At 39.3% G+C, this 72,089-nt stretch overlaps 1 protein-coding gene across 1 annotated transcript; it reads left to right on the forward strand.

Annotated features, from left to right (window-relative positions):
* Positions 1 to 4,088: 4,088 nt before the first annotated feature.
* On the forward strand, positions 4,089 to 41,429 carry ADAM7 (ADAM metallopeptidase domain 7). Its single transcript, XM_053578634.1, has 23 exons — positions 4,089 to 4,183; positions 5,779 to 5,882; positions 10,648 to 10,724; positions 13,232 to 13,310; positions 14,595 to 14,671; positions 16,046 to 16,235; positions 18,387 to 18,440; positions 20,987 to 21,058; positions 22,414 to 22,583; positions 23,552 to 23,636; positions 25,530 to 25,660; positions 27,585 to 27,759; positions 29,066 to 29,155; positions 30,530 to 30,725; positions 31,127 to 31,229; positions 32,217 to 32,412; positions 34,203 to 34,283; positions 35,463 to 35,535; positions 36,292 to 36,397; positions 36,964 to 37,063; positions 38,781 to 38,846; positions 40,073 to 40,129; positions 41,362 to 41,429. The coding sequence occupies exons 1-23, from the start codon at positions 4,132 to 4,134 to the stop codon at positions 41,404 to 41,406; spliced, it is 2,379 nt and encodes a 792-aa protein (XP_053434609.1). The 5' UTR covers positions 4,089 to 4,131; the 3' UTR covers positions 41,407 to 41,429.
* Positions 41,430 to 72,089: the final 30,660 nt, after the last annotated feature.

The raw sequence follows: 72,089 nt of genomic DNA on the forward strand, positions 1-72,089 counted from the left end.
GTTTCCTCTCTCCCACCTCTAAAAAGGGGCTCTGGTATATAACAGAAAGAACACAGAGCTAGGCAGAAAGTTTCTTTTAATCTCTGATTTCTACTTATTATGTGATGTGAATAAGTTACAACATAATTCTGTGAATTTCTTTGAAGTTCTTGGCTGTTTCACCTGGGTTAGCCATGGTTAGTTAATGCCATATCTCTAATATCTCAGATAGACTGGAAATTATCTTAACCATAACTTGATCAAAGACATCACACAAATATCTTAAAGCCATATCACTTAACATGACACTATAAATAATTTAGGTTTCAAGTTTGGTAAAAAAAAAATTGGTTTATTCTATTTTCTATAATTTTGATAGTAACAAAGGAAAGCTCAACTTATTTCCCGTCATCCAACTTAAAATATTCTTTTCAACTGTCATGGAGCATTAAGCTGATGACTTCCATTCGATGAGTGATCAAATGTCTGTTTAATGAAGGTCACATACACAGCATAGACCCATTGGCCTTCAACTATCTCTTCTATCGGCCTGAAAGAGAGCTGGGAATTCTACTTGCAGAATGATAGTTTGTGTTAAAGCTGTTTCAATAACATATTCAGAATTTTTGGAAAGAAAAGTGGAAGGGTATCATCAGATGATGATCATGTTGCATAGTAGTTGAACTTTGTTGAAAGTAGTTCACTCAACAAATTTACACAGACTACAGTGTCTATATGTATGACCCTGGTAAGTTTGAGATACACGGGTGAACAAAAGCAAGTATACTCTTTGCTTTCTGGAGCTTATGGATATCTGGAGGAGACAGATACTCAGATATTTCAGCTAATAAGGGAATAATACACCAACGTAAGTTTTCAGATGAAAAAGAATCACATTTTATGAAGAAAAGCGGCCTCGACTTGGGGTTTAAGGAAGGTTTTCTTGAGACAGATACCTTTAAACTGTGAACTAAAAAGGCTGAGTGTCAAAGGATGTGCCCGCCAGTTGCAGGGGGGGTTGGAAGACGGTAAGAAGATGGTTGTGTCAGGGAGCTAAATAGAATATTTCAAGGGGCAGGATGTAGTCAATGGTGCCAGATGTTAAGAGGACAAGTAAGATGAGCCACGGAAACGTCCCTTGGTTATAGAAATGGAGAAAGTGTTGGGGATATTACTCGGGTATTTCAAGGCAGTTGCTAGAACTGGCATGCATGCCGTACGTTGGAGGTAAGAAAATGGCCACACGAAGTTCAGACAAACCTTGAAACGCAACTGAAAAGGGAATGGAAAGGAAGTGAGAATAGGAGCATATGGGATATAGAATGGACAGTAGGAGGGATAAAAGGATAAAAAGTCATTGGGGAAAATGGGGAAAGAGGAACAGGAGACAAATGGTAGACTCCAGGGGGCAGGGCGCCGGCCCCATATGCCGGAGGTGGCAGGTTCAATCCCAGCCCCGGCCAAAAACCGCAATAAATAAATAAATAAATATCCAAAAAATGAACAACAGCTGGACAGAGGTGTAAAAGAAGAAATATTTTTTTAAAGGGTAGAAGAAATGATCACCTATTTGTGTATATCTTAATTGAGATGATTCCGTAGAGGTAGGGAACCATTCCTGGCGTGATGACATTGAGGGAACGTGGAGGAGCAGCAGCCGACGTGTGGTGGTGATAAGGTGGGTGTGCTATTAGGAGAAAGTGAGGGTCTTCCTGGTGCTTTTTTTTTTCTCTGTGAACTAGAAGCAGGTGATCAGATGAGCGTCGAGAAGAAGAGATGTACAGACGTGAGGAGAGAAGAACTAGTAGAGATACTCAAGAGAGTTGCTGAGTAAACGAAATGGGGGATAGCTGAGCTTGCTGTCAGCACAGATTCATTTAGTACACCATCCCTAGGCTATAGATAACAGTATACCCATTTTATAGATGAGAAAACAGACACATAACAGTGTTTCATCGCTAACTCAAACCACAGGGTTAGTAAGTGGCAAGGAAATTACCTTTGGGAGCTTTACGGCCAAGTGAGTCTTTACTCTAACACCAAAGAAAAACTACTGAAGCATTTTTAACAGGCACATGACATAATCAGGTTCGCATGTTGAAAAGATCACACTTTTTTGAGTGTAGCCAGAGAGAGCCTGTGGTCAGGTACAATAGGATGGAGGCTGAAAGCTGGTGAGAAGTGGACAGGATACTTCTTGGACCTAAAATAAAAAATATTTAGTGATGGATTGTTTCTGAACGATGCCAGTGATGACACTGACTTTCATATTTGCAATGCTGAATGGATGCTGGCTTCATCATCTAAGACAGAGAACAGGTTGTAGGGGGGAACACCTTACATCTTGTATGTATTGATTTTACTGGGGCGTTGAGCTCTTCCAATGAAGACATTGAGTGGAAAGTTGGCTGTAAAGGTATGTTGTAAAGACGGCTGGAAATATAAAATGCAAGGCCTAGGATAGTGATAATTAAACCCTAGCTGAGGATGAGATGGGTCTGGAATAAGGATAGTTAAAGGAAATGAGGGTATAGGATAAATAACTTGACTCCAACCAAAATTTAAAGGCTGAGTGTCAAAGGATGTGCCCACCAGTTGCCAGGGAGCCAGGAAGACGGTAAGAAGATGGTTGTGTCAGGGAGCTAAATAGAATATTTCAAGGGGCAGGATGTAGTCAACGGTGCCAGATGTTAAGAGGACAAGTAAGATGAGCCACGGAAACGTCCCTTGGTTATAGACATGGAGACAGTGTTGGGGATATTACTCGGGTATTTCAAGGCAGTTGCTAGAACTGGCATGCATTAGATAAGTTGGAGGTAAGAAAATTGCCACGTGAAGTTCAGACAAACCTTGAAATGTAACTGAAAAGGGAATGGAAAGGAGGTGAGAATAGGAGCATATGGGATATACAATGGACAGTAGGATTTTTCAAAAGGGGGGATATTTGAGATTGTTAATAAGAAGCTTCCAGTTGACAGAGATTAGTTCATTTTATGTGGATAGTAGAGCAATACTGTGAGACAGGAGAGGGGATAGATCCCCAAATGCAGATAAAGGGATTCTATCAGCAGTGGGATATGTCTTCAAACATAAGGGGCCAGAGACACACAGAAGGTCTGTCCAAGTCTTTTGCACCTCGTCCGTTAGAATTTTCTCTTTAGAATAGACGTGAAAGAGTATCACGTTATGAGGATACTTACTCTCACCTTTTATTATATATGTTGCATGTATTTCTGGAGTTTAGGTTTAATCTTTTAATTTTTTTTTTTTTTTTTGAGACAGAGTCTCACTATGTGGCCCTCTCTAGAGTGCTGTAGAGTCACAGCTCACAGCAACCTCGAACTCTCGGGCTCAAGAGATTCTTTTGCCTCAGCCTCCCAAGTAGCTGGGACTACAGGCACTGGCCACAACGCCAGGCTAGTTTTTGGTTGCAGTTGTCATTGTTGTTTAGCAGGCCCAGGCCGGGCTCCAACCCGCCAGCCTCGGTGTATGTGGCCGGTGCCTCCTCACTGAGCTACAGGCTATGAGCCTTATCTTTTCATTTTAACTAATATGTGATTTATGACATGTGTCCATTTTCAATATTTCTATTTTGTTTATGTTCTTGAACGTGCCTTCACAGTTTTTACGTGGGATATTATTCTTCCTGGCAAGAATTTCATTCTCTTCGACACAAATGTATATAAACATCTTTTGATAAGTTTTTCTAAGACGGGTGGTGCCTGTGGCTCAAAGGAGTAAGGCGCTGGCCCCATATGCCAGAGGTGGCGGGTTCAAACCCAGCCCTGCCCAAAAACTGCAAAAAAAAAAAAAAAAGTTTTTCTAAGACATCCCCGACAGTTTTCGCTTTTGAAGTTTGAATACATCTGGGATCACATTCATAGTCGACTTGAAATGGAATTCTGTGCTCAGCCCACCTCGGCCACCACCACCTTAGTGATTGTCTTTAATTAGTACACGCAGTCCTTTCTCCAGATTGTAGCCTCAAGCGCCTAACAAGTTGTATAACTTTGTCAGAGAACATTTCCTTGTGCTGAGTGAAAACTGCCTGTCCATCTGTTGGATGCCTCATCCTTGCAGTGGAGGCCAGGAGAAAGAAGGGAGAACATCTTTTCTCAAACGCTGTCTCCTCTGTTACCAGAATCATTCAGCATGCTTTCCGGATGGATAATTTCAATGATTTTACTCATTTCTCAGATTAAAGGTATGTCTTGCTCTTGTTATTAGGATTCTGCTATGGGGTCATGTCTCTTAAGTCACAAACTTTAAGTTCTAAGTGACAAAAACAAGAACATCCCTATTAAAGTGACGGGGCATGAACAGGAGTTATTGGTGATTTTTCTCCAAACATAGCCAAACGCTTCGACGAGGTGACGGCTAACCGTGGCCTTCTATGAGTCTAGGTAATGCCACATCACCCTTAAACACTTTGGTCCACAGCAAGGAGGAAGAAGCTGGGGACACATGTCTGAATGCTTACAACATAGCAAGCCTGTGCTGGTCCTTAGCCACGTTGCATGTTAGAATGCTTAAAATTGAATACTGATATCTTCACTTTGTGCGTAAGGAAAATGAGACTACTATTTATAGATCAGAGAGATTAGATACGCTACTCATGGTCACACAGCAAATAAACTGGGAAAACCTTGATTCAAATCAGAGCATATTCCAAAAAGCTCTTGCCCTCTTCATGAAGCCCACACCCTGATTAAGCAAGGTGCCTCCCAGCGTCATAGGACGTGATCGATTATGTTGAGCACTGATTCCAGGCTGCCTGAAACTCTCTGACAAGTAAAAGCTTTTTACTTAATTGTGGGAGGTGAAACTGCACATGGAAATGTCCCTGGAAGACCCAATCAGTAATTTACATTGAAACAGGCCGTTTCAGTGCAGGCTTTGACAGGAGGCAGATCCAGAGACAGTCATGAGAATGAGAAGAGAAATCTGATGGCTGCAGAACGAGGTGAAGATGTGGGTGCTGCTGAGGAATGCTAATCTCTTTGTCTCCTTTCCATTTTTGCTTGTATTTTCCTAATTTTTTTAAATTTATTTATTTTTTTATTTTCCAATATACATGGGTGTTCATTAGGCTTCCACTTTTTGCCTTCACAAAATTAAAAAGGCTTAAAATTTAACAACAATAACCATGTTTAAGATAGGGACCAGAAACAAAGACCTCGCAAAGAATGAACGAAGACAAATACATTCAGAAAAGAAATCAGATGATTGCTGCAACAAAGCTTTAAGCAATAATAATAAGAGTAATGCAAAGAAAGTAACATTCACCTTGTCAAATAAGAGTATGTCTATTATAGAATGCTTCAACTCTGAGGTTCAGTATGGAGTCATCAATTAACTACTACTTCTTATTTTTTCCCCAAAGTATCAAAGCATGGACAACTATTCTTCATAAATAAAGATAAAAGATAATTTCGAAAAATAGATCATGCCAAATCTTATAGACAACAGAAAAAGAAGAAATACTTCAAAATCATTCTACTTAATCTGGATACACCTGATATTAAAATTAGAAAAAATGTTTTATCATAAAGGGGAAATTAACAAACATAATTCACTTATAAATAAGGATTTAGTATCCTGTATCCTTCCTAAATTATTTTCCTAATTTTCAAACGTCAGTCTCAGTTTCTTTGTCTATAGAGTGGGAATATCTCATGGGGTTGCTGTACATGATTGCTAACGGGGGACCAGTGAACCCTATGAGAGCAATTCTGTTCTTCAGTCTCAGTGGATGAGTATTAATGTCAGATGCATTTTTCTCCTTGTGTCTCCATGTAGAAAAGGTAGTCCCTGGAATACAGGGTCAAGAAGTGGTTCATCCTAAAAGGCTTCCTCGGCTACAGAAGCGAGATGTCGGACACAGCCATGAGGGTGGCATACCGGTACAGGTTTTGATTTAGTAAATAAGATTAATTGATTGCTTCAGAGGCCCCTAGAGAGCAGCCTCTGGCCCCAGCCAGAGCTCCTGTCTGCCTCTTGAAGAGAGGAGTCCCACTTTCTCTGAGGACTCCCACCCAGGGGCTTGGAAGTAAGACACCGCTCTATGAGTTAGAAAGCAAAAAGGAATAAAGTCCAGATTTGGGGGATACCATTTACAATTTTCCAGTTTACAAAGGAGTTCCACTGATAGCTTTTCAGGCAGAATTTAAAACAGTCTCATTGGCTTGACAGATTCTCAGGCAAGATTGGACAACTTTCCCAGGAACAAAAAAGCCCACTTGAGTTGTTGCTTAAAAGGGTGTTTATTCAGGTGTTAAAACTAAAAATATCGCAGACATTATTTTCAAAAATAATGAAAGCTTTTTTTCTTTTTTTGCAGTTTTTTGGCCGGGGCTGGGTTTGAACCTGCCACCTCTGGTATATGGGGCCGGTGCCCTACTCCTTTGAGCCACAGGTGCTGCCCCAGTAATAGAAGCTTTTTATGGAGGACAGATATAAAAGAAGGACGAAGCCTCACGATTAGTTTTCAATTCCTCCTATTATAAAAGAATTTAGGTGAATGTCTTTAGATATTTATGGCAGTAGACACTTGCATTTTAACCCTTAGGTGTTCATTAATTTCACTCATGGAGAATATGGACAGGCCCTTGGCCCTAACACACCATGGAAGTGCAAATCTTTCCCATGTGACAACTGTCCTTCCTTTCACTGTTAGAGCAGCCCACTTTCCAGATTCTCACCTGGTAGGCTTCTCTGCCACAAGGGAGATGCATTTCAGCTTCCCACAGGAAGCTTTTCCCACTGCTTACGATGATAAAAGCCCACCTCTCCACCTCCTCGCTTTTGGAAGTCATATCTAACCACTTTTCTTCAATAACTCTCTTGACAGTTTTTTCTTGGTCTCCAACTCTTTCCTCACCTTCTCAAATCTTTGCATTGGTTGGAGGTATGTCCTCAGCTAGGAGGGGATTCCTACCACCCACTGTGGTGGGCTCTTCTGGCACGGGGACTTAATCCAGACTGATGTTGAAAGTCCCATTATGAATATGCAAACTGAGCCTGGATGGGGGCAGGAAATATACACATTAAGCTTAGGGTGTCTTGTAGTGCCAGAGAATATCCCAAAAACACATTGATGGGGGCCTGCCAGGTGAATTCAGGACCTTGGTTAAAGACCTCCCAGGGGTCAAAGCTGGGACAATTTGACCAACAAAACAAATAGTACAGTTTTAGATTATAACCTGAAACATAAATAGATAGCCATGAATCTACACTGATACAAGTAAACAAATTAACAAATAAATGGGAGGGAATAGACAAATATCCCATAGAAAAAGGTCAAAGAATTTCTGTAGCTACCTACCTCTCCAGGAGATGGAGGTTTAAGTCCTCACCCCTTAAGAGCAGAGCATTGAAATGGAGTGGGGACAGTAACTTTATAAGGAGAAAGATGGCAAATACTGCTCAGTTAGGCGTTCAGGCTCATCACGGTCAGGGAGAAGTCACGTTGGTAGCATACACTCATCATGTGATGTAACAAAATGACACTTTCTTTTGTGATTTTTACCCCAAAATTCATAACTTAAACCTAACAATGCAAAAAAACATGAAAAAGGGGGAAAAAACTAGGCAAATAGGAATATATATATAAATTTTAATTATAACACATCAATCTTGGTTCATTTGTTATGACAGCCACACTAAAATAAGACAATAGTAACCACAAGGCAATCTGGGTGCACAGTATATGGGAACTCTCTGTATGATCTTTCCAACGTTTCCACAAATCTGGAATGATTCTAAAATAAAAATAAAATTAAAGATAAAATTCTGACTATTAAAAAGCAATATTAGCAACAAGATTAAAAATATCACCCTTTGGGCAGCGCCTGTGGCTCAAAGGAGTACAGCGCCAGCCCCATATGCCGGAGGTGGTGGGTTCAAACCCAGCCCTGGCCAAAAACAGCAAAAAAAAAAAAAAAAATCACACTTGATAATGTTAACAATTATTTCTTCATATTAGTGAATATAAAACCCATATTCAAAAATGCAAATTTCCAAAATCAGTTGTCATCCTGTTACACACTCACATGCCCCTCTGCCTCTAAATCATGCTTTAAAATGTGGCCCAACCCTTCTTATTTTTGGAAGCCTGGTTTCTTGCCCACACACCTGTTGAATTCTGTGTCTTTATAATAAAGTCCTAATGTGTTTATTGTTAAACTTGAAGTCAAGACAACCCTAACTTATGCACACTTCCATTCATCAATACCTGACTTCCTCTCCCTGCCAAGAGGCTGCTTTTCCTTGACCTGCCTGACGGTGGCTCAAGTGGTAAACAAGTGAAGCACATCGGAACCCTGGGCTCTTTCTTATGTCCTCTCATTTACCTTTCCCATCAAACAATCACTAAACCTTACAGAGTCTTCCTCCCGCTCCCCCTGTACTCATCAGTAGCTTCAAATGGATTCTCCTTCTCCTGTACTGACTTTGCTAATCCATTGTCAATCCTAAGGAAGCCTTCTCAAATTCCATGCTTCTCTCTCCATGTTTCTGTCTAGACCCTTTGCCTCTCTTTGCTCTTAGGATAAGGTCCAAATCTTTGACTTTCTAGGCTGTGCATGATTTAGTTCCTTTCTTCCTTTTAATCTCATTTCTTTGTTGTTGTTGTTGTTATAGTTGTCATTGTTGTTCAGCTGACCCAGGCTGGGTTCAAACCCATCAGCCTTGGTGTATGTGGCTGACGCTACAATCACTGTACTATGGGCGCTGAGCCTTTTTCTTTCTTTCTTTCTTTTTTGTTTAACTTTTCTCTTTTTTATCATAAATACATTTATGCTATTTTCAGTATGTTGATTCTTTGTACAAATTGGAGTGCTTACATCATACTAATCAACATAGCTTTCACCTCATTTACCCAATTATAGCATTAGGACATTTGTGTTCTGCACACAATACATCCAACTTGTCCTTGCAATGTGCTCCATAAGTGTGGTCCTGAGCCTTAATCTCATTTCTATTCTGTGTACACTTCCAGCAGCTCTGAACTTCTCACCTTTCCTTTAACATGTTAAGCTCCTTCCTACCTCAGGGCCTTGGCATGTGCTGTTTTTTGCCCCTGACTCTTCCTTTTAATGTCTCTGGAACAGTCCTTTGTTTTCTCCAAGTGCATGGCTTATCACACTCAATTACGTGTATTTGGTTTTCTCTTTTCTCTTCTTTGCTAAGCTGAGGCTTCCATGAGGGCTGGGACCTCTGACTCATCCTACATTGTATTTTTCCTATTATCACTGTGTCTGAAATAGCAACTATGGAATAATGAATGAATAATAAACTCAAAAAATGTGCACTATATGTCACCAACAATGGTGAACTTTAAATAAAAAAGAGTTTTATGAATTATAAAGAAAATACGGCAAAAGAAAATGGTGAAAGAACATGAATCAGAAATTTACCTGAAAACTACAAACAACTAACTAAAAGAAGGAGAAATATGAATGCCAATGGTTATCCAAGAAAATAATTTATCACACTAAGTTATTTCGTTGTCTGAAAGACTTTTACTAATGATGGTATTTATTACTGGCAAGAAGGCCGGGAAACAGACCACTGTAAGTTAATGCTGAAGTTCTAAATTTATCCTTCCTTCCTTCAGGATATTTGGACAATATTTATCAAAAGTCTTATATTTTTGCCTTGTCATTGACAGTACAATTCTATTTAACTACAGAGAATACACCAAAACCAAAGTTTCGGTAATAAATATATAAAGGGTGTGAAAAATGTATATGTATTTTAAGAAAGGAAAAAACTGTATTAAAATTGTCATACTTGAGTCACATTTGACCTCTGCGATTACGAGAAATGCTTTTCAACCATGACTTGTATTCATCTTTTGTTATCAGTACGTATTGACTATTGCAATTTTCATGCAGTTTTTTCCTTTCTTAAAATACGCATTCGTTTTTCGAGCACCCTCTGTACATATTGTTCATTTGCATTGTGATTTGCAGCCATAAGACATATGTTATAAAAGAACATTTATTAGATTAAGACATAGTTATGATTTATTGTTGAGCGAAAAAGTAGACTGTAAAATCGTATATATGAAATTCTGGGAAAATGCATAGGCAGAGGGGAGGGGCCGCTGGGTGGACATGCACTTAATGGTACAGCGACAGAAAAGGAAGAGTATGCATTTCACATTTTATTTTATAACTAGAAAAAAATCTTGCTAAAATGTTTTCACTAAAAAATAGCTTGAGTATGGGCGGCGCCTGTGGTTCAGTGAGTAGGGCGCCGGCCCCATATACCGATGATAGCGGGTTCAAACCCAGCCCCGGCCAAACTGCAACCAAAAAATAGCTGGGCGTTGTGGCGGGCGCCTGTAGTCCCAGCTACTCGGGAGGCTGAGGCAGGAGAATCGCTTAAGCCCAGGAGTTGGAGGTTGCTGTGAGCTGTGTGATGCCACAGCACTCTACCGAGGGCCATAAAGTGAGACTCTGTCTCTACAAAAAAAAAATAGCTTGAGTAAAGTCCTCCTTATAGTGTTAGCTCCCTTCCCATTCTGCTTTATCTGTATTGATCGTTTTGCCTGAAAGGTTTGCAGGGTGAACCGAGGTGAGCAGGGAGGCTCCATGGCGCTGTGGTCCCAGAGCTCAGAGAAGCATCACGTGTTTCAGTCACATGACAGATCTTGTTTTTCAGGAAACATATGAAGAAGAACTCTTGTATGAAATAAAACTAAATAGAAAAAGCTTAATACTTCACCTTCTAAGGTCAAGGTAAGTTCAATACCTTGCAAATTGACTAGTCCGTGGTGGCCCAGTTTTTGTAAAAGCTGCTGGTGAATTGAAATCCCCGAGTCATTATCTATCATTCATTTGAATTCCTCTTCTTCATCTCACCTCCACAGCTTAAAGACAATGCTAGACGCCGTCCTCAATTCCCAGTGACTCTGTATTTGGGGTACTTGGAGTTCTTAGAGCTCTGTATCGTTATTTTAAGAAAAGGTTAATACATGGCTGCTTTTTGAATCAATGGGAAAAAAAGAAATTTGAAGAATTTAAAGTCACTTATAAGTTATTTAAAATAGATGTCAAACCAAGTTTTATTGGATAATAAGCTAGAGAATGTATTGGAGAATTGAAGCTATTTGCTTCACCAGGACATTTTGTGTAGCTAAATACTGTAATTCTAATGACCATAGCTTTCTTTAGTAGTCTTCTTCAAAGAAGTCTTTATTGTTGCTGTTTATTTCATTTTCATAATTTTCCTTTGGGTCATTTCTACGAATACTAATTATGTCTCAGAGCCTCAATCTTTTAAAAGCCTCAAGAGTTCTCAAATGCCAAGTTAAATGGAAGGGTAAATAATTTTGAAGAATTGGAACTCTGGTCTATTAGCTAAAAATGTAAGAATGATTAAAAAAAAAGAAATCCACCCTCTACTTTGAATTCCTCCCTGGAAAAATGTGCAGAAATATAATAAACCTAATGCCATAGGCATATTAATAATATATTTAGACTCTTAGATATTTTGACATTCTCGGTATAAAGGAAGATACCAGTTTTGAGCACCCTCCATGTGCCTTTCCTCCAAGTCATTTCTTAATTCCTGCAAAACCCAAATGATGCAGAATTTGTCTAATTTCCATTTTACCCAGAATAAATGCTGCAAAAATGGTAAAGTCCCCTCATGCTGTGCCTTCTTCCACATCTTGGCATCCTTCCAGAGACAGCCAGCCTTGTCTTGGTTATCAGATCCTCCAGGTAGCTGGTTTTTGTGTGTGTTGTTCACAACTAAATTTTTAGACAGTGTATCAGTCTGATGATAGTTTAATCAGCCAAAGTAGGAGTGAAATTAATAGTTAGTTCATTTTGAATATGAGTTCAGCCTTTATTTATTGAACACTACCAACATGCTAGTACTGTCTTAGGAAGCAGAGAGAGACAAATCAATGGGAGGAAATGTCCCTTTTTACAAGTGGTTCCCAGGGAACCTTGATGATTGACATACCAGAGGTGAGCCATTGGGCCAAATTTGGACATGTTTTCTTTTCTGTATACCAGTGATTTTCAACTAGTGTGCCCTAAGAGGATCTTAGGGGTGCCACGAAAACTCTTAAGGTCCTTAATTATTTTTGAAAGAAATTCAAAGCACAGTAAGTATATTCTTCTCTTACTCGTTTTTTTTTTTTTTTTATCAACCTAATATAAGGATGCTGTAGAAGTTTGACTATAGTTCAAACGTGCTGTGAGATGAAATACACTAATGTGAAGGGTAATTTTTTAAAATTTTGAATATTGGAGTGAAAACAAACAAACAACCCAAAACAAAAACATGTAACAGAAACCATACGTAGCCCAGATAGCTTAAAACGTTTGGTACCTTGGTCTTCATAGAAGAGGTTTGCTGACTGTGGAATGCCTGATAAAAATGTGGTAAACATGAAAATGAAGATCTCTAGAAGTATAAAATGCACGTAGGGGAAGGAACATCAAAATCTGCTTGATAGAGCCAGAAAGTGTGCTTTGAACCGGGTTTGGAAGCACCCCTGGAAGTTTATCATGTTGAGATTGGATTAAGAAAAGCTCACTGGGTGCTGCCTGTGGCTCAAAGGAGTAGAGCACCAGCCCCATATGCCGGAGGTGGCGGGTTCAAACCCAGCCCTGGCCAAACCCTGCCAAAAAAAAAAAAAAAAAAAAAAGAAGAAGAACACAGAAGTAGTAGAAAGGGGTCTGAAAGAAAAAGTTTTTCAATAATACTTGTTAAAGTACAGTAAGGCAGACTTTATTCAGGACCATCACAATAGCCTTGGAATCACTACAGTGGGTGGGGTCTTGCAGTGGCTGATCAAGATTAGGCTCAACTCCAAGTACCGCATGGACGAGGGGAAATTTATCATATTTAATACATGTTATTTTTAGCAAAATTTGTAGCCTGTAGGTTACTATCCATTAATACATCACATATATCACTTTGCTGTTGCATTAATTTTGGCTCTTGGATTTTTACCCACATAATGTTTTCTCTGAGTTCTTTTTAAACTGCTACTTTGCTGAAGTTGCCAGAATTTTTTTTTTCTTTTCTGCAGTCTTTATGAAACCATAAACTTTAGGTAGAAAGGGCTTTCTTATGAGTTAGCTTGATTTTGCTTTTCTATTTGGAGTAGAAGAGTACTTTGCTGAGATTTGAAAGCCACATGAAGGCGTGTCCATCATACGGTTGGTTTTATCTGCCTAATGTTTAGAATGCATGACTCTCACTACCTCTCCGCCCTCTTTTTCAGGGAGTTCTTAGGCTCAAATTACAGTGAAACATACTACTCCCTAAGAGGAGAGGCACTCATCAAGCATCCTCAGATCATGGTATCCTATGGAACTTTCCTACGTCTCTTCTCTAAAACTATTATTTCCTGATGTGATTTTGAAACTCAATTCTAGCTTTATAAGCTGCTGCTCTAAAAAGTGCTACTTATATCAGAAATGAACCCTGCCTTTATTACTCTTACTGAATGGTCCTAGAATAGAAAATACGGCCCTATGACTCCTACAGGAAGCTAATCGCAGCCTACCAACCAAACCGATGACTACTGATGTATCTTCCTTTACTAAAGTGACTTCTATAGACTCAAATGGTGTTGAGTTTGGGAAAAAGCTAAAGCAGGATCTTATTAGGCACACTAATGAGATTGTGCCCAAGCTTAATGGATAAAATCTAAAGATATGAAATAACTTGAAAATCTCCACTGCCCTGATCCTTACGGGATTCACATCCCCTTGCCTAGTCCTTCTGAGGCACCAACTTTGAAGTCTCTTATTCATTCTCCAAATAAATCTTCGTTCATTTATTTTATACCCTCGTACCCTTTCCAGAAAATGCCCTGTATAGCCTTCTAACCAAGAGCAACATCACTCTTTCATAGCAAAAGTGTATTTCTAAAAAGTAAATGTTAACTTCCGTAAGAGCCAAGTCTTCGTGTGATGTGGCAACTGGGACAGAAGGAAAAATGGGTGGCGTTCCTTTACACAGAGGGTGGTTATTGCCCCTGTAATGTTATGAGCTCCCTGAAGGGCCATGAAAAGGGTCACCCAAAGGCAGGAGTGAAGCAGATAGAAATGATGGGGAAAAAATGATTACCCGATGGGATTACACTGGGAAAAAGATTTAAGTAGGAATTAATAAAGATACCAAAGTAGAATGAGGAGAGAAAGGTCATAAGGGGAACTGATGGAACAGTGCAACCTAATTTTAGCAATCAAGAACTTGGCTTGATTTCATATACAATGGGTAAAATATATTATCATAGGTAGGTCAGTGTGGTAAAGATTTCAGGATGGATTACAGGAGTATTATTTCTAAGGAAAAGGTTCTATTTCTGAAATGAGTGCCATCACCTAATAGACTATTAAATTCTCGGGGGGGAGGGGAGAAAAATTCATCCATGGCTTTAGACAAATCAATCAAAAGTAATCTTACAATTAAAATAAAAAGTCTCTGAAGCACGCTCAAATATTTCCAAATGGAAAAGTATAATGAATGAATCTATGAACAAATAAAATGTAATTTGTCAAGATGAAATGCCGATACATTCTGAACTGAAATATTCAGGTAAATAGTTATGCGTGTGTTAATAGCATCTTCTATTTTAGGATCACTGTTTCTATCAGGGAGCCATCATGCACGAGTATGATTCTGCTGCCAGTATCAGCACATGTAACGGTCTCAGGTAATGCAGCAGCATTCCCTTTTTGCTTTACGAGTTTCCCCGTGGATTTTTAAAGACATTCATTTCACTTACTTCTTTTTACCAATGCTGGTAAATAAAAAATTTAATGGTCAAAAAAAAGCTACTGTATATTTTCAACAGTGTATCAGCTCTAGCCTATGATGTATGTTTTCGCAAAAATACATCTAATGCACAGTCCTACGCAAGACAGGTGTGTGATCAGGGGACTCAGCATTGGGTGATGACTGGAAGTTATCTTGCCCGTCTTCTCAGTGTATTGGTCAGGATACTGAAGTCAGAGATCCAGGTCTCTTGATGGCTACTTCTGTAAATTCCCAGTACACCATAATGCTTCACTAGTTTAGATTTTTAGTAAATTGGGCTGTGTTTCCAGTCTTTTGAAGAGTAAAAGTTCAGTAAGAAGCATATAGTTCTGTATAATCTTGAGTTTAAGGACAAAGGAGGATGTGGAAAGGTAAAGGGTAGAAGAATAGGCATTCTTTCTTCATTTATGGGGCATTTACTAGAGTTGTTTCCAGTATTTTCAAGAACAAGAATGCCTTTACTGGCACCAGAAGAGGTGGCTCATGCCTGTAATCCAAGCCCTCTGGGAGGCCAAGGCAGGTGGATCACCTGAATGAATCCATGAACAAACATAAATGTTTGTCTGAGTCAGAGCAAGACTCCGTCTCTCAAAATAGCTGGGCATTGTGACAGGCACCTGTAGGCCCACCTACTTGGGAGGCTGAGGCAAGAGAATTGCTTGAGCCCAAGAGTTTGAGGTTGCTGTGAGCTATGACGCTACAGCACTCTACTGAGGGTGACAAAGTGAGATTCTGTCTCCAAAACAAACAAATAAAAGAACCCCTTTAGTGACAAAATTACCGTATATTAATATTTTTACTTTCATATATTTTCTCTACATTTAATGTATGATTGACATAAAAATTCCCAAGCTTGGAGGGGAGGGGATGATGCCAGTAGTCCACAACCACAGATAGGAATCACTGCTCTACTTATATTCAAAGCAGAGACTGGATGGTGTAAGTTCTTCTGAAAATCAAGATAAATTGACTCATAGAAAAAGTTATCCAATCCAAGGCCACGTGTGATCTCATATCCACCCAAAGCACCCAGCTACGTGCTGGTGAGACCTTGACTTTGTAGCTTCCCTTTCTTAAAAAGGCAAAGTCGGGGGGCACCTGTGGCTCAAGGAGTAGGGTGCCGGACCAATATGCCGGAGGTGGCAGGTTCAAACCTAGCCCCGGCCAAAAAAAAAAAAAAAAAAAAACAAGCTCGAAAAGGCAAAGTCACTGAAATGAAGTAGGGTGACTGCAGATCTTGAAAACATAACTTTGTTCCCAATTTCTTCAGGGGATTTTTCAGAGTAAATGACCAAAGGTACCTCATTGAACCAGTGAAATACTCAGAGGAGAGAGAACATCTGGTGTTCAAATACAACCCGAGGATGCCATATGCTGCCAATTTTTCTTGTGCAGAGGTCAATTTCACCAGGAAAACTGTTTCAGGGGATACTATATCCAAGGAAGACTCCAAAACGAAAGTGAGTACTTGATTATTAAATCATCTTTACCCCATGTAAAACACCTTTTATATTCTTTATGCTCTTGAGGGAAGGATTATGAGGAGTCCAACATGTGCTGCCTTGAGTCTGACAATTCCTCATCTGAGATTTGAAATTCAATTCTTTTTTGTTTTGTTATCTATATAGAAAGTATTTATTTCCTAGAGTAAATCTCAGTTTGTTCCATCTACAACCCTACGTATAGATTGACAGCACTGGGTCTCTGAGTTGTTAGAAGAATGAAATTTGCAATGTCCTGAAAACTATCCTAAGTATTGTCTTTCCTTATCTTCCCTGCCATGTGGGGGGAATCACTGACTGATGATCATCAATGAATGATGATCAATGAGTGAAGGACGGTCATCATTGATGACCAGCTGCGTTCTCCTGCTTTCATCAGGCCAAATGTTTTAATGACAAAGGACAGTTAAGGATAAGATAAAAACAAGTCAATTTGGGGTGGTATGTTCACACATAGTTCTCTACGTTTTGGGCTTTTCTATACACCTAGTTCATATCCCTTTAAATGCCCACTAGATGTGAGCCTATAAGCTACCTGATCATTCACTTTCTTTTCATACCCATGGCCCATACAGTGTCTGAAATACATTATATGCCTAGTAGATGTTTCTTGATTGAATATACCAATGTACAAATGATAACTCAGCCCACAAAAGGGTGGCTTAGTCAAATCTTTTAACACTATGCCTCTAGTTTGTCCTCAGAGAATAGGCAGGAACCTCAGTGCCTACACATTAAAAGCGAAGAACTTAGAAGAATTTCCTTATATTAATATTTTATTAAAAATACCTATAATCAGCATATGTATTCATATTTCCTTACAATTGAGACTATTGCAAATTAGGAGGTTGGGAGAGGAGGAGGAGAAGGAATAGTCAGTCCATTCGTCAGTCTTAGGTTTTAGCTTTCGGCTCTGGCTATGTGATTTTCATGTGAGCTTACCTATTAAAAATTTACTTCGTAAATAAAAAAGAAATTAATCCTAAATGTTAAAATCTGGATTCACAATCCTTTATAGTTCTTAGTTGACCTGAAAGACTAAACAAAGAAAGGAAGTATGGCCAAATATGGAATGTTCACCCAATTCACAATAGCCAAGTCAAGGAAGCAGCCTAAATGCCCATCAACCCATGAATGGATAAACAAGTTGTGGTATATGTAGACCACGGAATACTACGCAGCCATAAAAAAGAGGGAGACTTTACATCTTTTATGTTTACTAGATGGAGCTGAACATATTCTTCTTAGTAAAGTATCTCAAGAATGAAAAAAAAGTTTCCAACGTACTCCATACTATTATGAAATCAATATATAAACACTTACACCTTCATACAAATGATAAAACACAAAGATGGTCTGGAAAGAAATGGAGAGGAGGGGGAAGAGCTAGAGAAGGTCAGGTACTTGGAGGGATTTCACCTATTGTACAAAAGGCAAGGGTACATTTCAAAGCAACTAAGAGTATATTATAAATGTCCTACCACAAGCTCGGTGCCTGTAGCTCAGCAGTTAGGCATTGGCCACACACACCAGGGCTGGTGGGTTTGAACCCAGCCCAAGCTTGCTAAACAAACAAACAAAAAGTAACTGGGTGTTGTGGTGGGTGCCCGTGGTTCCAGCTACAAGGGTGGCTGAGGCAAGAGAATCTCTTGAGCCCAAGAGTCTGGGGTTGTTGTGAGCTGTGATGCCACCGCACTCTACTGAGAGCTACATAGTGAGAATCTGTCTCAAAAAAAAAAAACATGTCTTACCACAATAAGTAAGTGAGGTGATGGTTATGTTAATTAGTATGATTTAAGCATTCTGCATTGTATATTAAATCATAACATTGTACCCCATAAATGTATACAGTTATGATTTGATAAAAATTAAGTAAAAAATATGGTGTGTTCCTATAGTATTAATAAAATCTGATGTACTGGGCCACATGTTTAATTATAGAGTAGATCGCATTTAGATAGATTGATAACATTAGCAGATACACTCCTATGCCTCACCTTTTGGTATCAATAATATTAACATTTCTTACCTGTTGCATTTTTTTCAACTTAAATGTTAAGATAAAAAATTGTGAATCGCACTTCACTGACTTTTCTGTAAATTTAACAGAACATCCGTAAGAAAAACTATGTTGAACTGTTCATTGTAGCTGATGATAACATGGTAAGTTTTCAGATGAACCTTCATTTTGTTCTTCATTCATCCTTACAAAATTATACTTGTGACTTTAACATCAAGACAAAAATGAATTCCAATCAGCGTTCCATTCCGGGTCAAAATTCTGTTTTGAGCCTCCCCAAGCAGATGTATTGAATATAAGAGGTTATTGGATTCTTTGACAATATAGCAGACTAATTCAAAATAGAGACCTCCTCCCCTTTGTAAATATATGGAAATGCTGAACAACGCGTAAGAGATGGAGAGCATGTTAGCGAGCTATAGCTGAGTTCGAAAGAAACCATTGGAAATCTCCAAGGGGTAAAAATGAAGATGAAAGTCTCTGCCAGAACAGTAAGTAAAATTCAAAGGGCCAGTGGCTCACAATATAGAGAAAGAGGGAGTTGAGGAATTAACTCAAGGAGGCTAAAATTTGGAAATGCATTTGTACCATTCCAGTGTCATAAAAAGCTTCCCCATACACCAGAAAAAGGCACTAGAAAAGTTCCACTGAAACCATAAGAAACAAAGGAAATTTTCTATCTGCCTATAGCCAGGGGCAGGGAAAATACACTGCCTGGGAAAACAAAAATCCTAAACTTTACCATGTGCAGATATGGGATGTGATATTATCTTTTTTTTTTTTTTTTTTGAGATGCACAAATGCCAAGCAAAGATTCTCTACATAAAAGTTGATTAAAGACCCACTGAACTGCTAGAGGTCAAGTACATAGTAAAATGCTATTGAGCTGACTCAAAAATAAATAGAAACCCCCCTAGCCAGGCATTGTGGGGATGCCTGTACTCCCAGCTACCTGGGAGGCTGAGATAAGAGGATCACTAAAGGGCCAGGAGTTTGAGGTTGCTGTGAGCTGTGATGGTGCCATTGTACTCTACCCAGGGTGACACAGTGAGACTCTCTCTCAAAGAAAAGAAAAAAAAAATAGAAAACAACATATTTAAAAAAGTAAATAAGTCATCCACAATCTATCAACAAACAAAGACCCCAGGCTCAGATTAAAGACACATTTTTATGAAAGTCTATTGTAATAGATAACCTTATCTTTTGCAAACTTTTCTGAAGAGTAGAAGTGGGAGAAATCTTTCCATATTTTACAGTTATTATAATCTTATTTTAGTTCTCTAGTGCTGTGTAACAAACTCCTTCAAACCTGGTGAGTGTCGCTTTTGCCCCTGTAGTAACCTGGTGGCTTCACTCACTGGTTGGCTGGTCAGAGAGGACCTCAGTCACTTGTGTGGTGTGTGGTTTTGGTTTTCAGCCATGTGTCTCCAGGAGGCTGTGCACCAAAAGTTCAAGAGCAAGTTCAGGCTCCAGGGTGCAAGAGCTTTCCAGGATTCTGCTGCATTACATGTATGAACATCTCATTAGCCAGACTAAAGTCATATGACCAAGCCTAGAATCAATGGTGGAGGAAAATTAAAGAGATTCTAATTCTATGCTTTGGAGGCGTCTGGATAATTAATATATTGGAAGACCCATGGAATGGTAACTAGTATCCACTAATTTTTAGGATTCAAGAAAAGCTTATCTATTTTAGTTTTTACTGTGAAAGAAGTTTGAACATTTGCATTTATCTCTACAGGATTCCTTATGTTGTTATTAAGTACATTGTATCTAATAATAAAATGATAATATTTTATCATAATCAATCTATATCTAAATTGATAATGGATAACAAGGTTCTGATAGTAGAAGAGGAAGTCAGTTGGAAGAAGAAAACAAAAGTCAGAATAGGCTGGAATGGGAAAGTGACAGACCCCGTTTCCTGAGACTCTTCAGCATAGCTCTGGCCCCAGAGTGTTTTTTAATTAATTATTTCTTAGTTTGTGATACCATAGACCCAGAAGACATGATAAAGTTGTTGTTGTTTGCAATGCAACGATTACTATGGACCTTTGATAGGTGGTGTTTCGTCAATATGATAAAAATGGATTCCAAAGAACACTAATCCATTGGTTTAATAAATAATGTAACATAATGTCATGTGAAAAGGGGACAAAGTTAGAAAGAAAAACTTAAAAGGGGAAAAAAAAACACTTAAAAGGGGGTGGTGCTGGCCCCATATACGGAGGGTGGCGGATTCAAACCCGGCCCTGGCCAAACTGCAACAAAAAAATAGCCGGGTGTTGTGGTGGGCACCTGTAGTCCCAGCTGCTCAGGAGGCTGAAGCAAGAGAATCGCCTAAGGCCAGGAGTTGGAGGTTGCTGTGAGCTGTATGATGCCATGGCACTCTACCGAGGGCGATAAAGCGAGACTCTGTCTCTACAAAAACAAACAAGCAAACAAACAAACAAAAAAAACAACTTAAAAGGTTGCTAAGCCAAAGCATGTCTTTATAAACAGCTGTATTTAGTACTGTTTCATATCAAAAATTTATTTCTGTATACGCTGCCTGGTTTTAGCTGACTGGAAAGAGGCCTCTTTACCAATGATCTTTTTGCTTTGTAATATCTCATAATGGGTGAAGTATTTGGTTGAGCTTTTATTTAACTCTTACTAATCAATGTTGATATGATGTTTCTATTCCCAGTATCGCAGGAATAGTCATCCTCACAATAAACTAAGGAGCCGAATTTGGGGAATGGTCAATTTTGTCAACATGGTAAGGTTTAATATAGTTTTGAATCAAGCTGAAAAATGCAAATCCAACAAATCTTGTAGGACAGATCTCTGTTGGCCTGTTGTAGTTCCTCTGATATGAAGCAGTCCAAACCTCAAAACTTTACCAAGCAGACTAATTAGCAAAAATGCATTGAAAAAAATAATAGCACCCAACCACAGCTCTTGTTTTCAGTTTTCTAAGTAAATGCCATTTAATATTTAAATAGGTTTCAAATACTGATCTGTAATCAAAAATTTTATGAAACAATGTATAAAGAATTTGAAAACCAATCACTGTCTAGGGGTGTCCGACCATTTTTTTTTTTCTCTGCCACATTGCAAAAATAATAGTCATCTTTGGAGATACGTGTTAAATACACAAACAATAACGAAAGCCGGTTAGTGAAAAACAAGGTCTGTGTATAATTTTCATAATACCTATTACCACAGAGAAGCAAAAAAGTCCTTAGAAAGTCGCATATAGTCAGCTGGAGGGTGCAGGTTGCAAACATTTACCCCTGAAAGTCTCACTGCTGTAAATCACTGCTCTGTGTGTGACTTTGTATAGCAGAAGTCTCCATTTTGCACAGAAACTGGGCTATTTCAGTAAAATACATTAAAATGATTTGCTTGTGTAAATTATGATGAATTGTAACCCTTAATGTTTCCATTTGCACTTGAGTCCAGTTTTATGAATGTTAAGTCCACCCATGAATAGAGACGGTCCACTAAGCCAGGTTATGGTCATTTTGGAAGACCTGATCTATAAAGTTTGTCTCACATTAAGATGGGGGCCTACAGGAACAAGGATGGGTGTCAGAGTGTAGATATGAAGTCATGGTTTGACTAGATGTCTAACTTTGTAAGGAGCCTAGTTCTTAAGCAGCCAAGGTAAGTTTTTGAAAACTAACACCAGCTTTCTAACCTGACCCAGAACCAATGCTTGGTCTGAAGTAGACAGACAAATAAAGAACAGCCATTCACAATGTACCCCTGTTAGTGAATTCACCCTTTCGGGCCAGTTATAGCCTAGGAACCTTAACATATCTTACCTCTAAACACATCCTGGGACCCGTGCCTGTTAGACTTATCATAGTTCAAAGACAATCAGACCCTTCTGGTCAAGTTTCATTGTTCTACAGTCAATGAGATTGTTGACTGTAAACAACAATCTCATTGTTCAAATTCACCCAGTATTCTGGGCAATTTCATTTGCATATGTCCATTTGTAACACAAAGACTTATGTACCACACAAGTGAAAATTGCTATTTTTTTAAGAAAAGTAAAGGAATGTAGTCATGATTACAGATCTTTGCAACAACACAATATGTGAAAATAATTTCTTCTTTGAACAGATTTATAAAACCTTGAACATTCACGTGACACTGGTTGGCATAGAAGTGTGGACAAACGGGGATAAAATAGTACAACATTCAAATATAGAAACCACCTTACTGCGTTTTTCAACTTGGCAAGAAACATTCCTTAAACCGAGGAAGAATTTTGATCATGTTTTCTTACTCAGGTATGTGGCAATTCTGTTTTCTACATACTTTAGATGGATTATTAAAAAAAAAACAACGAAATAAATGAACAACAAAAACCTTTCAAAGCAACTGACTTTGGGATAGTACGTAGGGACAAAAAGTATTTCTTACTTCACAGAAAATGTCCAAGTAGACTATTTAATGATCTTTCTTTTAATATTGATTAATACTAAAAGGGAAAAATCTGATATATTCATATTCCTTGGCAGGGTTGAAAATACCATAGGTAAGCAAAATATTTTTAGAATCCATTTACATTACTTACCAACGTCCAATGCTAACTTCCCTCACCCTGCGCTATGCCATTCCAATGTTCCACCTGCTCTTCTGGGAAAACACCTTGTTCTGTGGCATTTTTCCTCATCAGTATGTTTCCATACAGCAACCAGCCCTTCAAGACCATATTCTACACGACACAAGTGGACAGACAATCTGATAAGTGAAACCTGCCATAGCTTTAATATTGCTGAGTAAAAGTGTGAATTCTTCTACACTGTTCAATCATTACTTCCTTCAAAAGGGAGGCTATTTTATCATTTTTATTAATCAAACTATGTAGCACAGGACTTAGCCCAAAGGATAAGTATTTAAGTATCAGTATTTGTAAGTATTTATGAACTTAATCCTACCTTATATTTCATGTAGCCCTGTTATCCTAAGGAATGCTAACTTGTAGGAGAACTACTCAGGAATGAGCACATGTTCCACCATCTCTTCTAATACCCTTAAAGTTACTATATCAGAGTGGTACCTACTTTACCTGCTTTATTTACCTATAGCATGTATCGATATTTCTCCTAATGTTGGCAAACACAGCTTACTAATCTTCTTTCCAGTATTATATAGATGTTAACTTTCAGTCTGAATTTAGAAACACAAAGCTTTGAACACCTGCAGTCAGAAGTCAAGGGTAACTCTGAATTGTGTTTTTGCATCTTGTTCATAGCGGCAAGTGGCTCTACACCAATGCACAAGGAATTTCTTACCCAGGGGGAATGTGCCTGCCCTATCGTTCCTCCAGTGTCATTAAGGTGGGCTATGTTTTATTATGTTACGTTACTTAATCAAAAAGCTTGAATTTCTGTAGTGTTCTGTGTCCCATGGAAAGAGACTATCTGTGCCTTACGTCATTTATTCTCACCAAGATATGTCACCAACAGACATATATATTTATTTTATGCTTTATTTATTAAAGAAGAAGAGAAATATTTTCTTAAAGAGCGTAGACAAATAATGAAGGTAAACCAGTGTAGTTCAGACTTTTTTTTTTATCCATACATTTCCTTCTCTTTTTTTATTATTAAACCATAGCTGTGTACATTAATGCGATCATGGGGCACCCTACACTGGTTTTATAGACCGCTTGACACATTTTATGGTTCAGACTTTAAAAGGCTATCGTAGACAGTTTAACATGCAATGGTGAGAAAAGCTCTTTTGCATATTAAATGTGGCTATTTATGAGGACAGATAATGTACACAAAATTTATGGGTAATTTAGCCAGTGTAGGTAATTGTTCTTATACTAATAATGAAGTTCATAAATCACTTAACATATCATATTAAGACGTCTTTGCGATTCATTTTGAGAAAGTATAACATCTATACACTGCTGACTCATTTATCTGATCCTTTGCAAAGTCTCTAAACTCCTAGTAACTAATGTCCAAGTAACCCTTTCTGAGAGGTTCTTGAAATCATGATGGTTTGTCTTTATTTACTTTATGTCTCTGCCTGGTTGTTACCATGTCCAGTCCAGTCTAGTTAAAAACCTAAACCTTAAGTGCTTGCACTTACTTAAATGACTACATGACTTATTTATTTCATAGATATTTTTATGTTATAGCTTTGCCTGTGATATTTCACTAATAAAAGTTGTAGACAAGTTTGCTATTACTATTGCACCTATGATATTATAACCAGTCCAGAATACATTTTAAACTTTATATGGGTAAGATAAAATGATCAAATAAGGAATGTTTTATTAGCTATATAGTAATTTGGTGACCACGCCTCTTTGGAAATTTATTTTTTATTAATATAAAGATTCAAATATGAAATAGTGCTATGAACCAACACACTCTATAGATTTTTTTATATCTACCTTTTAGTTTTTCCTAGTAATAGAAACTCCTCAAGATTATGTCGCATTAAACTATAAATTGAAAATAAGAACCTCATATGTTTTTCTTTTTAGCATAAAGAAGACAATAAATAATTTTTATTATATTATATAGGACATTTGGGTTAGTCCATTCAGCTGCTATAACAAAACACTATATACTGGGTTTTAGCAAATAAACAACAGAAATTTATTTCACGTAGTTCTAGAGGTTGGGAAGTTCAAGATCAAAGCACCAGTAGCTTTGGCATCTGGTGAAGACTTACTTTCTAAGTCATACTTGGTGACTTCTGTCTGTGTTCTCACACGGTAGAAAGGGAGAAGAATCTCATGTAAGCGCCTCTTATAAGGGCACTAACCCTATTTATGAGATCTGTGCCCCTGTGAAGTAATTACCTCCCAAAGGCCTTACCTTTCAATGCTACCACCTTAGGGTTAGAACTTCAACAAGGGATTTGGGGAAAGACACAAACATTCTGACTATCATATCATTAGTTACTAGTTCTTAGCTATTTGTAAGAATGAGTTTCTGTAAATCCAACAATGACTAATACTGTCCCTAAAAAGCAAATTTCCAAGTGTCAGAGCTGGAGATACTTAAAAGGTCATTTTCCCAGCCTCCTCATTTAATTAAAGATGCTGAGGTGTAGAGGAGGGAGGTAACTAAGTCCAGGACCTCTCAAAAAGGTACTAGTTGATTAGGAGCTAGAAACTGGGCCTTTCATCTGCTCGTTTGAAGTACTGTATGCTACACTGTGCTATCATTGATAAGTCTCTAATGCACATATTCTGCTTACCTCAGGATCTCTTACCTGACATAAATATAGTTGCAAACAGAATGGCACATCAGCTGGGACATAACCTTGGGATGCAGCATGACAAGTTTCCATGCACCTGTCCTTTTGGCAAATGTGTGATGGATACCAGTGGAAGGTGAAGTTCAAACAACATGGAGAATACATTTAAATACTTTGGGAGTACCTTTCGGTTCAAATTCCATCATTTTAGGATATATTTTTATTTTGTAGAATTTCCCGGAAGGTCTATTACAAAACTAGATATGACCAGGTGTTTCCCTTTGGGTCCTAAATCTTATTAACTATGGTATGTCTCTCTGTAGTGATACAGTGAGAGAAATTCTAAAACTCCATCTGGGAAAATCACAAAAGTTAACTATGAAAGTAAATAAAAGAAAACAAAACAAAAACAAAGAAAGAAACAAAAAGAATAAGTAACTGGAAAAGGAAAAAAAAGGTACAGTTTGACCACGTGATAACAATGTGTAGCAAGGCTCTTAGGGAGAATAGACTCAGGATGGCTTGTTTGGTCATGGTTGCTATAAACTATAACATCCTTTGTACGTTACTCAAACATTATTTCTAACTTTTTTTTTTTTTTTTTTGCAGTTCTTAGCCGGGGCTGGGTTTGAACCCGCCACTTCCGGCATATGGGGCCGGTGCCCTACTCCGTTGAGCCACAGGTGCTACCCACATTATTTCTAACTTTTTAATCCTATCTAGTCACATACAAATTCTGACATTTCCATTATTTCCCCCATTGTTTTGTTTTGTTTTCTCCTTAGTATTTATTATTACCTAAAATATTCTTCTGTGTTGTTTGTATTTAGCTTAGTTTCGAGACAGAGTCTCACTTTGTGGCCCTGGGTAGAGTGCCATGGTGTCACAGCTCACAGCAACCTCTAGCTCTTGGTCTTAGGCGATTCTCTTGCCTCAGCCTCCCAAGTAGCTGAGACTATAGGCACCTGCCACAATGCCGAACTATTTTTTTGTTGTTGCAGTTTGGCCGAGGCTGGGTTTGAACCCGCCACCCTGGGTTTATGGGGCCAGCGCCCTACTCACTGAGCCACAGGTGCTGCCCTATTTAGCCTATTTATGACCTTGCTTTATCAGCAGAATATAAGCTCCATGAGGTTAGAGGATTTTGTCTCTTTTAGTCACTATTAATATCATTATTGTTCTAGAAAAGCCCCATGTTACAGAATAAATAAATGTCCTGACTTTCTCATTGTACTGTGAACTGCCCCGCAGTCAGTCCAGAGTCCTGCCCATCTTTGAACCCCTTCACTATGGGCAGGGGCAGTGCATTGCGTATAGTAAGAAAATACTGATAACCATTGCTTCCGCATAGTGATTAAATGAAGTAAGGCAGTTAACACACCCAAATACAGTGGCTAGCATAGAGTAAGAGCTCAATAACTAATACTTAATTTTATGTCATTGCAAACATAATTAGCAGTATTTTGCAGAGTCCCACCATCCCAATATAGTCATCGAGATTCTAAAAGTCCTTCTGTCTTTAATTGTTATGCCAATAATAAAAGTCAAGGGAGTCAAAACAAAGGAAGATGAAAGGGAGGTGAATTTCAGTTTAAGATTTATGTGATGTAAACAGTTTGTTTCAAAAACATATTTATAGAAGACTACCGTACCAAGCACTGCATTAACTAGAGGGTTTTTTGTTTGTTTGTTTGTTTGTTTCTTAAGAACTGAACATTCTACAGCCCTTGCTCTGAGAAGTTTGCACTCTTGCAGAGATGCTGAACAAGTGTATACAGATTATTTTGAAAAGTACTTGGGAAGAGCAGGCCTAGACAACCAGCCTTAACTGTGAGCTTCAGAAAGGATTTGCTGGATGATGTATAGTCTGAGTATTTTCACTAAAAATAGCACCTGTTAGCTGTGTTTGGAGATGTTTTTAACAATAAAGACCCCAGTTCCACCTCTGCTCTAAGAGTGAATATTTCTATACGGTTTCGCTAATTGCTTCATAAAACTTACACAGCTGCTATACCACGATGCATCAATGTATCTTATTTTTTACCTCATCTTATCTCTAGCATTCCTGCACTAAAATTCAGTAAATGCAGCCAAAACCAATATCACCAATACCTGAAGGATTACAAGCCAGCATGTATGGGCAACATTCCATATCCTGGCAAGTTCCCTGATTTCCCATACTGCGGAAACAAGAAGTTGGATGAGGGAGAAGAGTGTGACTGTGGCCCTGTTCAGGTATTTGCAAATGAGGGTGTTAGCTTTAAATTACCAAAAACATGGGCAGCTAGAACCTATGTAGGCAGAGTTGTGGCCATTAATCAAGTCAGTATCTGTTTTCTGGGGGGTTTTTTTGTTTGTTTGTTTGGTAACTGGCCCTCTTGTAAGAAGGCTTAGACATATCCTACATCTGACCTCTCTTGCATGGTAGGAATCTGTTCTACAAAACTCATCCTAGTCAAGCACATTTTATTCAGAGCCTCAGGAGGCTAGCCTACATCACAGTGGGACAGTTTCCATTACTAGAAAACTCTCTCTTAATAGAGTAGAAACCTTTTGACTTTTCACATGTTTATTGTAGTCTTGGTCTCTAGAACATTTAGAAAAAGCTACAGAGACAAATTTGAAATTCTTAATATGCTTTTTCTCAACATAGTATTTCTTTCCAGAGCTCATCACATAGGCATGTGTTCTAGACAACTACTTCTCAAATTCCTAAGTGCATGTAAATCACCAGGGGTGTTGTTAAAATGTGGAATCGGATTCAGTGGGTGTAGAGTGGGGCTGACATTCTGTGTTCCTGACAACCTTCAAGGTTACACTGATGCTGCTGGTCTGAGGACCACCTGCTGAGGACCTCTGTTCTAGACACTGCACAATTCAAACATGTCTAAAAGGACAGAAATTAGAGGCCCAGAATCAGTGTGGGGACAGTGAGCTGTCTTTAGGTTATAAGAAATGGTCTTCAGATGTCTCAGATTAAATGCAAAGAGTATCTTAATTTCCAAAACTGACCCTCTTTGGAAGAGGAATGGTTTTGCCATTTCATTCTCACACATGAAGTATCTTACCAGACCAAACACAGACAACTTACTTTGTACTTTGTTCAAGCAAATAGGGTCCCCTGCTGTTATTTAATGATGTGCTAACAAAGACCAACCTGAAATACTTAGCACCTCCAGCAAAAGGCTAAACTCAGATCCTCAGAAGTGTATTATCTCACATCAAATTGTAGCCGGGCGAGCAGTAAGAAATCTTGAGAGAATTGAGGTCATTGGGAGAATGGAAAATCACAAGCTTTAGACTCTCTACTCTGCCAAGGAGACTTTTTGGCTATGGCACAACAAACAGCATAAGGGAATGAAACACACAAAAAAGCAAAACACCAGTTCCAAATAACGGTATTTATCTGTATACCATAGCCAAAGGTTATGCATTAATATTTAACTCTGAAAGATTACACAGCAGAACAACTGATTAACTCTTCAAATAGGAGTCAAACCACATGCCAGTTTCTGATCTTTTAATTTTTTTTTATTGCCAGGAGTGCACTAATCCTTGCTGTGATGCACACAGATGTATATTGAAGCCAGGATTTACTTGTGCAGAAGGAGAATGCTGTGAATTTTGTCAGGTAATTTTGTCCCTTTTCCTGGGAGAGGGTTTGTCTGTTTTCAGTTTAAGTGTATATCTTTAAGACAGTGTCAAAGAGCTATCTGGCCATTGCAAAACCTACACCACTAATTCCAGAATGGGGCAGAGCTTGCAAATTCCCAACAGTGGCTCTTCTGAGAGGTTCCAACATTCAAACTTTGGTCAGTGCTCTGGTCTGGAGAGTGGAAAAGATGGTGCTTTAGGAGGGAAGTCACATGACCAATGTTCCTGTATAAATCATGCCAATCTATTTAACCTCAGCTAAAAGAAAAATGGATATCTCAACAAGAGTGAGAAAGAAGGATAAGTATTGTATTGGGACTGGAAAGGGATAGAGGCTAGTAAAAAAGAAATATTCCTAGGGAAGAAAACCAGAAATCCAAGGGATTATTGATACTTCTATCACCCCACTGGGAAATGGCCGTGGCTCACACCTGTAACCCTAGCACTCTGGGAGGTTGAGGCAGGATTGCCTGAGATCGTGTCTCTAAAAAAATAATAAAAAATAGCTGGGTATTGTGGCGGGCACCTGTAGTCCCAACTACTCAGGAGGCTGAGGCAAGACAGTCACTTGAGCTTAAGAGTTTGAGGTTGCTGTGAGCTATGACTCTACAACATTCTATCCCCAGAGTGACTAAGTGGGACTCTTGTCTTAAAAAAGAAAGGAAGGAAGGAAAGAAGGAAAGAAGGAAGGAAGGAAGGAAGGATGGAAGGAAGGGAGGGAGGGAGGGAGGAAGGAAGGAAATCTGTGGCATTCTGCCCTCAGAGTTACTGAGACTCTGTCTCAAAAAAAGAGAGAGAGAGAGACTCTGTCGCAAAGGAAAAGAAGAGAAGAGAAGGGAAGGGAAGGGGGAAAGGAAAAGAAAGCAAAGCAAAGCATCACATCTGCATCTTGAAACTCATCCAGAACCCAGGACTATCAAATGCATACTGAATGGCATTTCTCTCCGGCGGGGGGAGTCTAGGTATTTTTTCCCCTTTGTGGCAATATGGTTTCTTGGGAATGGAGATTTCTCATTATAGGCAGAAGCTCCCTGTTTGTGGTTAAAACATGTACTAGATCCTTTTGGATGAGAAGAGACAAGATAAATGAGAACATCTGCCCATTTCTCCATTTTACATCTATTCCAACTCTACCTAAGGCCGTCCTAATACCATTTCAAAACATCATCTTGTCATTCCTAAAATTGCATGAAAGCCAAAACATTTACAAATAATAGCAATTCTCAGTGGAAAGGAGAAGGAAGCTATGATCCATCTTTCATACTTGTTTAAGATAAATAAAATGGGTCAACTTTCTCTGTACTGACTTAACCTTAAGCCAAGATTCAGTCTCTTTGTTTCTCTTCAACAGATTAAAAAAGCAGGGTCCACATGCAGACCAGCAAAAAATGAATGTGATTTTCCTGAAGTGTGCACCGGCCACTCCCATGAATGTCCTAAGGACCAATTCCACGTCAATGGATTTCCCTGCAAGAACGCAGAAGGCTACTGCTTCATGGGCAAATGTCCCACACGTGATGATCAGTGCTCTGACCTATTTGATGACGGTGAGGGACAATTACAGTCAATGATTAATAAAGTAATAGCCTATGTTTCTCTGCATTGTCCTGTAAGAAATAGATCAAGGTCGGAGATAATTCCATTTGTGGCATTATTCCAACATATTACCTACCACTTCTCTGGGTGTTATGTCTACTATTAATTGATTAGCTCCGTCTGTGAGCTAATGTATATTATGCATATTAAATGCATGTGATATATACTTTCATATATCTCTCCTGCTTCTAATGTATCCTCCTGAGACAATAGGATAGTTTTTCTGTTTCGCCATGACATGATATTACATGATACTGAAAATTCAATTACATTAGAAAAGTAAGATCTTTTATGATTCATGATACTCATACTCCCCTTATTTTACTTTCATCATACCATTTTATAACCCCAGGGGCCAAAGAAAGCCATGATATGTGCTACAAAATGAATAAAAAGGGAAATAAATTTGGATACTGCAAAACCCAGGAAAACCGATTCATTCCCTGCGAAGATAAGTAAGTGCCCTGTGGGAAAAAGTAAGTGGCCTCTTAAGGGGTTTTGCAAAATCAGAATAGCTCCTGTTCTGACAGCTGTTAACTTCCTTTTAGTGAGGAGATTAGGAAGAGAGGGGAGCAAAAAAAGAGAGAGCACCTTTACCTGACAGTGTTAGATGGTGTTTATTAGATTGGGGTCACAGAATACCAGGAGAAAAGGTGGGGAAGATTTAAGATGCTTAGAAAAGAAAGAGAGGAAATGAGTGGTACAAAAAATGGGGTGGGGGGACTGGAGGAAATAGGAGGAGGGAAGAAATAAGCAGAAAATGGAAAAGAACAGGGAAGGAAAGAAGTGAAGCCATGGAAGGAAGCAAGTGAGTAGGAAAACTCAGAAGTTAGATATGATTTAGAAAACATGAATGGAACCATTCTGATAGGGTTGTTAGTCACATCCTGCAAGGCTTTTTTACATGCCACAAAACAAGATTTGGACTCAAAACAAAACCCTACAGCCAAGTTCAACTTTTTCCTAAATACAATAGGTGAAAATGGACAGTCACGTAACTTCCCTGACTTTCAATTGCTCCCTGATCTGTAAAACGAGGGTTATAATCACAGCAATCTTACAGATTTATTGTCAGAATAAACTGATGTGCTCTATACAAGAAAGAATAAGAAGGAAATCTTGGTATCCTGATTAAAGCTATGCCTGGACCTTGAATTAGGAATTCAAATTGCAAATAAGAAATATTCCTCTGTAAGCTTGAATAAGCACTGATTTGTGAGAAGCACAGAGAAATCAAAAGGACATATGATAATTTTACATTCTTTACCTACTCATCTCAGTATCCAGGCACAGGACTTGGATGGTCCAGTGGTTTTCTCTGCCTTTTCAACCTGCTAGAAAACCTGCATCACGAAAATGTTACCAGACCACTTCACTTCCAGCCTTGTCTCTAAAGTTCTGTTTCTGGTCTTCAGTCTTTGAATATTCTCCCTTTTTTTAAGAGATGTCAAGTGTGGGAAGCTATACTGTGCTGGGGGACATCGTTCATCTCTCCATGGAGAAGACAAGCTCTATCACCTCAAAACCCCAAAGAAGAGTGGCTGGAATGCCACCATCAAATGCAAAACCATGTTTTTATACCACAATTCTGAAGACGTTGGCTTAGTTGCCGTTGGAACAAAATGTGGAGATGGAATGGTAAGATGAGAGCCATTTATTTATTTATTATTTTTTTTTGAGACAGAGTCTCACCATGTCGCCCTGGATAGAGTGCTGTGGCATCACAGCTCACAGCAACCTCAAACTCTTGGGCTTAAGTGATTCTCTTGCCTCAGCCTCCCAAGTAGCTGGGACTACAGGCACCCACCACAATGCCCGGCTATTTTTTGTTGTAGTTGTCATTGTTGTTTAGCAGGCCCCAGGTTTGAACCCCCCAGTGTATGTGGTCAGTGCCCTAACCACCGAGCTACAGGTGCCAAGCCAAAGCCCTTTATTTTTATTAAAACTTCTTCATTCAGCCATGTTGGATGCTATAATTGCTTCCCTGAGGGCCTATAAATAATATTTTTAGCAAATCTAAAATCTCAAAGTACACAAAAATGTAAACTGAGAAGAAAAACTAAAAATATGATAAATGTCTTATCTTACACAGGGAGGAGATAATGCTAATTTTTTTCTTAAAAATGATAGAATTTTTTAGGTTCTAATATGTCAATGTAAACTAAATTAATGTTTAGAATATAGCATATATAACTCAAAATAGAAAAATAATTGGAGACAAAAAGTAATAAATATAGTAAAAGGTAAGTTACAATATCTAATAGTAGAAATCATAAAATAAAGTGAGTAGGATTAAACATGTCACTTATTACAATAAATATAAATGGACTAAAAATTCCCAATGTAAAATTTAAAATATTTTAATTGACAGAAATAAAGAATTTTTAATTATAAGTAAAAGTAAAAATGACAGTTAAAAATGAAATGAATGGGCAGAGATAAACAGGCAAGATAAAAGCCAAAAACCCAACAATATTGTGATGGCAAAACTTACCAAAAAGAGAAAAGCTTAAAGCAAAAGTATTAAGTATAAATGAGATTTATAGCAATAAAATGTCCAGCTAGAAATTGTGATATAATTTATAGTTTACATATAGTAATTTATAGCTTTATAATATTTAGGATCATCATACCAAATCAAAAAGTAAACTTCATCAAAAATCAAGTAGAGAGGGGAGGGCAAATTCACCCCTAACAGGTATACTTTCTGGGTACACTTATAATTTTGACTCGAACGGTACAAAAACAGTATTTGTAACCAAAATATTTGTACCTTTATAATATCCTGAAATAAAAAATAAAAATTAAGTTTCTTAGAAACTGAAGAACTGTAACAAATATAATTGTAGACTGATAGACTAACATTCAAAGAGTTAATAAAGGCATAAACATTTTAATGATGAGTTTGATATAATAATGGTTGCATGTACAATACCTTCATCAAACACTTACAAAGGATTTCTCCATCCAAGAAAGATGCTACATGAGGAATTTTACAATGGAAAAAAATTACATAACTTGTAATTAAATCATATAAATCAAAATTACAATTTCACACGTAATTTACATTTCACATTGCATTACATGGAATTACAATTTCACATAAACTGTAACACATTGTAATTCATATTGGTTACTTCTTTTTTTTTTTTTTTTTAATAGAGACAGAGTCTCACTGTACCGCCCTCGGGTAGAGTGCCGTGGCGTCACACGGCTCACAGCAACCTCTAACTCTTGGGCTTACGCGATTCTCTTGCCTCAGCCTCCCGAGTAGCTGGGACTACAGGCGCCCGCCACAACGCCTGGCTATTTTTTTGTTGCAGTTTGGCCGGGGCTGGGTTTGAACCCGCCACCCTCGGCATATGGGGCCAGCGCCCTACTCACTGAGCCACAGGCGCCGCCCACATATTGGTTACTTCTTTTTCTAGGTATGCAACAATGGTGAATGTGTGAACAACGAAAAGGTCTACAATTCAACAAACTGCCACTCTCAATGTGATAAAAATGAGGTAAGATTTGACTGCTACTTAAATTAATGTCTTAGCAAATATTTAGGGCTTTCTTCCTGTTTCTATGTGTCCATGTACACGTATGTGTGTATTTTAGCTGATTTTTAAACCAAATATATATTGGGGATCCATTTTTTTTTTTTTTTCTGCTGGGCCTGGGTTTGAACCCGCCACCTCCGGCATATGGGACCGGCGCCTTACTCCTTTGAGCCACAGGCACTGCCCTGGGATCCATTTTTTTTCATGTGTCATCAATTAAATTAAATTCAGCAGCCAAATCAGATATTATTATACAGGGATATTGCCAGCACTTAAGTAAATATTTTATTAGAGAACTGATAATCTAGTGTCCAGTAATTTATGTACATATAAAGTTTAACTCTGAATTTTAAACTTGAATCTTTTGCAACATCCCTTATACTTCAGTTCGCCAATGTCCACTTTAGCTTAAACTTTAGAGAAAAACAACAAAACTTAAAACTTAAAAATCATTTTTTTTTGCTCTCAACAATGTTCAAGACTCCTAGTTACTAGTAGTTTTTATCTGTGGGTGACATCTGTCCTAAGCCTGTTTAATCGGTAACACTATATAGTCACACACACACATACACACATGCTTTTAAAATTTTCGTAATGAACTTAAAGGTGAGTACTGTTCCTATGCCCACTTTTATAGATGGAGAATCAGGCACACTGATGTGCTGCAGGAAAAGATGAAATTTAAATCCAGAAATATGACTCCAGTGTTTGTGCTCTTTGATGAATTAAACTTTACGCTACTGGTTTTTTGTTTTTTTTTCCACATCAATATTATCTTATGATTACTAAGCCTAGGGTCTGCTCTTTGGCTGTGATATATCCCACCTTAGCCAACTCTAGCAAGGGCTGTGTGTTTAGAATATAAATACTTTCTGGCAAGATAAAGCCTGCTGTCCTGTTTATCTTTGAATGTGTAGGTATCTTTCTCTTGTTTGAAGGCCTTCTTCACAGGTGATCTCTTATTTTGTTTGCTTATTTTTGTGCAGCACTGATTGTGATGGGCAGTTTAGTTGACTAATCCATAGAAAGGATTGTGTGTGCATGTTTATGTGTGTTTGCAGTAGAGCTAGCCAAGTGCCAAGTGAGCTACCAGAACACAACGTGCGCCACTCATTTGATGCAATATGACTGTTCTTCCAGGTGGATGACCACGAGTGCCAGTGTGAGGAAGAGCAGACACCTGTGGACTGGGAAGAAACCTTTAACGTTACCAGTGAGCATCCTAGAATATAATCTTACAAATAACAAAAGCTTACCTAGGGAGAACATGTTTGCTTCTCATTTTCCAAATCTTCTGCATATTTGTAGCATTTCTGTACAAATTCATATGGCCTTTTCATTGTTCTTCGTGTTTGGATACCCACACTGAATTTACTAAAACTGCCTTTTCGAGGTAACGTATTCTCTTTTCACTAAATTGTGCCTGGACCGTCTAAGAATCCCCAACATAACAAGGATTAATAACTGAAGCTCAGACTTTTCCTGGTGATCATGGTTCCTTTAAATATAATGGCGTGTTGGGTGGAGTGTTAGTTAATTGCTAATAAAAATGATATTTTTTATAATGTTTTGGCTTTATGTAAAAATAAGAGGAGAGGAGAATTAAAGTCCTTTAGTAAGGAAGAAGCAGGAATCGTCACAGCTCCACTGAGTCTTAATAATTCACTGTTTTCGGGCGGCGCCTGTGGCTCAGTGAGCAGGGCGCCAGCCCCATATGCCGAGGGTGGCGGGTTCAAACCCAGCCCCGGCCAAACTGCAACAAAAAAATAGCCGGGTGTTGTGGCGGGCGCCTGTAGTCCCAGCTACTTGGGAGGCTGAGGCAAGAGAATCGCTTAAGCCCAGGAGTTGGAGGTTGCTGTGAGCTGTGTGAGGCCACGGCACTCTACCGAGGGCCATAAAGTGAGACTCTGTCTCTACAAAAAAAAAAAATAATAATAATTCACTGTTTTCATGTTTTTCAATGTTGCAGATATCGTCATCTTGGTGACTGTGCTTGTTCTGGTTTTTATCGGTGTTGGAATCGTCACATTATTAATTCGGTACCAAAAATGTATTAGGTTGAAGCAAATTCAAAGGTATGTCTGCATTTTATATGGGTTTAAATGGACCGTTACCAAGAATACAGTACAACCTCCATAACTGATCACCTCCCTGCATTGACCACCTCCTTAAATTAACCTAATTTTCATAGGCCGGACGTGTACCACACATACATATCAGCACAGGAGGCCTAGTTCCTTGTGTCAACCACCTGCACGCCCACGCGTCGTCCAGTTTGTTACAGCCCCTTGGGTGGTCAGAGCTTGTACTGTGTTTAACCTTTGTGGCCACAGAGAGCACTTGATTGGGGAATGGTATGAGCCTTTGAATGAAGAAGGTCTGGTAAGAATGGTAGTAAATCAAGTTTTTACATTCTTACTTATCCAAAGGCTTATCCTAGTGATTCTCAAACTTGGTGTACTTCGAAATCACCTTGGGATCTTTCAAAGAAAAAACTGCTGAGATGAGTTGAAGAGATGATGATTTCATTGTCATAGGGTCTGACCTCAGCATCAATGTCTCAACAGTCTTGCAGGTGATTTCACTTTAGCCCCAAGTTTATCCCAGAGCTTGTGTCATGGTTAAATTTTCTTCTTGGCAGCCCACCTAGAGAAATGCTGGGAGTGGAGAATAAAGGATACTTTGGTGATGAGAAACAGATACGGACGGAGCCAATCTTGCCAGATAGTCATCCCCTGTCTGTAAGAAACTTTCATTTGCAATAGTTAGTTAATTGATTTTTTAAGAAATAGCTATGTGTGCATTTAAAGTGGAACTAACCCTGGGCTAAGTGAGGTAGGAGATTCAGGGTAGGAATTTATTTATTTTTATTTTTTTTTATTAGATCTTAACTGTGTACGTGACTGCATTTATGGGGTACAATGGGCTGATTTTATATACAATTTGGAATGTGTACATCAAACTGGTCAACATAGCTTTCACCTCACTTATTTAATTGTTGTGTCAAGACATTTATACTCTACTCTTCATAGATCTGACATGTACCCTTGCAATATGCACCATAGGTGAGATCCCACTGATTACCCTCCCATGGTGCTGTTAAGGATCCTGTTAAAGAGAGGAAGGGAAAGAGGGCAGGAATCACAAATATGTAAAGACGCAATTTGGAGGAAAAATATATTAGTTAAGTAAAATATTAATTTTGTGCTATTAAAAAATTATACATATAAACCATATTCTGGGACATTGAACAAGTTTTAATGAAGATAAAAGAATTACAGTCATACCTATGACTCTGAACAAAATAGGTTCTCATAAGAAAATTGTTTTAGAAATTTGTAACAAGAAGATATGGGGAAAGTCCCCTGTTGGAAATTAGATAACAAAGGATGTCTATACCAGGATATATTTTAAACACAAATTATGGAGGAAAGTTTGGGACCTCAAATATCTTATTAGAGCATTTGTATTATTTAGGATATAATTATATAAATAATAATTTAGCTGATGCTTGTTTGACACAGTCACCCATCAAAGTCCAGTCCCTACCAAAATTAAGGTTTGGAGAAAGTCTATCTTTGGCATTCTTTCCCTGTTACCTTAATGATACTTGTTTTTCCCCTGCTCTGGCACCAGTGCTGTCCCCAGGTCCTGCTTCCTCTAGATCCCGCTTTCTAGTTATAATAGTGTTTACCTGGGCTGAGCACGTTGACTCACTCAGCTAATCCTAGCCACTCGGGAGGCTGAGGCAGAAGGATCACTTGAGGCCAAGAGCTCGAGGCTGCAGTGAGCTAGGATTGCACCACTGCCCTCTAGCCTGAGCGACAGTGCAAGATCTCACCTCTTAGTAAATGTGGAATGTAAATGTCTTAGCACAATAACTAAGAAAATGCCAGGAAGGCTATGTTAACCGGTGTGATGAAAATGTGTCAAATGGTCTATGAAACTAGTGTATGGTGCCCCATGATCACATTAATGTACACAGCTATGATTTAATAATAAAAAAATAAGAAATGGTTAAAAATATCTATAAGAGAGTTATCAGAAAGCACTTCAAAAAGGGTAACCTCAGTCAGGTATATCTTTATTTTAATAGGAAGTTTTGGAGGTTCTCAAAGACCTTCAAAATGCGAAGGAATGTAGCTGGTTGTGAAACTTCAGACTTTTGGATGATTGGAGATACTGAGATTTGGAAGCTAACAGACCTGGCTTGTGCTACTCATAACGCATGTGAAGAACCCCCCACTCCTTTCTCACGTGTGTTTGCTTTATGGACAGATCCTTACATAGACTCGACTTTTGCAAAGTAACAATCTAGGGAAGAATATTGCATCCTTGTCTTTTAGATTGATACATGTATTAGGAATATATTCTAGGGATAGCTGGAAAACTTATTCTGTGGGCTAATAATCAGACTTCAATACTAAACTCAGATTAACAGTTATCTCTTTTCACTAGCAGAAAACCACTGAGCCCTTGGAGAACCTTCCGACCAATTTTTCAAGTCCTCACTACATCACACTGGTATGTCCTTGTACCCGTTCCTGGTTGGGATAATCTGGGTCCATTTCAATGATAACTTTGATGCCGCTTCACCATTTATTGGTTCCTTAATGAGCCCTAATAATATAACAGAGCTTTCCTATTTGAGGTGGAAATAGGATGATCTGGTTTACGGACTTACTTTTTTAGCAGAGTGGGGGTTGGGGTGAGAAAAGTGAGGTGAGCCATGCAAATTCTGGGACAGACTCTGTCTTGTTGTAAAATGTTGGCATCATGTTCATCATGATACGCGTGTTTTCTTATGAATCAATTTCAAACCTTTCAAACTAACCTGCAAACATATTATTCATGGTGGTCACTGAGTTTATCTTCACTCCATAAATTCTCCTCCTGAATTGAATGCCTCACTCACCTCACCCTAGCCTCAGTTCTGAGGGGTAAAGACACAAAGATAATTTCCAATAAGGTCTTGACTAGCCTGAGGACCCTCCACTAGACCCCACAGTTAACCGACATGGTACGATCCCTGCATCGGTATTTATGAAAGAGGAACAAAGTAGCCAAATTACCACAGAAAAAACATTAAAGACTGAGCCAAAACCAAAGACCCATGATCGGATCTCTAGTCATCAACAAAATTACTTGGGTCTCTAAATCTGCATTGTCAAGTTCACACAGAGGAACACTTCTTACTCAGAGCCAGGTGCTGAGTGCACTGAGATTCTCAACTCCATTTTTAAAAAATTAGCAATTTTCATCAAGCTTTCTTTAGGAATGACCAAAAGGCTATGATTAGTTTTCAGTCTGTAATTCCACAAAACCCTCAGATCACACAAAAAGATCTTAGAATGTGAAGCACAGTAGAGATGTTGCCAAATGAACAAACTTCCCTATTTCCATTGACCCCCTTGTGGTCCATTTAAACAAATCTGTTTTGCTGGGATTCCAATAGAGATATTATCGGAATGAAAGCTCTAATGCTTTAAAAATATTTAAGGTCTCATACCTAATAAATTCTAGGAAAGCTTTACAAGTTTTACAAGGAAAATTTCGCTTAACCAAAACTCTCCACTCCCTCCTACCCCCACTCCAGTCCCCTACAATCCTATAGTAATCTATAACCCGTCTTAGATTTTTCATGGAGCAAAAAGCGATAGTCTATGTGTGTGTGTGTGTGAACGTGCATGTCTGTGTGCATGTGTAGTATCGGGTGCAGTTTCTGATAGAACAAACTTTGTTTATTACAGAAACCTACAAGTAAAGATTCAAGAAGAATCACAGACCCCAATCAAAGCACCGATGTGGTAGGTTCCCGTGACAGTTAGTGCCTTTGTTTATTTTTTAAATGCTGACATATTTGGGGGTTCTTCACCTACTCATTGACTGGGGATAGCCTCTGTACTTATCAAAAGAATATAAGGGTTGGGCGGTGCCTATGGCTCAAGGAGTAGGGCACTGGCCCCATATACCAGGGGTGGCGGTTTCAAGCCCAGCCCCAGCCAAAACTGCAAAAAAAAAAAAAAAAGAATACTAGGGTTAAAAGTGTTTTCACTGATATGCTAAAATTTCCAACAGATAATTCTGCGAGTGTGTTTTAGTCCAAGAGTCTTAAACGTGGTCAAAGGAGCCAGCTAACTCAATAGTACCAGAGTGATGTTATCTTTTAGAAATAACAAAAACATCACTTTCCTCTCAGACTGCTCCTGGCCAGAGAAACATACCCCCTGGCTTTCTTCGGGTACTTGATAGGACATAATAGTGTTGGTAATCACAGAAAAGGGACCGTTTTCTCTGTGACTGCTTCACCAAAGCTTTTACTTACCAAATCCGTAAGAGTGAAGAATGACTTCACGTTTGAATAACTATGTCCCTATTGGAAAATGTACCCCAAAACTTTGACTTATGTTAAAGAGAGGCAGCGTGAGTCCTGTTTGGCTACATTTTTGAGTTTTTATGTTCATTCCTTCCTTCAGTCATTTTTATTGCGTTTCTACAGTTGACCAAGTAATGGGTTTGTATGAAGTTCTGGTAAAAAAATCTTGCCCAATATAGATACAATGTCTCTTCTGGGTCAGATGAAGCAGGACATTTTGCAAAGATCCTTCTATTCCACAATGACAATCTGTCCCATAGAGGGTAGAGACACTCCTGGGTGTAAGCAAAGGGTTTGGCATCCTGTAGTGGAAAACAAAATTATTTCGTTTCCATGATATCCCTATTTATTGTATAACTGCTTCATTAGCATGGCTAGGGAAATCTACCCTGTTTTCCCGAAAATAAGACATCCTCTGAAAATAAGACCTACTCACAGGAAAGATAAGATGTCCCCTGAAAATAAGACCTAGCGCATCTTTGGGAGCACCCCTGAAAATAAGACACTATCTTGTTTTCGGGGAAACGGGGTAGAAAGGGGTGAATACAGTACAGCAGAATCCAGAAAAGTTACTCTAATGAATAGATATAAAGGAGGAGCTGAAATACACGTTTATAGATTTTATAGAATACAATTGATTTTTAACCATCTGTTTCTATCTAGAACTTGAAATTGGATATCCAAAGTGGCTGTGCGAGGCTAGGTTGAGGAGTCTGGATGCAAGATCTTCCTATCCATCCCTAGCTATTTGCTAAACCAATTTCTGGTGGGGATTTTGAGTGTTCTTTATCCACCCAGAAACAAATTCTTTCCATTAATAGTCACTTGCAGAATTCACAACCTGTAGCATACACATACACTATAGGAAAAAAATTCTTATAATTTTTCAAATGCTCTTTAGCTTATTCTAAAGGTAAACAGTCTCGTTGCTCTAGTACTTTGCCTACAAAACATGACTCTCGTTTCTTTTAAAAGACTCAAAACTTTGAGGATGGGAACTTACAATTTAAGAAACAAAAACAGCACTCATAAAAGGTCACTTCTTGGGAAACATAAAAGTATGTCTTTTAAGTGGAACATGACATCATTGCCACTAATTCTACTTTAAATGAAATTCTCACCTGCAAAAATGCCATGAAATGCAAGGCGCGATGGCCCTGATCCCACCAATAAATTACAAGTGAAGAAGGTAGAAGAATAGTCACCATACCTAAAATCTTGGTGATAGCATCAATGGCACACACAAAATATTCCTAAGAATTCTAAATCCCCCAGGTTTGCCTCTCGAGAACTCCTTAAGATGCTAACAGACAAGATAGAGGGTTGCAAGAATTTCAGAAAGTTGACTCCCATGGAGAGGACATACCCCTCACTCCTGTGAAGGGTTTTCAAGGTCCTTCTGCCTCTGCTTTTGCACACATGATGGGCATTTTCTATGCTGAGCCTGCCCCGTCCCTGGCAGTTTATCACAGTGTATTGAGCTGTCCTGGGGATGATTTCTGCTCTTTCTTACACAGATGCCTCTCAAGGTGTTCTCTTGTGTTCTGTGTTTTTTTTTTTTTCTTGCAAACTGTTAAAGCTGCATGCATTTTTCTCATTTATTGAAATAAAGTCTTGAAGTGCTAAATGAAAATATTCTGACTCAATGAAATAAAGGCTACAACTGAAGGATAAAGGCCCGTGTTGTCCTTGGTCACATTTTTTGGCGGCTATGCTGACGTGTTTATTTCTCCTGGAGAAGGGAGTGAAGCCAGCAGAGGAAAGCAGTGACTTGGCATTTTATAGCCCATCTGTCTCTGTTGTTCTCATCAAAACCATCCCTTAAAGAAGGAATATTGATAATCGTATACTTAAAGCCAAAGAAACGAATTTAAATCTTTCATGTACATTTGTGGGTGGAAAAAACACAGAAACTCCATATCTGATACATACATTAAAACATTACATTAAACAAAGAATTTAAAGAATAATCTTCTAATGTACAAAATGAAGCGTACCCACATCTTCGTATTCCTCTGACACCACGTGTGTTGAAGAACAATGCATCATTTGGTGATGTCATCTACCCTTCATACAATATCGCTTTCCCGATTCACTATTTTTGTAATGGGGCCCATATCTCTTGCAGAAAACTCATCGCACACACATTACACACACACCGTTCTGCCTTAGGCTCCATATTTAATCAGCTGCTAATTTCTGGTGATTGTTTTTTCAAATTTCTTCTTTCTTTCTTGTAATAACCATCTCTGCTACCCCTAAATCCTCCTGCCTCGTTGCTGCTGTCTGTCTACATAATCTCTCTAGATTTCTAATCTGCTTTCCCTTTCTTCAAATACCCCCAGAGGAATTCTGACAGCAAAGGCCCTTTTTGATTTTAGGTCCTGTTCTCCAAGTTTGCCTGCGTGATCTATCCCGGGCTGTAGGGATTTTAATTCCACTTCTTTCAAATGCTGCCACTGTCTGCTCTATTTCTGAGGGACCCTCTCCTTCCCATAGTCTCCAATTTTCACAGCTTCTCTTTCCTAGTTTCCCCCTGGAGGTCCAGTTTTCCCCGGTTATGGAATCAGTTTGGGGCCATAATTTCATAGGCACATGCTTTGCGTGTCCCAGCCCTACCCTTTAGAACGAGGAGGCATGAAGAGTTGGAATTGAGTCAGTCCAGAATCACAACCATTTTTCAGAAATGGGGCTTGTGTGTGTCCAAAAGTTCCACAAAAGTCTTGGTGGTCTTTAATCTCAACTTTGACCTCAGGTCCACAACTGCATTCCCATATCTAACCTCAGTTGCTGAATACTGGGTCTCCAAGATTGGAGCCCTGATCTGAATGCACACCTAATATACTATTTGTTTCTTATCACCTAGAGATGTGAAACCTTTCCCTTGACCCTACAGGGACCAACAGGTGTTGTGAACAGACAGACCTACTGGGCCTGCCGTCCAAGTTCCTTTGCCTTCTACCCCAGCCCCACAGACATTTTGCTACACACCTCAGGCATGCACTTAGACCCCTTCCTGCTGCTAGAACTTGCCTAGACTCAGACTGAGCTCATTATATCCTGGGAGGTTGTGTTTTAGGTAGTGGGCTGTCCTCTGCAGTGAGGTCCTGACCCCTCTGGCCTGGACAGAGGCAGATTTAGCAGAAAACTAATGAGGCTCATTCAGCATCATGGCCCGTCTTAGGCACTGCCCCTTCCAACACCTTTTATCTAATTTTATATTTACATTTTTTAAAATGGCCTTTACTAGGCTGGATTTGGATTGAGAAAGAGAAAGCGAAATGATTTCTAAGCAAAAGTAGCAAAGCCTATAGTAATAAATAAGTACGGAGATGCACCTTTGCCAGCCTGAGTTTAGGGTTGCAGCTCAGGCAGGGATGCAATTGGAGTGGGGTGGGGGATGTTCTGAGAATGAGAGAATCATGGAAGGTTTGACAAGTTCTCCACACACCCCTGGGCCACGCATAGGGGTGGGTACCAAGAGAACACCAGATAAAATCTCAGAGACTGCTGAAAAGTGTCTGAGATTCCACTGTGCTCCCCAACCCAGGCAAAGATCAATGGCTCCTGAGGTTTAAGCAAGACCTCTGCCCAAATCACTGACCACTCTAACATGCAGACCCAAGGACCATCCACAGAAGAATGGGATAAAATATCAAAACAAGAATTAAAACCTAAGAAGAGCCATCCACAGCCACACAATTCAGAAATGGGGTTGCAGATTGTATATATATAAAAAAATCAACACATTGTACGCCACATATGCATAAATGTATTCATGATCTATGTGTATTTGACTTAATAATTAAGAAAAAGAAATGGGGTTGCAGGGAGGGAAGGGGGAATAGATGCTGCAGTTTCAGGTCAGGCAAGTGACTTTTTAAAACTCTAAAACGATAAACCAGAATCCCTACTTCTTATAATACAAAGGGTGCAAAAAAAAGCATGTATACTCTAAGAGAAAAAACTGGATTAAAATTGTAATACTCAACTCATGTTTGATCTCTGCAATCACAAGAGACACAACACACAAGACAACAAATATCAGTATATGTGGAATGTTACAATTTTAATGCAGTATTTTTCTTTCTTAAAATGTGTATACATATTTTTGGCACTCTGTATATTATCTAAACGCTATTGTCCCAAGGATGTTTTTACATTATTTATTTATTCCAGGAACGCAGCGATGATGATACAAAACAAAACAGAAACCTTCAGCTGCTGACGCCTACCACCAGTTCTCGGAATAAGGCATCAATTATTCTCAGATATCAGCCTTCTCCACATAGCCATTCTCCCTTGTTCTCTGAGCATCTATCCTTCCAGATGATTATAGAATTCCAAAACTCACTATGGATATGCCACAATTGATAAGTCATATTCTGGGAAAGAGAATCATCCCTTAAGGCGTGTGCAAATGTCTTGACAATCCATCAAGGAAGTTGCGGTTCCCTAGAAGAACCGCTAGGTGGCCACACAGCTAACAAAATTTCATTTTAGCTGGAAAACCGCTCAACGCTTCTCTCCCTTTTCCAGACAGCACGAGGCCTTCAAAACCATGACTTTAAATACATTTACTGAGAAATGTGACAAGCTTCATTCTTGATTATTAAACATGTAAATCTGAGTAAATTTTGCCAGACATCACTTTCTTCTCTGCCAGGGTATAGTTAATGGAAGTAAAGGGGGTTCATACCCCGAAACAAATGGGTTGCTGGGTTGAACAGCTGGACTTGAAATAAAGATTTTAAATTTGCAAGGTAAATCCTCTCTACCGTCAGTTATGAAGCAGTCCAGTGTTCTTGACGTTGGTGTGTCCACAGATCCCAATAACCCAGTCTCCTGAAAACTATTTTGGGTGGGGGTCTAGTTTCTGTTTTTTAATTATATCTTACCTGTTTATTTATTTTTTTGAAGGCCAGAAAATTATTTCTGCTCATTGCTGCCATGAAAACCAGAAGGGCTGCCCCTTCCCTAGAGATGTGTAATGGACAGTCAATGTCAGGAGACACAGGCCACCAGTGTTACTTCCCTCACTATGTGGTGGACTGTTGATGACAAGTGATGTCCTCTGCGAATCATCACCAAGGAGTGGGAAATATTGATTAGATTCCTAGGCATATCAGAAGCTTCCTGATCACTTTCTAACTGAAGGTCAAGCTTTTAGGAAACTCAAGAGCTGTAATATTGGGAAGCAAGTGTCTTGTGGGTTGGACAGAATACATTAACATCTTTCTCCAGGAAAAGCTGTGATCGTGAGCTACATGTAATGGGTATTGATTGCAAAGATAAGAAGATACATATAACTTTAAACCTCAGGGGTCTCCAGGGACAAAAGATACAGAAAAAGGGGTCTTTAGAATCACAGAATTTCTAGCTGTGAAGAAACCGTGTTTAGAACTGTCTTTTGAAGATCTTAGATAACTGAATCTAAAGGGCAGAGATTCTTGTTCAAGGATATTGACAATTAGCTACAACTACAATGAGAACAAACATAGCATTTATTGAATGCAAACTATTTATCTGTATTCTAAACACATCATGGTTTCATTGAACTTAAAACAAGGCATTTGCTATTATTGTTATTCTCATTATACAGCTTGAGAAAATTAAGGTCAAAAGATGTCAAATAAAGTGCCAAAGAAAGAGCTGATTTAGCATTACAGTCATGATTTCCAGCCAGTAGGTCTAAATCCAAAGAGTGTGCTTTTAATCATGACCATGCTGCTGGTATAAATATAATTTTAATAGGAAAAATTACAGTCCTCCCCCAAAAGAAATTCAGACCGGTGTAAGTCAAATTAATATATTTCATTCCCATTCTTTGTTCTATCCAGCAAACATGCTCAACTATGATATATGGGTTTATATAGCAGGAAGGAAAAGCAAAGCCAAGCAGAAGGCATTTCCCAATTCAGCAAGACCACTGGCTGAGATGCTGTTGTCCAGGGCAGAGCTTCATTGGGGTTGGACCTGAGACTGTGACACCTTCTGCAGGTCTCAGAGACCATTTCCTAACAGGTGTTTTGTGATCCTAGAATCTTTTCTTTGTTTCACTATGACCTCAGATTCTGCAAGATGCTTTTGCAACAGAACACGTCTCTATCTGAGTGATCTGATTCAGCTCAAGGTGCCTGGTAGGTGCTCCGTGGCTGCCTCTGCCATCACCATCCAGGGGAGGGAAGACAGCAGAATTATTGGTTCTTGGCAGTAGCCAGTGGCCAGGGGATGGCACGGATGAATCAAGAGGCAGCACCCTTCAATAAAGCCTTCTTCCTTGCTTTCACAAAGTGAAGCAGTCACCAAATGAGTGGTTGATTTGAACACACACATCGGCAAAGATAGGGTATCTACTTAGCGTCTTCCAGACTTCAGGTACCAGCTAGGCTCTCTCACACCTGTATGAAATGTTCAAAGGCTTTGTGGTAGGGATGATTTTACAGATGGGGAGACTAGTCATAAGTGGTCCTAAAACACACAGCAGGAAAACAGCAAAATGGAAATCTGCACTCAGGCCTCAGACCCAAGCCACTTACTGCAGTTCTAAGCTGACCGATCTGCCAACAGCATCTGGGTAGCAACTGAATGACCTGAGTTCATTACTGGAAAAGGTGGCCTTAAGGTCACATGTGGCCCTCCAGATCCCCACATGTGGCTCCTCAACTGAATCCAAACTTCACTGAACAAATCCCTTTATTAAAAGAATTTTGTCCTATAAAATTTGGATTCACTCGAAAGACTACACTCAAGGATCCAGGACATGGCCCAAGGTTGCAAGTTCCCTATTCTGCCCCAACCTCATGTTGTATTAAACTTTCACCCTCAATGTTGGAGGTGAAGCCTAGTGGGAGATATTTGCGGCGTGGGGGCAGATCCCTTGTGAATGGCTTGGTGCTGTCCTCACAGTCATGAAGAATTCTAGATTAAACATGTTCCCTGGAGAGCTGGTTGTTTAAAAGAACCGGACACACCTCCCATTACCCTCTCATGCTTCTTCTTTTAACCTGAGATCTCTGCACAGGTGACTCCCTTTCACCTTTTGCCATGAGTGGAAGCAGCCTGAAGCCCTCCCAGAGACAAATGCCGGGTGTCACACTTCTTGTACAGCCCACAGCACTATGAGCCCCACGATCCTCTTTTCTTAGTACAATAAATCACCAGCCTCAGGTATTTCTTCAGAGCAACGCTGAGTGGACTTAGATGTCTCCTGTTGCTAAGTCTGGGATGGAGAAGTGATAGCTGAGCGACATCCCGAGTTGCCAGCCCATTCTTCCCTCTCCCTTGAAGTCCTGACTCATAGACATACCTCTTGGAGCCCATGAAGGAAAGAAGCTGGAGAAGAGGAAAGAAGGCTTCTTTATTAATTTGACCTTTTCTGAAAAGTCTCTGACATGCTCTCGGAAGAAGGACATTTCCAAAGCTTAAGATGTCATTACCCGCTGCAGCGTTTGGTCTGGCTGAGGGAAGGATGGCGTAATCTCCTAAGCAACACAATGACCAAATGTGATGCCTCCTTACTGAGGCACTGCCAGCAACAATTCAGAAGAGAAATAAATCAATTCATTCCATCTCGTCAATGCTGCCTTGGTGGCTTCACAGGTTTCTATGCTGAAAATAGCACAAGCTGGACGCTGCGACACTCAATATCCCACCTTCAGAAATGAATTAACAGGCATAAGCCCAGTCAAATGTCACAGTCCTCCTCCTGTGGCTCACTTGTACCTTCAAGTAAGAGAACATTAAAGCTCAGAAAGAAAAATGATAAACTGGGAGAACTAGATGACATCATTTCCCGCATCATAGAATTGCCCAAGTCCCAGTCGTCTCCACTAGGATGCCCAGTGGCTCTTCTCAAAGCAAACACAAATAGAGACACAGACTTGTATATTTCGGAGGAAAAATGGCATGAAAATTATAGATAGCAAATATGGGCTGACACCATTTAGACTCTGTTTACTTACACATTCACTTACATACTCACCATATTTGAGGTATTCTAGGGGCAGGAACATGCACAGATGCAGAAAGCTCTGCCCTGAGTAATGTCAGCCTCATGGAAAAAAGCATGGTGCTTCTGAAGGGGGATCATGAATTAATGTGAAGGATGGTGCTAAGGAGGAAGGAGACATACACTATTTGTTGGAATGGAGAAGGCTTCAGAGAGGCCATTTTTTACCAAGATCTTAACAAATATAGAAAGGTTTACCAGGCAGAGAATTACCACTCTAGGGAGAAGCGGAGAGTCTATTGCACACAAGAGTTTGATGGGTCCACTCATGGAGAGGAGACCGGTGTACTGGAATCAGGAGATGTGCAGGGAACCACCACAGGAGAGGAGGTTGAAGGTCAGCTACGGAGTGTCCTCTACTCTGTGGTTATCTGAAGGGCAATGGACTTGGCGAGCTGATGCAAATGAGAGTTACATGGTCAAATATGTGTGCATACTTTTTTAAAAGTCATGATTTTGGAGAGTGGATTAGAGAAGGTTACTGTAATGAGCAAGTTAAAGGACATCAATCCTCAGACCAGAGAAGGGGAAGGTTTCAAGAATCACTTTCTGGGCTCGGCGCCCATAGCACAGTGGTTATGGTGTCAGCCACATACACCAAAGCTGGTGGGTTCGAATCCAGCCCAGGCCAGCTAAACAACAATGACAACTGCAACAAAAAATAGCCGGGTGTTGTGGTGGGTGCCTGTAGTCGCAGCTACTTGGGAGGCTGAGGCAAGAGAATCACGTGAGCTCAAGAGTTTGAGATTGTTGTGAACTGTGATGCCACAACACTCTAGTGAGGGTGAGATAGTGAGACTCTGTCTCAAAAAAAAAAAAAAATTACTTTCTGATGGGGAGGGGGACAGAAATGGGTGACAGAAGGAAGAGCTGATGTTGCTTTCTGCATTTCTGATTTGTGTGGATCAGGCTTCATTTGTTCCTTTGCCAAGAAGAGAAATTAAGGGGAGAAGCAGATTGGGTTGGGGGTGATAGTGTAGCTTAAGTTTAGAGTATTTTTAACTGACTTTTATGTAATTGAATATAGTGAGTTAATATAATAAAAGTATACTGTATACATTTATATAATAAAATCATGGTAATTGAGACATTCATTACCTTAACTATTCATTTCCTCTTTATTCTAGGAACATTCCAATTATTCTTTTCTAGCTATTTGAAAATGCATAATCAATTAATGTTAACTTTAGTCACCCTACACAGGTACATCTAGTATATATCAATAAAAAATTTAAACCTGTACTGCAGTATACTGAAAAAATAACTACTCAGATAAGTTTTCCTCAAAAGAAGAGATTACTTAAGAATATCTGTTCAGTTTTGCTCAAGTATTATGCAAACAGTTGACTACCCATAACCTTGGACGACCAGGAAGGCACATAGGATGTAGTATAGGGAATATTTATCCAATACTATTTTAGATTTTTAAAAAACTTCTTCCTTTTATAGATAATGAAAATAAAGTCTCACAAAGTTAAAAAAAAAAAAAAAAACTACTGGAAAATAAACCAGATGTTGAAAATCCGGGGAATAAGACCCAGTTCCTCTTGCTTCTCGTGCAGTACGGATTTCTCAATGATCCCATAACACCTTGCTGAGATACAGAACTTTATAAGAACACTCCAAAACTTTTCCCCTAACCTCAAATATTCTATGACTTTCCCAAGTAAGCCCCTCTATAACTCACTCTGAGCCCCAATAAAGTCCCCTCAAGGGAGAAAGGCATTCTATTTGAAAAAAACAGAATGACACTTTTACATAATTCTATCCAAAACAATCTTTCTTGTCTCCCTGTCTTGGAACATTAAATCCAATGCCAAATTTTAATATCTTTTATTTCTTCCAGGTCTCTACTTAAATTTTTGAAAATATTAAACCTGACTAACTGTGGTAATATCCTAGTCTACTAATTCAAACATCCATGTTTGTTTTGGGTTCATTTTGATTAATATTTTTCTTCATCAAGGGTTATATTTTTCTGCTTCTTTACATACCTAGTAAATTTTGATTAGATGCTACCCTGGTTGGTTCTGAACTTTTTGGTATTGCTACTTCTGAACTTTGGTCTGAGAAGCAGTGACATTATTTGGAAACGAGTTGATTCTTTCAGTCTTGATTTTAAGATTTACTGTACAGAACCAGAGCAGTGTTGAGATAAGGGTTATTCATTACTCATGACTGAGGCAAGACCCTTTTGAATACTTTATTAAACACCCCACAAATGATAAGGCTTCCAATCTGGCTAAGGGCAGCAGACACCTGCCCTGTTGACTTGAATGTAGCTTCAGTATTGAATATTAAGGAAGAGAAAAACGTAGTTTAAAGGAAGAACTTGGAAGGACATAAGTACACTAAATAGGGAGGTTTCTGTTTCCAGTTGGAGCCTAGTTTTTGGCTGGTTTTCTCAATTTTTCACCATGTGATTCTGACTGAGAACAGCCAATTCTACTGCTATAACACTGCGCTATACAGTAAGCACAGTGAAAGAACAGATACCAGGCATAGAATATATACCAGGGATCTTTCCCCATGTTAAACACAAGGCTGTACGATCAAGTTTGCAAACTTATCCTACAAAAAGTGCCACCACCTCATTGCTGAATGTCGCTATGGTCACCCGATGGCCAAGGGGAATATTTTGAAGGTGACCATAATGATGTTCCACAACGAGGTATGCGGCACTTTTTCTAGGATGAGCTTGTGAATTTTTTTTTTTTTTTTTTTGTGGCTTTTGGCCGGGACTAGGTTTGAACCCGCCACCTCCGGCATATGGGACCAGCACCCTACTCCTTGAGCCACAGGCGCCGCCCAAGCTTGTGAATTTAATTGTCTAACTTCCTATAGGAACCCAAATACTCAGACAGCAAGGCTACTCCCTATTATCTTTCGGTGTTATTCATTAGAAGTGTTGTGTGGATGAAATAGCCAAAACCAAATAGTTGTTTTTATCTATCTATAACTGATTTTTATAAAATTCTAGCTGTCAAAGGCTAAGCCATCAGCACATACATACTTGGCACCTATTGTGGGCTCACCCCTTAAAAATACTAATTAATGATAACTGAAAAAAAAAAAGGAAAAGTAGTTCTTAGCCATCTGTTTAGATCAGGAGTATCCAACCTTTTCTCTGATGCACACTGGAACAATAAGAGTTGTCTTGGGCTGCACATTCAATACACAAATAAGCTGATCAGCAAAAAAGAAAAGGCCCCTGTATACTCTTTGTGATATCAGGCCCCAAGATGAGCGGCCACAGATTTAAATTGTGAAAACAAGATCCCTTAATAAGTAGTACAAAAGGACATGCCACGCCAAACTGGAGCACAGTATATAAAGTGTTGTCTAATGCAAATGTCCCTCGTCTCCACAAACTGTGACTTCAAAATCCAGGCAGAGGCGTGAAGTCATTCAAGCTGCAGGCTCTGCGGGAAAACCACCCCACGCCACCTGCCGCCTCTGACCCCGCCTGACCTCTCAGTGCTCCCCTGAGCATCACTTGCAAACATTATTCTCTCCTTTAAATGTCCTCCATTTATTTCTGGGAGTCCCACGGGGCTTTTCACGTGTGTCCAGGAAGTCACAGGGTTGGCTGCAGTCGCGCGAGGAGCTGATACTGTTTGTCCCCCGGGCTCCTTTGACCAGCACTGCGCATGCGCCTTCTCTAGACATTCAAAACGTGGAATCCTCAGGCTGCCGCTGTGGGATGCTCCCCCTCTGCCCCTCAGATTCACCCTCCACCCTTGCTTTTTGTCCAAGGACGCTGCCTGTGACCGACTGTGGCACTGAACATTTCCTCCAGCTTCCCTTATGGGTTGGTTCGATAGGAGACACAGGCAGGTTTGGAGAGGGGGGACCCCAGCTCCCTGCTTCCACCCGGAGTCTCCTCTCTCCCTCTGTCTCCCTCCCTCTTCCAGCCACGTGTCTTCTCTTTGTCCTTTCAGGGTAATGGTGAAAAGGGCCAGCTGCTGTTCACAGCCTCGGGTTTCCTCATTACCCTTCTTGAGTTTCCTGAAACCCTAAATGATACCTTTCTCCAAAGTAGCAAACCCTCCTCCTCTTGTTACTCTGCTTATCAATTAACCCTGTTTGAGTGCAGTGTTGAGACCCACCTGGATTCTGACTGCTGCGATGTCAAAATGTGGCTGCGTTTCATGGAGAGGGAGGGTTCGGGAGGATATCCATCCTTCTTTCCCACTTGGTGTCACATGCAATCCTATGGGCCCCAAAGCAGATCAGCTAATATCCAGGTAACTCAAGCAGTTACACTGAATCTTATAAAAACCCTCTACTGGGTATATATCCAGAAGACCAAAAATCACATTGTAACAAAGATATTTGTACTAGAATGTTTATTGCAGCCCAAATCATAATTGCTAAGTCATGGAAGAAGCCCACATCGATCCATGAATGGATTGATAAATTCTGGTATATGTACTCCAGGGAATATTATGCCGCCTTAAAGAAAGATGGAGACTTTACCTCTTTCATGTTTACATGGATGGAGCTGGAACATATTCTTCTTAGAAAAGTATCTCAAGAATGGGAGAAAAAGTATCCAATGTACTCAGCCCTACTATGAAACCACAAAAAGAAGGGGAAAAGGGAGAGGGAGGGGAGGGGCGGGGGAAGGATGGGTGGAGGGAGGGTGATTGGTGGGATTACACCTACAGTGCATCTTACAAGGGTTCATGTGAAATTTACTATATGTAGAATACAAATGTCTTAACACAGTAACTAAGAAAATGCCATGAAGGTTATTTATGTTAACCCGTTTGATGAAAATATTTCGAATTGTATAGTAAACCAGCACATGGTACCCCACGATTGCATTAATGTACACAACTATGATTTAATAAAAAAAAAATAAATCTCATAAAACACACAATTCCCTACAATCTTAGAAAACAAAAACAAAAAATTTTAAGGGATCAAATCATTTTTCCTACCCTCCATCCTCCTCACAGGCCCTGCTTCTAACCTCAACATCCCTTGTAGCTCTAAAACAAAAATTGTGTTGCCAATCTAAGGGTACAAAGAGGCACTGCTGATGGGAGGCAGGGCTTGGATGTCTTGGGGTACAAGACATCAGCTTATCCCAGCAGAACACATTCAGTTCAAATAATAGAAAGAAGGAGAGTAGGAAACACCTAATTAGGAACATTGGACAAATCAGGAAAGGTTTTATGGAAAAGATAAAATTGATTTGACCTTGACAGATAAAAACGATTAAGGAATTTAAGGACCATTCCAAAGGCAGGTAACATTTATGCAGCGCTAATGAGGAAGGACATTAATGTATTGACAGCAACAGGGTTTAGGCAGCGATGGAAGATGAAGCTGGATGGGTGGAAGAAGCCACTGGATGGAAAATCTTGAAATTCACGTGGACACGTTTAGGTGAGATGTGGTTAGCAATAGGAAAAATGTGAAGTTATAAAATCAACCTGCAGAGACAAGGGACACTCTCCTGGAAGGATTCTGCTGTAGCAGTTTTTGTAGATTTAACAGGATGATGAAGTTCTAGCAGTGCTATCCTCAGAATGACCCTTTTAGACTTCCTACATGTAGAAACCAAGCCCATTCTTTCATAATAGCACACCAGGAATCTTTATTTAAGGGAATCTTACAAACAATTATGGCACTTAGCTGAAAAAGGGAGAGATGGCAGATAAATAGGCCTGGACACAATTCTGCACCACTTGGGAACTACAATGTTGTCAAAGTATCCAGAAATGTACCCAGAAGTGTTTGCCACACTGGAAAGTTTTCCTAATTTCCATTTCTTGAAAAATGAGTAGATAATAATTCTTTAAGCCTGTGCAACCTCTGTTATGATGCATTATTTTACATGCAGTCTTAAAAAGGCAATGATGCAGAAAATGGGCGAAGAGATGAAAATGATCAGAAATGGCTGCTATGCCCATCCGATGTGGACTCCAATCAGATTACAGGTTATGAAGTGATCCATGCTCTGTGTTTATCTAAATTTTCTGTATATGACCTTTTCTTTTACCCTCATAGAAAAATGCGAGAAATACAAAATCTTTGGAGGGAAAAATCTATTAATCGCATGTTTAGAATACTTTTTAAAGGGCAAGTTCAGTGCTATATTCTTTGCATTTCCTTTTTTTTTTTTTTTTTGAGATAGAGTGCCATAGAGTCCCTCAAACTCCTGGGCTCTATTGTTCTAGTAGAGACAGGGGTCTCCCTCTTGCTTAACCTGGTCTTGAACTCCTGAACTCAAGCAATCCACCCACCTCAGCCTCCCAAAGTGCTAGGATTACAGGCATGAGCCATCACGGCCTGCTTGCATTTTCTTTCTTTTTTTTTTTTTATTGTTGGGGATTCATTGAGGGTACAATAAGCAAGGTTACACTGATTGCAATTGTTAGGTAAAGTCCCTCTTGCAATCATGTCTTGCCCCCATAAAGTGTGACACACACCAAGGCCCCAACCCCCCTCCGTCCCTCTTTCTGCTTCCCCCCCCATAACCTTAATTGTCATTAATTGTCCTCATATCAAAATTGAGTACATAGGATTCATGCTTCTCCATTCTTGTGATGCTTTACTAAGAATAATGTCTTCCACTTCCATCCAGGTTAATACGAAGGATGTAAAGTCTCCATTTTTTTTAATGGCTGAATAGTATTCCATGGTATACATATACCACAGCTTGTTAATCCATTCCTGGATTGGTGGGCATTTAGGCTGTTTCCACATTTTGGCGATTGTAAATTGAGCTGCAATAAACAGTCTAGTACAAGTGTCCTTATGATAAAAGGATTTCTTTCCTTCTGGGTAGATGCCCAGTAATGGGATTGCAGGATCAAATGGGAGGTCTAGCTTGAGTGCTTTGAGGTTTCTCCATACTTCCCTCCAGAAAGGTTGTACTAGTTTGCAGTCCCACCAGCAGTGTAAAAGTGTTCCCTTCTCTCCACATCCACGCCAGCATCTGCAGTTTTGAGATTTTGTGATGTGGGCCATTCTCACTGGGGTTAGATGATATCTCAGGGTTGTTTTGATTTGCATTTCTCTAATATATGGAGATGATGAACATTTTTTCATGTGTTTGTTAGCCATTTGTCTGTCGTCTTTAGAGAAGGTTCTATTCATGTCTCTTGCCCATTGATATATGGGATTGTTGGCTTTTTTCATGTGGATTAATTTGAGTTCTCTATAGATCCTAGTTATCAAGCTTTTGTCTGATTGAAAATATGCAAATATCCTTTTCCATTGTGTAGGTTGTCTCTTTGCTTTGGTTATTGTCTCCTTAGCTGTACAGAAGCTTTTCAGTTTAATGAAGTCCCATTTGTTTATTTTTGTTGTTGTTACAATTGCCATGGCAGTCTTCTTCATGAAGTCTTTCCCCAGACCAATATCTTCCAGTGTTTTTCCTATGCTTTCTTTGAGGATTTTTATTGTTTCATGCCTTAAATTTAAGTCCTTTATCCATCTTGAATCAATTTTTGTGAGTGGGGAAAGGTGTGGGTCCAGTTTCACTCTTTTACATGTAGACATCCAGTTCTCCCAACACCATTTGTTGAATAGGGAGTCTTTCCCCCAAGGTATGTTCTTGTTTGGTTTATCAAAGATTAGGTGGTTGTAAGATGTTAGTTTCATTTCTTGGTTTTCAATTCACATTTTCTTATTTAATAACAACTTTACTAACTCTGAGTGTTTAGTAGATTGTTCAGAATTACACAGAAGTTTTTAATTTGGACAGTTAATCTTTGACAGTCAATGCCTTTCCCAGGCTATTCACCTGGCACAATGGAGCAAAACTTATGTGCTCAACCCAATAGCTCTGACTTCTCTTCAAGAATTTTTGACAGGTGTATTGCAAAGGCAAGCTCCTGCCTACTTCTAAGCAGTCCTCCATCTCCCTGATCTAAGTCAAGCCTTTAGTTCAATGATTGAGACCCAGTCTGGGTTCTTTTTGTGACTCTTTTATTGGGTTTCCTCATTTTGTTTAATTCCTTCATTGTGAGTTTTTGAAAGAAATTAAGATCTGACATCACTCATTCATTTGTACTTTCATATATTTTAGCACTTCTAAGCAGGGCATTAATAAGAACTAAAAGAGGTGGCGCTTATGGCTCAAAGGAGTAGGGCGCCGGCCCCATATGCTGGAGGTGGTGGGTTCAAACCCCGCCCTGGCCCAAAACTGCAAAAAATAAAAAAAATAAGAACTGAAAGAAAAATAAAACTATAATCCCTCACTGAAGGAATTTAAAATGAAGTGATGACAATCGTGACAGAAATACTATTGATCCTCCAAAGTTTTATTTTATACAGTGAATATTAAGTTGAATGTAACCCAGCAAAACATGTCATGTTGAATGTAAGAAATTCTATGTTCTCAAGGATTTGAATGCCAGGTTTAAGGGGTTTGAAATGAATCTAGGCCCTGGAAAGTCATTTTATATTTTTGACCAGAGAAGCCATTTTAGTTTCCTTAAATCTGCAGTTTCCAAGTACAATCATGAGTTTACTTATACTTTCACTGTTTATGTAGGACATATACACATCTTTTAGATTAATTAATTTAAATTAACTAATCTTTCTTCCTTTCAGAAAAAAAATTTGCTCTCATTTATTCATGATGAACTTCAAAGCAATTAAAAACATGCATCTATGTAGATGTTACTTACAAGTACGTTAAATATTCACAAATATTTATTGGGAAGAATTTTTACAATTTCAGAGTTTGATTTTCAATGAAGTAAGCCTCTGTTTCTCACTTTGTATAAGTCTCCTTTTAACATTTCCTAGCAAAGATTGCAATTATGTGTGTATCTTATATTTCCTGTCAAGATGGTTACAAATCATTTTAAATAACTAATAGAATTTTCAAACATATAAATTAACTAATCTTTCAATTATGAAAGATACCTATAAGATGATCCCTATGGAAATTACTTTGTTCTATCTTTTCCTTGGACCAGGAGAATGTTTAAGATCAAAGAGCTGAAAATTACTTACCTAGATATGATCAGGCCTGAATTCTACATTTTCTAAATTTAAATTGCCAGGTAGATTGTCATTGAACTGAATGTCTGTTAATTTCCAAGAAGTACTTCATAGGTTCGTTGAGACCACTGACTCATTATCCTATTAGCTGAGTAAATAACAGTTTGAGTACTGCGCTCTGTGCTGGGTATAATGAGACTTGACAGCTCCTGCCCTAGAAGAAACACTTTCATATGGGAAAGACTGAAGTATAAAGCCATACATGTGCTAATGCACTTGAATTCACAGGGTGTTAGGAGAGAATAATAAATATTGAGACATCTTAATTATACAGCACATTTAAAATGCATGGGTATTGCACGAAACAGTCCAAATGAAATGCTATTGAATACATTTGTCATTGTTGTAAAACCCTCAAAATCTTGAATAGCTCTGTTAATGACACTGTTAGAAAAATGCTGCGTCTGTGGGCAGTATTCCCATTTGAAAGAAGCTCATCTGTGCTTGCCTTCACAGTGACAGAGCCACACTTTGCCATCAGCCAGTGTTCCAGAAAGTGCTCAGGCCACACCCCCATTCAGGAAACGATAGAGACGTTTCTCTGAAACCAGAGAGCACTTCCATAGCATCTGGCCAATTTGCTGAGCTGTAGAAATCTCTCTTTCATGCAGAAATTTGACTCACATAGTCGAAGAGTGCTTCAAGGCCGTCAAGGTCATTGGACCATTTTCCTCATTTCTTTTCAGGTAAGGAAACCAATACACAGACAGCCTCGATGACTTCACACAGAGAAGCTAAAATGGGAAAGAAGACACCAGAGGGGTTTTCTGTTTGTGGCACCTTTACTGGGACCGTCCATGTTAATCTGTCTGTTACATCAACACCTCCCCTCTGGTGATTGACATAAAACCTCAGGGAAACTGTAGGGTAGACATTCTGCTGGGTGCTTTGCTTAGATTATTTCATTCAGCCCTCACAAATCTCTTAAGGGTGTGTGTGTAATTATCTTTATATTGTAAATTTATAAACTGAGACTCTGAGAAATCATCTGTCCAGGTCACATGTGGAAGAAGCGGCAAAGCTAAAAATAAACTGTGGTCTCTCTGAACCCAATTCCAACCTGGTCACATTGCACCAGAATTGTTGAAAGCATCACTTCTGCTCCAAAATTAAGCAAAAGGAATATTCCTTTTTTTGCAAAGACATCAGATATATATAGCGATGGGGTTTAGAATTGACAGAACACTGTATGTAAATTGATACAGCATTTTGTACTTGCCAAACATTTGCATTTTTTTATGATACTCTCAATGAGGAAAATTTTTATAAATAATTTTTGCCAGTCATAATAGTTAAAAAAAAAAAAAAAAAGAAAGGAGTGGGGGTTAGTGTCTCAAGAGCATTGGCTGTGCCATTCCCTGGCCTTTACAACTTTTAAAGTTTCCTGAGTTTTATTAATGTCTTAGATCAAGAAACCTACCCAGCTCAGCTCCAGCAGTGGTGTAGAGCTCTCAGGTCCATTGAGGACTGCTCTCTAAAACACCAGGTCTCTCTGTCAAAGAGAAAAATGGAAAACATTACAAAGATAGACCTGGTAGTCACAGACACGGATGTTTGTGCTTTTTGGAAGTCTCATTACTGCACTGAAATGTCAATGCCTCCTTGCAAGCTAATGAGCTGGTGGCCTTAAGTCACTGGCTATTATATAATGTACTAAAAAGCCATTGGGAATGGGGACAGCAAGAGATGGTGTCATGGTGTTACAATATTTCTGAACAGTGGCCAAGACAGTGATAGCTTTCATATTCACTTTTCTCTGGTCTCATTGATAATGCTGCATGAATTTGCATAAACACAGCATGGGTGTTAATCTGGCTCATATTGCAATGACCTCTGGTTGCAGCACCAATTTTCTTTCACCTCCAATCTCATTGTTCCCAGATCTGAATATTTGGAAATGACACATATAAGCAAAACCAAAGTGCTACAAGGTTGATCTGGGTGTTCATTTTCTCATCAACCTCCAGCTGCAGAAATAGATAGGCCGGAAAAACCCAGGTAGCTCATGAGAAGAATAGAAACCAGAAATGTAGTGACAAAGGAATTTTGCTAGCAGATATGAAAAGTCTGTAGGAACACATTCTTCTGTAAATCACTGTCTAAAAATCTAGAGGGCTACAATGAAACTCTAAGCCAGGGGCTAGAAAAACCTGAATTTGCTCCTAGTTCTGCACTGATTTTTAAAAATAATTTTAGACATACAATTTGAACTTAGGTACCTATTTCCACATCTGTAGCTTGGGACATATATTTAGCATGTCTTGATCATATTTCACACCCTTTATCTAATTCACAGATGACACGATAGTTAGGTCTATGGACGAAATTAGGATTTGGTTTCTCACTGCCTGCCATCCTCTCATATCACAAGGAGGCAGCGTACTATGGTGGTGAAGTTTATAGGTTGGGCCAAGAAAACCTATGTCTGACTCTAACTTAAATACATTACTTGTATGTGCAAACCTGGTCAACCTCTCCATGCCTTGCTTTCCTCAAAGGTCAATTGTAATCATAGTACTAGCTGCGTAAGTTTGCTATGATGATTAAGTGATTTTCTGTACATAGAGCAATTAAGACAGAGCCTGGCACATGGAAAACATCAGTCCATGTTAGCAAGTACGACATTGCTAAAAAGAGCTTCATTAACAACATGACTCCTTTTTGTTATTCTCTTCGTGGCAATATTCTATTAGAAAATATTTATGATCGCTGAAATTGCTTAGTGAAGAGCAGAGGAAAATGAAAGCAAAAGATTAACAATCAAAGATCAAGAATAAACATTTTACATGTCTTCAGATCTCCCAAGCTGCTCTCATGTCCCAGCGCACAAACAAATCAAAGCTTTTTAAGGAGGCTCTTGCGTAAAACACAATGTATTCCTCATTAACTCAGAAAATTGAAAGTAAAAGGTGTTTTCTCACAAGTACACAAGGGAACTAAAGGGCAGGTACGCTATTTTGTTCTCTTGTTTGAATTCAGCATCCCAGTTTGCCCTGTTTTTGACTAGAATACCCTGGGCTTAATGCGTTTATTATAAGTAAGATTTCTCTTTGAGGCCCTTAATTAGCTGACACCTCTTCCTCATGTGTTCCCACTGCAGTCCCACTAGGGAAGCATCTTTCTGGTCCTACATCCTGCACACAGCTTAGAGGTTTAGCTGTCTTTATTTCACATTGCATGGAGAAAAAAGAAATTGTTTCTGGGAGAATAAGGCAATAACGTTTCTAATTTTGTCTTTAAAATGCATAGCTAATCTATTTAGAATTGGACCTCTTTGAATGCACAGGGTTGAAATACCTTAGGGTATGGAGATTAGGAGCCAATCCTGGCCCTAGCCACCCAGGCTCTCAGGCCTATCATGCAAAAATTCAACTCTGAGCCAACTATGATTAAAACAAAGGAGATCATAAGGAAACAGGCTACCACCCTTGGGTAGGGTCAAGGATTGGTCTTGCTTCAGCCAGCCCTGGGGGACTGAAGCAAGTGACTCATGGACAACTGCTTGTGAATTGAGCTACAATCTTGCATTAATCCTTATTGTGCGTTTCTAGACCACATGCCTGGGTTTCTGCCTCTATTTACTGCTTTGTACTCTAGTTTTCTGATGGTGTTGGAAAGTGGAGCTGAAGGCCAAATATGTCTGAGAACTCTGACATCTAATATTACCCTCATTGGGCATTTGTTTTCTCTACCTTCTGTGTTTCTTTCTTTCTTGTCCAAATGTAAATGCACTACCTTGAATCATGATGTTAACTGGACATCTCTCCATTATGCAGAAGTTCTTTGGTTTTAAACCACATATCGGATCAGACTTGCTTGTATGTGAATGACAGCCCAGATCAAGAACTAATTCATGATACTTATGGCTACTCCAGTTCAGATTTGTTTATGCTCTCAGAAACCAGCACCACATTTGAATCTATTAGTTCTGACCAGGCCTATGTCTGCTCAATCAGCTCCTTCACGGAGCAGCTATAAAGAGTTCATCATAGTTCATCATGCCCCACAGCAGAGGCTATTGTGACCCTATTTCATTAGAAATTAGGATCATACATATACACATACACATATATCCAGAAATAACACTCCAATGGTTATTCCCAAAATAGAAATACATGCACACATGCATCTAAAGACATGTATAAGAACGTCACAGTAGTATTGTTTTCAATTTCAAATCCTTGAACAATAGAATGTAACTGTGCTGTGTTCATACAATAGAAGGTAACACAAGAATGATAAATATGATTTATGGCTACATACAACATTATAGAAGAATTTTGCAGGCATAGCTTTGAGTAAAAGAAACCAAACACAAAAGAGTATGTCTAGGTGATTGTGTCTGTCTGGAGGGAGACATCAGGCAAAGCCAACTGACTACTAAAGCCAAGTGGTTGAGTCTTGGTAGAGAAGGAAGAGACCAAGAGCGAACAGGAAAGTGTGTGCCAGGATACTGGTGGCGCTCCAGTGCAGGCTCTCCTTGAAAAGATATTCTCACATTTAATATCTGTGTACTTTTCTGAATGAGCATTTCAATTAAAAGATTATTAAAAATAAAAATATGAAATCTAAGGCATAAAACCATAAGAATTCTGGAGGAAAATATAAAAAAACCTCTTCTAGATATTAGCCTAGGCAAAGAATTTATGACTAAGACTTTAATGGTAATCCTGACAGTAACAAAAAATAATAAATGGGATTTGATTAAAAACCTTCTTGCACAGCTAAGGAAACGATCAACAGAACAAATAGACAACCTACGGAATGGGAGAAAATATTTGCAAGCTATATATCTAATAAAAGGCTAATGTCCAGAATTTACGGAGAACGCATGTGAATCCCCAGGACAAAGCAAACAACCCTATGAAATGTGGGCAGAAGACGTAAATGGAAACTTATCAAAAGAAGAAGGGCAAATGCTCAATAAACATTCGAAAAAATGTTCAGTGTCACTAATCAGAGAAATGCAAATTAAAACTACCATGAGATATCATCTTACTCCAATTAAAATGGCTATAATTAAAAAGTCCAAAAACAGTGGGTGCTGGCATGGATGCAGAGAGAAAGGAATGCTTATACACTGCTGGTGGGCCTGCAAATTAGTACAACCCCTATGGAAAACAACATGGAGATTCCTCAAGGAATTCAAAGTAGACCTAAAATTGACCCATCAATTCCACCACTGGGTATCTATCCAACAGGAAAGCAGACTTTTCATCCTGCAGTCGAATGTTCACTGCACCACAATTCACAGATGCAAAGATATGAATCAGTCCAAGTGCCATCAACTCATAAGTGGATAAAGAAAATGTGGTATATGTATTCCATGGAGTATTTCTCAGCCACCAAAAAAAAGAAAAGAAAGAAAGAAAGAAAAGATCAATGAATGCCTTTTGCAACAATCTGCATGAAACTAGAGGCCATCCTCCTAAGTGAAGTATCTTAAGAATGGAAAAAGTAACACCATACGTTCCCACTACTAAATTGGAACTAATTGATGAGCACTCCTGTGCACAGATGGAAGTAAATCTCAGTGAAAATCAACCAGGGAGGAGAGACAAGGAGGGAACGTGCAAAAACCTACCTAATGGGTATTTATACTGTGCACTCTTTCCACGATGGTACTATAGCTGGAACTCAAGCAAAAGCAACCCATGTAACCTAAAACATTTGTTCCCCTTTATATTTTGAAATTATAAAAAAAAAAAAATACGTTCACTGCCATGAAGGTCCCTGCTGTTTAATTTGGGAGCTACAAATTAATAGTGCACAATTTCCCCGTTGGCCATTTATCCACCTTTATTCTAGCTATATTCTCCGTTGGACAGATGATGCCAAAGTCTGTAGCCGCAGCCCTGACAGCTCCGCCTTCCTGCCAACCAGACTTGTCTCCTGTGATCACCTGAGCGCTTCCTCCCCTTTGGCGGCTCATTCCACAAAGCTCTGCCTCTAAAATCTCTCGAGTTCATTCCTTCCTCTTGGCCCTGACAGCTCTCTTGCCACTTCCTGGACTCCGTAGCAGCCATCTAATTAGTTACGACTACATTTCATATCTATCCTAAATATGACTCCTTCAAGCACAGGAATATGTTGATACCACCCTTTTGCTCAACATTGTTTTACGATCTTTCAATTGCTTACTGAATGAGACCAGAGCCCCTGGGTGTGACCTTTATAATTGGTTCCGAACTATCTCATTTATGTCTTTTTTGGTATCACGTCTCATTATGTCTTTTTTGGTTTCACGTCTCATACCAATCTCTAAGTAGCTTGGTGTTCTCATCATTCGCCACGTGCATGTAGCCTTACTATTTACATTGTTTCCTTTATTCATAATAATTTCTTTCCATATATTTCTTTCCTCTTATCTTCAGAGACTTCATTCTATGTATCCCACAGCGTCCACTTCAAATGCTACCTCTTAGATGAAGTTTTCCCTCATTCCTTCCTGGTATAATTCTTCTCTCCTTTCAAAGCCCATCACTTTATTTGTAAACCTCTCAAATGTATCTGTCATATTCTAGCATAGAGCAAGGGCCTAATTTTCCAAAAAGAAAAAAGAAAACCCTACATGTGTGCATGGAAAGAGATCATTTGAATCCTACTTTTGCGGCTTCCTAAGTGTGAGATTCGGGGCAAGTCATTTAACTTGTGACTCAATTTTCTGTTCTGTCGAGATCTTAGAGATGGATGAAAATTTCCAAGACTGATTCTACAGCATAAAACCTCACATAGAATAAAAGCCTTCCAGGTCTTTAGAGAGCCTTGGGAACTAACTAAAAGACTCTTCCCTACATCACCTCTAAGGCTGCTCCCAGTTCCATAAACCTCTCTATGTTTTAAAGACACACGTGCACATTTTCCTCTCCTCGGCAGGGCTACAAGCTCCTAGAAGACAGAGTTTGTGTTTTACTCATGTTTACTCCTTCGGCACAAGCACCATGCCTTACACACTGTGATGGCTCTGAAGAGATTTAACCTTTAAGTAAATCATGCAAAAGAACCATATAGTGACAGGGTGGTATTTTACATAGGGAATTAGGCAAATAAGATATTTGGAGAAAGCCATAGATGCTGCGTTCAATGATAATCTCAGGTGCTGCGTTCAATGATAATCTCAGATGCTGCGTTCAATGATAATCTCAGGTGTCAGGGCTCAAGGCTAAGACTGTTCTAACATGATGGTTCATCTAACCATAAATAAAATAGTGGCAGGAACTCTAGTGATCATCTCGTTCAAGCACGTCATTCAGGGGCGTTCCTCAAGTACTGAAATGCTGTTCCCACTTAATCCAGCCAGAAGCTGCTACAACCAGAAGCCAGTTTTCTTCCCTTCTCTGGAAGTCTTCTCAGCATGTCACCTGCTTACCTCTGGAAGCTCCGTTGCTAGGTAACCATGAGCTCCATCAACCACTTAAATGTTAAGTACATTTTATGAAATTTCTCTGCTTGACATACTTGAATGATGGTGGAGATTACTAGGGAGAAAGAACAAGCTCAGAAATGGCCAGTTGGTGAGATGAGGGCGGCAAACTTAATCAGTTTCTCCAAGCGGAAAATGGGATTGCCCTGCCCAATGTAAATAATGAGCAGTCTATTGGCATCACGACCTTAAGCACCCAGAGTTCACACATGCCCCGGGGAGGATGATTGAAGGGCTTGCATCTTTTTCAAGCATGTTAAATGTTAATCTTACTAGGCCCTTCTTAAAGGCAGATTTTTTTCCATGAATTTTTTTTATTGTTTGCTTTAATAAGATTTTCACGTGGAAAATTCCACATGTAATCTGATTTTTATAACAATTGAAAGCAGTAGAGAGGCCTTTTTCTCTCACCTGATTTGTCATTTTTTTCCCTGGAAAATTGCCCTGGGGACCCTTCTGGCCCACTGCTGAACTCTGGTACTCTTGGGGGTTTTTTGGTTCCTTCATGGGGTGGGGCTAGGGGGATTGGAATTGAAACTGATTCCTTTAACTGGATTCAGCAGGACTCTTCCTATTTCTCTGCAATGCACCACAAGTCTCTTCCACACAGAGCTAGCCCTAATCCTAGCAGCGTTTTCATGATTTATAGTTCAATATTGGGACTTAAATGCATATTTAGGAAGGTTCGGTTTGTTTCTGGAAAAGTGTGGCTATGATGAGTAGTTTATAACCAATTGCTCTCCTGATCACTCTTCTATTTCATAAGCAAATGCTGAACAGATTTTACTTCACCAAAAACTGGCAACAGTGATTTTATTTTTAGCTCTTTATCCACCCTGGCAATGACAATTAACCAATTATCTTACAGCTGATACCAGAGCTGTGTGTTACTACTCAAAAGTATTTGAAAGTTGACAGGGGCCGTACAAATTTTATTAATCATCTGTAATTAATCATGTTAGAATTATAATTGATAATGACTTATAGGTCACTTTTCAGAATATTAACTATTTTATTTTTGATGTTCATAATGACCCTGGCGGGGGTGGGGGTGGTGGTAGTATACATTTTTCTGTGGGAATATACATGTGATTTCCCCAAGAGCATTCTGTGGTGCTGCTGGGACCCTAACTAGAGAGTTTTAATTGCAAACTCACCACTTTATTACTAATGGTATTCTCTGCCAAGCGTCGGAAAATCATACTTATTGAGTACTTATCTTATCCTTGCATGTCAAAAAAAAATTCTAATTATCAAATAATAATACTAAAAGTAGCTATATTTGGAAACAATGTTCTATAAATTACATAGATGCTATTATTTCCCCCCTTTTTACTGATAAGAAAACTCTGACAAAAACAAGTTCTGTATCAGGTGGTGCCTGTGGCTCAAGGAGTAAGATGCCGGCGCCATATGCCTGAGGTGGCAGGTTCAAACCCAGCCCTGACCAAAAAAAGAAAACTGCAACAACAACAACAAATAAAAACAAGTTCTGTATCTTGTCAAACATCACACGCTTAAGAAGTAGGGGGAATTCAAAAAATATGCCATTAGGTGCCAGGCACAGTACTAGTTACTAAAAAAAATAAACAACAGACTAATTTGTTCCATTGGTAAAGAGCTATATCATTGGGCAGCGCCTGTGGCTCAGTGAGTAGGGCGCCAGCCCCATATGCCGAGGGTGGCGGGTTCAAACCCAGCCCCGGCCAAACTGCAACAAAAAAATAGCCGGGCGTTGTGGTGGGCACCTGTAGTCCCAGCTGCTTGGGAGGCTGAGGCAAGAGAATCGCTTAAGCCCAAGAGTTAGAGGTTGCTGTGAGCCGTGTGACGCCACGGCACTCTACCGAGGGCAATAAAGTGAGACTCTGTCTCTACAAAAAAAAAAAAAAAAAAGAAGTAGGGGGAAGATTCAAGCCTAAGCCAACTCTTGACTTCTAAATACTGCTAGAACTGACATAAAAAATATATAAGACCCCTCACCAGAGATAAACAATGGTGGTGACCAAGCAAACTCACAGGTTCACTTGGGGCCCCATCCTGACACCCAAGTTCATTACCACATTAGTCACTTGCCATTAGCCTCAAGCAAATGACTGGCTGGTGTATGAAGGAAGAAGTATTTTTAGCTCTCAAGACTGTGCAGCTAATGAATATTAGACTTAGCCGTGGGGGTGTGAGAACACACCTGAGCCGGTGGGGAGAGCAGAGGAATGGCTCCTCCCCCAAGATGTTGACTGAGACATTTGGCATTTGGCTTTGCTCCTGATGTAAATCATTCCTACGTAGTTTTTCTGCAGTGACATAGTTTAAATAAAATAGGGTAGGTAGGATAATCATGTGTCCCATTAGTCCATTTCTGGTTTACCTCTGTCATTTCAAAGTAATAATCAGCAGAACTTCCTTTCACTTTCCAAAGCTTTCCAGTTAGGGTAGAGGATTATAAGGTAAGGAATCAGTAGTTGCTGAACTATCGCAGTCTTTGAGTGAACAAAAGCTACATTTCATCATAGAGTTGACTTGGGTGTGGCTCTACTTAATAGCTGGTTTACCTTGATTAAATTATTGCTGTTATCTCAAGTTCATGTCTTTCATGTGCACAATGAGACATCAATATAAATCTTGCATATTTAGTATAAGGATCAAGTGACGTACAAGCATTGGCTCCTACCCCGTTTCTCCGAAAATAAGACCTACTTATAAGAAAGATAAGACGTCCCCTGAAAATAAGACCTAGTGCATCTTTGGGAGCACACCTTAAAATAAGACACTGTCTTATTTTCGGGGAAACGGGATAGTAAAGGTTTGCTCCCATTTTTCACTTCCAGGATCATTTATTTAACTCTATCCTCTTTGTCTTCTAAATTAGACAAGTCCCTCACTAGTCATGACCAAATGTTAAATTGCCATGTGTCTTTACCATTCAATATGCTTCCTTATTATTGCTTTTTGTGTAATAATTATTTTGTTGATAGCAGCTTTGTCTGTTAGTGGATCTTATTGAACTATTTCAGCATCAGTAAGATACAATAGCTTCATGGAATTGATATTAGTGCCAGAAAGTCATCCAGTCTCAAATCTTACTCTGTTGGGTATAAGCATTTTGGTGATTCTGATGCTTCTTTTATGCTAGTAAAATGCTAAGGAACAGTAACATATTCATATATGTTTACAGTTGCTTGCTAAGGAATAGTAACATAGTCCTTATTAATATTCATATCTTTTTACAGTTGCTTGCTAAGGAATTCTTTAGCAAGCAACTGTAAAAATATATGCGCATGGTGCATTGCAGTGAGAAGTCTTTTTCTTTCTGATCCTCACATCGGCACTAATTATCTTTATTTTGCACACGAGAAAATAGATATTCCTTTATTAATGAAGTAAATAGTGTAGTGCTGGCCTTAAAGTGAATTGGGCTCTCTGTAAGAATTCCAAGTGCCTTAAAGAAACCCTGCATTGTATTTTGAGAAGGTGCTGGCTTGGTTTAACTAAAGAGAAAGTTGATTCCAAGTTAAGGTCTTTGCAGCTTACAGATGGATCTGCGTAGGACCCCAGGGCCATCATCACATGCACCTGAGAGGGAGGGTCAGCCACAGTGGCTAGTCACCAGACCCCTGCTGGAAGTAGCTGCCCTCGCTACAAAAGCCAGCTGCAGAGATGACCGGGCAGCTCCCAACACAGTGCAACAAGCTTCAATTAAGGCTTTCCAAATGGTCAGTGATGAGAAATAGAATCCAGTAGGGAGAGAGTAGTGTAAGGAAATCCAAAAAGGAGGAGGGCAGGATTCTTGTCTATCAGGTAAACTGTGCTGGGATTCCAGAAAATTTCCTCGTGGAGAACTCCCAGTTTGGCCCCTTGAGGGATAGAAATTATACTTCCCTGATTAACCCTATCATCATATTTTAGAGTAATTTCTTATTAAATACCTATCACTTTGCTAAACTATAAACTATGTGACAGTAACAGAACCCTCAGCCTCGTCCCTGATCTAATCCACTTAACAGACCTATTATAATTGTTTAATAAATGATTGTTGCACAAATAAGTTGAACTTACAAGCGATAGAAACCAGCAGTATATTAATCATGAGGCTATATGTGAATATTTTTTAAAACTTCATTATGCAGCTAATGAAGCAGGAGTGGAAATTAAGTTCGGATTCTACATACCAGGATAAAATTTTGGCTGTGATGTGAACTCACCTCCATAGACAAGATCTGAGGTCACCCTGGCTGGGAAAGGGACTCCACGGAACCATGGAAATTCAGAGTATAGAATACAACTCTAGAGTTGGGACTACCTCTAACGAGAGAGGCGCAACCTCCACTGATCTCCCCTATCAGGTTAAGGTTGGTTTAGAGAACATAAGCCTAACTGCAATAAGTCAAAAATTTGGGAGTGGCTGGGCATGGAGGCTCACACCTGTAATCCTAGCACTCTGGGAGGTTGAGGCAGGTGGTTTGCTTGAGGGAGTTCGAAACCAACCTGAGTAAGAGCAAGACCCTTTCTCTACTAAAAATAGAAAAGCCAGCCAGGTGTGGTGGGTATATGCCTTTAGTCCCAAGATCACTTAAGCCCAGGAGTTTGAGGTTGCTGTGAGCTATGCTGATGCCATGGCATGCTACCTGGGACACAGAGTTGAGATTCTGTCTCAAAAGCAAACAAATAAAAAGAATCTGGGAGTCATAAAGGCATTAAAGTATTCATCCTTGCATTAGGTCATTTTAAATATAGATACTTCTAGCAGATTCTATAAAGTCTATATATTGGCTTCGTGTTTTATTGTAATTTGATGGAAACCAGGGTATTGATTTTTGAAATAAAAGCAAGAAATACTTGGAAAGATTTTTATCATTTCCATTAACTTTATTAGGACCATAACAGCCATCTATTAAGACTAGAGCATTTGTGGAGAGAAGACAGAGTCCTACATTAAATTTGTTTCGTCTCATTCTCTAAGTGAGCACAATGTGCTACGTAATTATACTTCTAAAGATTTTTCTCTTTCTAACCTATAATTTTCTTAATATCTTTATTTTGTATCATAAATAATTCTACCTTTAAAAAGATCATTTGCTTATTTGCTTAAAGGTAAATTAAAGACTTCAGGAAATATCCAAATAATTCAATATGCATTGGTATCTGTTAACGTTTTCTTCATTTCTCATTGGAATGTATTTTCCTATAAACAGTATAAGGTAGATCTTAAGGATAATTCAGGCTCAGCTATGAGTCATTCTGGGATAAGAGCAGTCCAAGGTGAAGCTGAAACGTGGGCAGATCAAAACCAATAGAACTAACATAAAAATACTTAACTCTGCAGACGAAAGCTTGGTAACTAGGATCTATAGAGAACTCAAATTAATCCACATGAAAAAAGCCAACAATCCCATATATTAATGGGCAAGAGACATGAATAGAACCTTCTCTAAAGAAGACAGACGAATGGCTAACAAACATATGAAAAAATTCTCAGCATCCCTAATTATTAGAGAAATGCAAATCAAAACCACCCCAAGACACCATCTAACCCCAGTGAGAATGGCCCACATCACAAAATCTCAAAACTGCAGATGCTGGCGTGGATGTGGAGAGAAGGGAACACTTTTACACTGCTGGTGGGACTGCAAACTAGTACAACCTTTTTGGAAGGAAGTATGGAGAACCCTCAAAGAACTCAAGCTAGACCTCCCATTTGATCCTGCAATCCCATTACTGGGCATCTACCCAGAAGGAAAAAAAATCCTTTTATCATAAGGACACTTGCACTAGACTGTTTACTGCAGCTCAATTTACAATCACCAAAATGTGGAAACAGCCTAAATGCCCACCAACCCAGGAATGGATTAACAAGCTGTGGTATATGTATACCATGGAATACTGTTCAGCCATTAAAAAGGAGACTTTACAGCCTTTGTATTAATCTGGATGGAAGTGGAAGACATTATTCTTGGTAAAGCATCACAAGAATGGAGAAGCATGAATCCTATGTACTCAATTTTGATATGAGGACAATTAATGACAACTAATGACATGGTGGGGGAAGGGGAGAGCAGAGAGAGAAAGAAGGAGGGAGGGGTGGGGAAAGGAGGAGCAGAGAGAGGGAAGGAGGGAGGGGGTGGGGTCTTGGTGTGTGACACGCCTTTTGGGGACAAGACACGATTGTAAGAGGGACGATACCTAACAAATGCAATCAGTGTAACCTGGTTTCCTGCACCCTCAATGAATCCCCAACAATAAAAAAAAAAAAAATACTTAACTCTGTATCCTAGGGCTTAGGCAAGGATTTGAAGCAGAGTATGTACTCAGAAAGTAGATGGAAGAACAGATTAAAAAGGGAATGAATTAAGTGATCTGGAAGAATGTGTGTGTTAATCAGCTGCCTCGCAGTGCCAAGTAATCCCCAAGGGGTCAAGGCAAATCGCTGACCATTGGCAGTGGAAATACAGTGAGGTCAAACCAGTGGGTCATGGCGCCAGTTCCCACAGTCTGAGAGGATGTCACAGCGCTATCTTTAGGAAAGTCAGGTGACAGGACAATGTCTAGACCAGGCGTCCTCAACCTTTTTAAACAGGGGGCCAATTCACTGTCCCTCAGACCGTGGGAGGGCCGGACTATAGTTAAAAAAATTCCTATGAACAAATCCTATGCGCACTGCACATATCTTATTTTGAAGTAAAAAACAAAACGGGAACAAATACAATTCACACCGCTTCATGTGGCCCGCGGGCCGCAGTTTGAGGACGCCTGGTCTAGATCCTAACAGTGTGAACTGCAGTTGAGGTTAAAACTCCTATCACGGTGACAAGAAGTTGAACAGGAAGACAAGACACAGCCATTTGGAACAAAAAGGCCTACACCCACAGGTGAAGGTGAAGGGTGCAGCCCTGTGGCATTCAGAAGTTCAAGGTTCATCAGGGAGGAAGCACG

This window comes from Nycticebus coucang, chromosome 24 (assembly GCF_027406575.1).
Source record: "Nycticebus coucang isolate mNycCou1 chromosome 24, mNycCou1.pri, whole genome shotgun sequence".
NCBI classification, from domain to species: domain Eukaryota; kingdom Metazoa; phylum Chordata; class Mammalia; order Primates; family Lorisidae; genus Nycticebus; species Nycticebus coucang.

Bases quoted from the DNA above. Each gene is read 5' to 3' on its own strand.
- ADAM7 (XM_053578634.1), top strand. From the start codon at position 4,132: ATGCTTTCCGGATGGATAATTTCAATGATTTTACTCATTTCTCAGATT. The intron at 18,441-20,986 runs GTAAGTTTTCAG...TTCTATTCCCAG, and splicing joins TTGTAGCTGATGATAACATG to TATCGCAGGAATAGTCATCC. The intron at 37,064-38,780 runs GTAAGAAACTTT...TCTTTTCACTAG, and splicing joins CAGATAGTCATCCCCTGTCT to CAGAAAACCACTGAGCCCTT.